Raw genomic sequence first — 70,302 nt, 5'->3', positions numbered from 1 at the left:
CAAGAAGCAGGAAATCACATTCAAAGCACCCCTGACAGATGGCCATCCAGCCTCTGCTTCAAAGCCTCCAAAGAAGGAGCCTCCACCACAGTCTGGGGAAGAGAGTTCAACTGCTGAACAGCTCTCACAATGAGGAAGTTCTTCCTAATGTTCAAGTGAAATCTCCTTTCTGTAGTTTAAAGCCATTGTTCCACGTCCTAGTCTCCTAGTCTCTTCTGGAGTATTAGCTTTCCCTACCAATTTGATGTCATCTGCAAACTTGATAAGCATGCCCTCTAAACCTTCATCCAAACCACTAATAAAGATGTTGAATAGAACTGGACCTAGGACTAAAGGAAGAGGTTGCCTTGAATCCAGCAAAGCAGACTGTCTTACAGGAGAAACACACATAGGATCTCTCTGAGGAGGAGGTCACACCCCAAACACAGGAGTAGACCCTTGGAGGAATGTTACCCACAGAAGGAGAAAGACCAGGACTAATTCTGTAAGTTTGAAGCTACAGAATAAACTTGAAGGTCTCTCCAGCATCGGAACAAGGAGAAGCGCAACAAAGGTTGTCATCAGGGAATGTGCAGGTCTCCGTGGAAGAGTCAGCACATGGAATGGCTTCTACCAAATCTCCAAGAAGGTATGAGTAAGATTTCTCTTTTGCATGACTCTCCTGGTATTTATAGGGCTTCTCTCCTCTGTGGTTCATTTCATGCCCTATGAGACTTCTCTTTTGACTAAAGCCTTTCCCACACTCCAGGCATTTATATGGTTTCTCTCCAGTGTGGGTTTTTTGGTGTCTGCTAAGGTCTCCGTTACGATGAAAGCTTTTCCCACATTGAAGACATGTGTATGGTTTCTCTTCTGTGTGTCTGTCCCGGTGATTTTTAAGGACCGATTTGAAGCTAAAACTCTTCCCGCACTCCAGGCATTGATAGGGCTTCTCTCCTCTGTGATTCATTTCGTGACCTATGAAACTGGTCTTGTCAATAAAACTTTTCCCACACTCCAGGCATTTATATGGTTTCTCTCCTGTGTGAGTTTTTTGGTGCCTAATGAGGGTTCCATTATGATTGAAGCTTTTCCCACAATACAGACACGTGTACGGTCTCCCTTCTGTATGACTATTCTGATGACGCTTGAGGTGTGATTCGCAGTTGAAACCCTTCCCACACTCCAGGCATTGATATGACTTCTCTCCTCCATGAGTCATTCCATGTTGTAGGAGACTTCTCTTCTTAGTAAAGCCTTTCCCACATTCCAGGCATTTATATGGTTTCTCTCCCATGTGAGTTTTTTTGTGTCTACTAAGGTCTCCATTATGATGGAAGCTCTTCCCACAATCCAGGCATTTGTATGGTTTCCCTTCTGTATGCCTATCCAGATGGTTTTTCAGGACTGATTTGAAGCTATAACTCTTCCCACACTCCAGGCACTGATAGGGCTTCTCTCCTCTGTGGTTCATTTCATGACCTACGAGACTCGTCTTGTCAATAAAAGCTTTTCCGCACACCTGGCATTTATGTGGTTTCTCTCCAGTGTGGGTTTTCTGGTGTCTACTGAGGGTTCCATTATGATGGAAGCTTTTCCCACAGTCCAAACATTTGAAAGGTTTCTCTTCTGTCTGCCTATCCTGGCGATTTTTCAGGACTGATTTGCAACTGACACTCTCCCCACACTGAGGATATGTGTAGGATTTCTCTTGTATATGACTATTCAGGTGACTCTTGAGGCGTGATTTGTAATTGAAAACCTTCCCACACTCCTGGCACTGAAAGGGCTTCTCTCCTCTGTGCATCACTCCATGCCGTATGAGGCTTCTCTTTTCGGTAAAGCATTTCCCACACTCCAGGCATTTATATGGCTTCTGTCCCGTGTGGGTTTTCTGGTGTCTGCTCAGGTCTCCGTTACGATGAAAGCTTTTCCCACACTGAAGACATGTGTATGGTTTCTCTTCTTTATGCCTATCCTGGTGATTTTTAAGGACTGATTTGAAGCTAAAACTCTTCCCACACTCCAGGCATTTATAGGGTTTCTCTCCTCTGTGATTCATTTCATGCCCTACAAGACTTGTCTTATAAATAAAGGCTTTTCCACACTCCAGGCATTTATATGGTTTCACTCCCGTGTGTCTACTAAGGACTTTGTTATGATGGAAGCTTTTCCCACAATCCAGGCGTTTATATGGATAATGATGATTATATTTTTCATGGTTAGGAAAGTGTTTGCTAAATTCAAATATTTCTTCCGATTGATGGGATTTCAGTTGTGCTTGCTCTATATGTTCTCTGATATCATCACTGGTGGCAAGGTACTGGCTCCTTCTACTTTCCTCTGCTTCCGTTGTTATGTTCTCCTCTACACATCTGTCTGTTTGCAACCATCCTTCGCATGGCACTTGCCCATTTTTACTCCCCTGCCCATCTCCACCTTGAAAGGAAAACACAAAGAATAAAAAGGAGTGAGAAAAGGAAGCATGAATTCAATCAACTAGCAGAAATTTTACGAGACAGAATTTTTTTTCCGTGTCAGGAGCAACTTGAGTTGCTTCTAGAGTGAGAGAATTGGCCGTCTGCAAGGACGTTACCCAGGGGACGCCCGGATGTTTTGATGTTTTTACCATCCTTGTGGGAGGCTTCTCTCATGTCCCCGCATGGAGCTGGAGCTGATAGAGGGAGCTTATCCGCACTCTCTCCGGGTGGGATTCGAACCTGGCAGCTTTCAGGTCAGCAATACAACCTTCAAGTCACAAGGCTTTAGTCCACTACGTCATCAGGGGCTCTGATGGCATAGTGGACTAAAATGATTTGAATTGTGTTGTCAAAGGCTTTCATGGCCAGAATCACCGAGTTGATTCTCAGGCAGACAAGACTTCTTTCTCCCACCCTGGACATTATTCCATAGATGTATAACCCCACTCGCCTAGTTTCCAACAGACCTCACAACCTCTTAGGATGCCTACCACAGATGTGGGCAAAACGTCGGGAGATAATGCTTCTGGAACATGGTCATGCAGCCCGGAAAACTCACAGAAACCCAAAGATGTGAATTCTTGCTATGGAGGAGGGAACCTTGCCTCATCCAAGGGGTGGGGAACATGTCATTGGGTGACAGCTACAACCATAGCATAATCTACAGTGGGGAATGATGAGACTTTCAATCCAAAAATATTTGAGAGCAACACCCATTAGTAAATTCAACTTTTGTTTATGTTATTGAGATGTACACTGTGCTGAATAAGTTCTCTTTTTTAAAAATTGCATTGTGCCTTCTAAATTACTTTTTCAGATGGTCCTTAGAAGAATAAATTCCAAACTGAAGTTGATAATTCTAGCCCTCATGTTAGTTCACAGCTCTTTGTCCTTTTTGGTTTTGTAGGTCTTTATTCATATGGACCTCCAGTATTTCTACAACTGTTGGAAGTCAGAGGTTATAAATATATGGTTTCCATAATACAGATGATTTATTGTTTAGAAACAGCTGCCCCCCAAAGCTCTTACCATCAGCCACTCTACTAGCACCATATCAAGTAAGCATTAAGTGTCCCTTTGGAGCCCAGAGTGGAATTGTATCTTACCCCTCTGGTCACAAACCAAAAGTGTTGGACACAGATTAGTGATGACCATGAACTTATACAGGAACACTGTAGAAACGAGTGGAAATTCCTAAACTGATTTTTAGTTTATCAGAAGGATCCTTACCAAAAGAAACCACCATCTTAACATTCTGATCCATAACTTCCTTGTACAAGACCTGCTGATCTGGATCCAGCAGAGCCCACTCAGCATCACTGAAAGTCACAGCCACATCTTCAAAAGTCACCTGAAAGAAGAGAGTTTGGACACAGAGATCGATAACACTTCTTCTGATCCAATGTAATACAAGCCAGCTCATGGGAAAGTTTGGACACAGGGTTAAAAGCAGTGACTCCCAGCCTTTGGGCCTCCAGGTGTTTTAGACTTAGGCCCCCACAGTTCCTAACAGCTGGTAAGCTGGCTGGGGTTTCTGGGAGTTGAAGTCCAAAACACCTGGAGGCCCAAAGATTGGGAACGACTGGTTTAAAGAGAGAAGATGGGCCTTCTGGAGGTGCATTCCCAGCCTTCTGAAGTACAATTGTAAATATGCTTAAAGTGGAGATAACTGTATAGGTCTTTCTGGATACATATTATTAATGTAATTGTTATATATATCCAACCTTTCCCCAGTTTCAGATAGGTCACAACAGATTAAAAAACACCATATTCGCAAAGTACAGAAATTAAACAAATTAATGAAGCTATCAATAAAATAAAACCAAAGTCATTCCATGCCAAGTGGTCTAAAATTTTAAAAGTTCTCGCCATCATGTTCTCCAATTTTGTTCAAATTCTAGCTGTAGTGCCAGTCAGGTGCTAAACTAAGTTTCCCAAAATTTGAGGTCTCGAACTGCAATAGTTGCTGATCTAGACCTCCTTATCTGAAGGGTAGTTGGTCAGTGTGCGCACAACATTTAACAAAATGCCATTTTTGGGGTCTAACAAAATTGAAACTGAATGTATAAGAATGGCTAGTAAGTTGAAATCCTCTACAGATTTTTCTGCCGATTCAGATGAAATTAATTTTAACATTATGGATGCAAAATCCAGTCAAACAAGTTGACTTGAAAGTGTGCCTCAAAATGTCATGTGACAAATTGTGACCAATACTCAGACTTCAACAATTTCCATGCAAACGAAGATACAGACTTGAAATTTTGACCAAGCATTCTGCTTGTGCTGGACATAATACTACTAAGTAAGATCCCAATGTAGAATTAAATTTACCCAATGAAAGTTTGAACACAGGATTTAACGTGGAAAGCATCACGTGAGTCCTAGGTGGTATCTAAACTGTAGAACAGTGGTTCTCAACCTGTGGATCCCTAAGTGTCTTGGCCTACAACTCCCAGAAATCCCAGCCAGTTTACCAGCTGTTACGATTTCTGGGATTTGTAGGCCAAAACATCTGGGGACCCACCGGTTGAAAACCACTGCTATAGAATTAATGCAGTTTCATACTGCTTAAACTGCCATGGCTCAAAACTATGAAATCCTTAATGACCAGCATTTTGAGACTTCTTACTAAGCATAAAACAACAAACAACAAAAAACTTCCAAGCCACTGACAATTTTACGATTATGTCCCATTCATTTCCACTTCCATCATTTACCTGATTTTGTTCCACAGAAGCCATGTCTCCCTCACCACAAAGAGATGAACTATTCCTTCTTCCCACCATCCTTGGCTCATCCCCTGTGAAAAGTCAAATCAAGTTTTTTTATAATCAAATCTGCAAAAGTGAAACTTGAAAATGTGGAAGGCTGACTTGACTATATAATGCACGAGGTTTTCGGACGAATGGATCTGAGCATACGTATTTTTAAATTTTATATACTATAATTTTATATTGTATTTAATAGTTTTAAACTGATTTTATGTATTGTTGATTGATTTTGTATAGGCACCTAATTGTGCCAGTGTTGTAAACCGCCCTGAGTCCCCTTGGGTGAGAAGGGTGGGATATAAATATTGGAAATAAATAAATTAAGATGTATAAGGTAAAGGTAAAGGTTTCCCCTGACGTTAAGTCCAGTCGAGTCTGACTCTGGGGGTTGGTGCTCATCTCCATTTCTAAACCAAAGAGCAGGCATTGTTTGTAAACACCTCCAAGGTCATGTGGCTACAGGCATGACTCCATGGAAAGCCGTTACCTTCCTGCAAGAACGGTACCAATTGATCTACTCACATTTGCATGTTTTCAAACTGCTAGGTTGGCAGAAGCTGGACCTAACAGTGGGCGCTCACTCCGCTCCCCACATTCAAACCTGCAACCTTTTGGTCTACAAGTTCAGCAGCTCAGCGCTTTAACACATGGCACCATCAGGGGCTCCCATTTAATTTTAATTTTAACTAAACAGCAATGGAAATAAGTATTTGTGGAGACACAACAGCAGACCCAGCATTTGGGGGCTTCTTGAGAACGGGGGATCAAGAAAATGAACACATCTTACCTAGCAGAGACTCTCCTGTGTTGTCCTCTAGTTCAATCCACCCAGAAGAGAACTTCTTGCTGGTCTCCAGTGGGGCCTCCTGGGCCTGAAGGACCTCTCTCTCCTGCCGCTCTTCTTCTTCCCGACTCAGGAGGAATCCTTCAGCCAAAGCCACGGCCTGGGAACTGGTCTCTGCCCCACATTCCCTCACCCAGCGCTCCATCTCCGCAGGAAGGACGGCCAGGAACTGCTCCAGGAGCACCAGGTCCACCATCTCCGCCTTGGTATGTTCCTCAGGCTTCAGCCACAGGCGGCAGAGAGAGTGGAGGCGGCTGCACACCTCTCGGGGCCCCAAGGCCTCCTGGAAATGGACATGCCGGAAGAGCTGCCATAGAACATCTGAACTGAATGTCTTCTCATCTAGAGCATCCTTCCCCATTCTCTGCCACAATTCAGCACTTCTCCTGCCCCACAATTTATTTGGCTCGCTTCCTCCTTCAGGGCTGTAAGAGTTTGGCTCCTCCATCTTCACTCTGGGCTCCATCAGGACTGAAGAACCTCTTCCCTTCTCCATCCGGTTATGTCATGAAGCAAAGGCTACAGAATAAAAATGGGGAGATCAAGTTCACCTTAATAGATTACCACCACCCTCAAGAGAAAATGGGAGCTTGCAATCTATTTTTACATGTGTTCTGCATGTGTTTCCTATAGGAAAAGCAAAGCCCTGGCTACTTTAATGTAGAATTGTTTCATGTTACATTTGTACAACTCACTGATACACTGTATCGACACACCTTTGGGAAAGCTCTGCTGTTCTGAGTCTGGGAGTTGTGTGCCTTGGTCAAGGTGGGCTTCCAGGGCAGGGGGACTCAGGTGGTTCTGCACATTGGGTGGGTTTGGTTTTGGAGGACTGGAATATAATGGCCTTTTTAGGAATCATAGGCCTCCCAGTGAGACAGTATAGTAACCATTGAGTCACACTAAAGGACCTAGGGTTGGTGAAGTGCGTTAAAGCACTGAGCTGCTGAACTTGCAGACCGAAAGGTCCCAGGTTTAAATCCCGGGAGCGGCTTGAGCGCCCGCTGTTAGCTCCAGCTCCTGCCAACCTGGCAGTTTGTAAACATGCAAATGTGAGTAGATCAATAAGTACCGCTCCGGCGGGAAGGTAACGGCGATCCATACAGTCATGCCGGCCACATGACCTTGGAGGTGTCTACAGACAATGCCGGCTCTTCGGCTTAGAAATGGAAAGGAGCACCAACCCCCAGAGTCAGACATGACTGGACTTAATGTCAGGGGAAATCTTTACCTTATTTATGTTCTTACTTCTGTGAACTATGTTGACTTCTGTGAACTATGTTGACCCCATGTGAGCCTCCCCGAGTCCCCGCGGGGAGATGGTGGCAGGGTATAAATAAAGTATTATTATTATTATTATTATTATTATTATTATTATTATTATTATTATTATCTTCCACCTGGAAACCGATGTCCTCACTGCGGAAGAACATACCGATCAAGAATAGGTCTCTATAGTCACCTACGGACACACCTCCAAGACACCAGAATGGGAGGACCATCATCCTTAGCCTTAAAAAATGAAGGCTGAAGTATGAGGTTTTTAGACAAATGGATCTCATTTATGTATGTGTTAATTGTTATAATGTATTTTAATGATGTATTTTTATAGTTTTAATTGATTATATGTACTGTTTTTGTTTGATTATTATGTTCTTGGCATTAAATGTTGCCAACTGTTGTAAGCTGCCCTGAATCCCCCCCGGGTGAGAAGGGTGGGGTATAAATGCTGGAAATAAATAAATAATAAATAAATAATGGGCATTATTCCACAGATATATAAACCCCACTTGCCTAGTTTCCCATATACACAACCTCTGAGGATGCCTGCCATAGATGTGGGCGAAATGTCAGAAGAGAATGCTTCTGGAACATGGCCATACAGCTTGGAAGACTCACAGCAGCCCAGTGATTCCAGCCTTTTGAGGAACCATAAGCCTCCCAGTGAGACAGTATGGTAACCATTGAGTCATACTAGGGGATCTAGACATTCACACTGGTTCAAAATCCAGTAACATTTGGGGGGAAAGGAGGGGAGGTCCCATTAAGGCCCTCCTTGTGTCCTGAGGCTGCACCTCCTCCTGGCCAGGGATAATGGGAGGTGTAGTTCAAAGCCCAATGGGTGGGCCTTTGTCTCCTCTCCCTTTTTCCTTGCCTTTCCTTCTATTCCCTGCCCTCCCCCTTTTGATATGCTTCACCTCCCCCTCCCCCAAGGCTCCACCAAACCCCAAAGACAGGGAAAGAGGACTCACCCATTGCCCAAGGAGGGGGGATCAGAGCCAGCCTCCCCTCTTTCTAGGCCTGGCGCCCCTTTCCTGGGTCTGACGGAGGTGGGCGGGGCCTCGTTCCAACAAGACACGCCCCTTTCCCCGCCCCTCCTCTCCTTCCATTGGTTCATAGGCTCATAGCCTTGCAAGGGACCACAAGGGTCATCCAGCCCAACCCCTTGCTCTTCTGGGGAAACTAGACTTTGATACAGGCATGGGCAAACTTGGGCCCTCCAGGTGTTTTGGACTTCAACTCCCACAATTCCTAACAGCCGGTAGGCTGTTAGGAATTGTGGGAGTTGAAGTCCAAAACACCTGGAGGGCCCAAGTTTGCCCATGCCTGCTTTCATACCTATGTCCATGTCTCCAAACCCATCTTCTTCTGTCCTGAACCAAACTTGGCACACAGAACTCCCATGAGCAACAAAAAAAAAAAATACTAGGTTTGGTAGGCACTGACCTTGAGTTTTGGGAGTTGTATTTGGACGCAAACAATGATGGATCTGGACCAAACTTGGCACAAATACTCAATATGCCCAAATGTGAACACTGGTGGAATTTGGGGAAAATAGACCTTGACATTTCAGAGTTGTAGTTGGGATTTATAGTTCACCTACAATCAAAGAACCAGTTGAACCCCACTGATAGAATTGGGCCAAACTTCCCACACAGAACTCCCATGACCAACAGAAAATACTGGAGGGATTTGGGAGGAACTGACAGTGATTTAGGAGAGATGTAGTGAAGGGACCATAAGCCAGAAAATAGTCAACTTGCATATATAGCTTTGCCTCTGCATATATCATATTAGCCTTTTTATATAGACAATGTAAACATTTTGCAAAGTAGTACAGTAGAGTCTCACTTATCTAAGACGGTGAAAAAGATGGGGAAGATATATGAGGAAAAGCATGGGAGCTTTTGGCAGTTATACAGAGTCAACCTTGGTTAGTATCTGGATGGGAGACCATGAACCAATATCAGAGGAAGAGACCGGCCAAACCACCTCTTGCCCAAGAAAGCCCTGTGAAATTCATGGGGTGAATTTTGCTCTGAGACAGTCCAATTATTACGCATTGTATAAAGTGCCCTAGAGAAAATCTCCACAAATTGCCATGGAGACTCAAAACTTCTTAAGAATCTAAGTAAGGGGACTCATAACTGAACTAGCACAGGGCCTCATTTGTCCTAAATCCAGCTCTGCCTGTCATACCTTTTTGTTATTAAATATCAATGACTGCTTTTAATTAAAGTATACTTTTATGTTTGGAATTCATTGCACTCAGTAGGAGTGTATCTGGTATTTGTGCCAAATTTGGTCAAATAAACAAAAATACATCCTGCATATCAGTTACATTATGATTCATAACAGTAGCAAAATTACAGTTATGATGTAGCAATGAAAATAATGTTATGGTTGGGGGTCACCACAACACGAGGAACTATATTAAAGGAGGTTGAGAACCATGCTCTAGGGCAGGGGTCCCCAAACTAAGGCCCGGGGGCCGGATGCGGCCCTCCAAGGTCATTTACCTGGCCCCCACCCTCAATTTTATAATATAATAATTTATATCATTTTAATAATATAGTGTATTTACATATAATATTGATAATACAGTAATATTATAATGTTATACAATATAATACTAATACTATATAATAATATTAATTATATGTTATATATTACATATAATATTACAGTATAGTGCAGGGGTCTCCAAACTATGGCCTGGGGGCCGGATGCAGCCCTCCAAGGTCATTTACCTGGCCCCCACCCTCAGTTTTATAATATATTTTTATATCATTTTTAATAATATAATATATTGTATATACATATAATATTGAGAATAATATTATAATGTTATACAATATAACATTAATAATAATACCATATAATAATATTAATTATATGTTATATATTACATATAATATTACAGTATAGTGGTATCGTTCTTTATAGTAATATATAATGCTAATATTGTGCTATGCTAATAATATAATATATTGTATGTACATACAGCTGCTCTGAGTCCCCTTCAGGGTGAGAAGGGCGGGATATAAATGTAATAAATAAATGTAGTAAATGAATAAATAATTTTAGACTTAGGCTTGCCCAAAGTCTGAAATGACTTGAAGGCACACAGCAACAACAATCCTAATTCACTTGACTATCTCATTGGCCAGAAGTAGGCCCACACTTCCCAATGAAATCCTGATAGGTTTATGCTGGTTACAATTGTTTTCATTTTTAAATATTGTATTGTTCTTTCATTGTTGTTGTTTTGCACTACAAATAAGACATGTGCATAGGAATTTGTCCGGTTTTTTTCCAAATTATAATTCGACCCCTCCAGTCTGAAGGATTATGGACCGGCCCTCTGCTTTAAAAGTTTGAGGACCCCTGCTCTAGGGTGTCCAGGGCCTTTAGCTCTATGCACAATGGAAATCCAGTACTCAGCCCATTGCACCACATGGCCACATGTAAGCTTTATTTGTGTCAAATTCTAAAAACTGTAGAAGAAATTGCAAAAAAATCAGTGAACTTTCTAAAAAAAGCACAAAAGACCCAAGATGTCTTGAATCAACTGTAAGACCAGGCAGGAGGAAATTTATACAAAAGATACAAGCCTAATATCCACATAACAAATAGAATGATAGAATAATAGAGTTGGAAGAGACCTCATGGGCCCTCCAGTCCAACCCTGCCAAGAAGCAGGAAATCGTATTCAAAGCACCCCCGACAGATGGCCATCCATCCTCTGCTTCAAAGCCTCCAAAGAAGGAGCCTCCACCACAGTCCAGGGCAGAGAGTTCCACTGCTGAACAGCCCTCACAGTGAGGAAGTTCTTCCTGATGTTCAGGTGGAATCTCCTTCCTTTCCTGTAGTTTGAAGCCATTGTTCTGCGTCCTAGTCTCCAGGGCTGCAGAAAACAAGCTTGCTCCCTCTTCCCTATGACTTCCCCTCACATATTTGTACATGGCTATCATGTCTCCTCTCCGCCTTCTCTTCTGCAGGCTAAACATGCCCAGCTCTTTAAGCTGCTCCTCATACACTACTTTATTCTCCTTTGTAATTAGTTTCATGTCCAGTGGGACTTCTCTAGTCCACAAGTCCTTTACAAAACTCCATGTATGTATTTATATGGCTTTTCTCCTGTACTGTTTTTTTTGTGTGCCATGCAAGGCTTGATTTCCAATTGAAATCCCTTCTATCTACATCATTGGTTCCTGGAGCTTGGCATCCAGGATGAGATGAGTAGGCGAAACAAAACAGGATGCTTTTGTGGGTATTTGGTGGAGACGTGTTAGAATGAGGCCCAGATTTTATTTATTATTTACAGTATTTATATTCCGCCCTTCTCACCCCGAAGGGGACTCAGGGCGGATCACATTACACATATAGGCAAACATTCAATGCCTTTTAACATAGAACAAAGACAAGACAAACATAGGCTCCGAGCGGGCCTCGAACTCATGACCTCCTGGTCAGAGTGATTCATTGCAGTTAATTGCAGCTGGCTTGCTCTCCCGCCTGCACCACAGCCCAGGCCTTGATTGCAAGGCTTGATTTCCAATTGAAATCCCTTCTATCTACATCATTGGTTCCTGGAGCTTGGCATCCAGGATGAGATGAGTAGGCGAAACAAAACAGGATGCTTTTGTGGGCATTTGGTGGGGAAGTGTTAGAACGAGGCCTGATTTCTTAATTCTCCTAAAACGGAAGGTGAGGGAACTCATGCGGTCACCTGCAACAGCTGTAGTTGCAGGTGACTAACTGAGTGTGGATAACGATATTTGCAGAAAGTTACATAGTTGCCCTCCTAGAAGAGAAGGTCCAGCTCCTCGAGGCCCAGGTAGTAGCCACACTCCAACATATTAGGGAGGAAGAGGTTGCCTTGGATTCAGCAAAGCAGACTGTCTTGAAGGAGTTCTCTATGAGGAAGAGGACTCTGCAAACACAGAATAAGACCCCTGGAGAAATGCAATACATAGAAGGAACAGGAATAATTCTGTAGGTATGGAGCTATAGAATAAACGTGATGATCTCTCCAGTATCAGAACAAGGAGAAGTACAATAGAGGTTATCATCAGGGAATGTGCAGTTGCCATTGGAAGAGTCACCATCTCCAAGATGATATGTGTAAGATTTTTCTTCTGCATTAACTCTCCTGCTATTTATGGGGCTTCTCTCTTCTGTGATTCATCCCATGCTTTATGAGACTTCTCTTTTTAGTAAAGCCCTTTCCACACTCCAAGCATTTGTATGGCTTCCCCCTCGTGTGGGTTTTTTTGTGTTTACTGAGGGATGTGTTATATTGAAAGCTTTTCCCACAATCCAGACATTTATAGGATTTCTCTGCTGTATGGCTATCCTGGTGATTTTTAAGAACCGATTTGTGCCTGAAACTCTTCCCACATTTTTGGCACTGATAGGGCTTCTCTCCTTTGTGAATCATCCCATGCCCTATGAGACTTCCCTTCCCAGTAAAGCATTTTCCACATTCCAGGCATTGATATGGTTTCTCTCCAGTGTGGGTTTTCTGGTGTCTACTAAGAGCTCCGTTATTATGAAAGCGTTTCCCACAATCAAGACATTTGTACGATTTCTGTGCTGTATGCCTAGCCTGGTAAGTTTTAAGCACCGATTTCCAGCTGAAACCTTTCCCACACTCCAGGCATTGATAGGGTTTATCTCCTCTGTGAATCATCCCATGCCCTATGAGACTTTTTTTTTGAGTAAAGCACTTTCCACACTCCAGGCATTTATATGGTTTCTCTCCCGTGTGGGTTTTCTGGTGTGTACTGAGAGCGCCATTAAGATAAAAGCTTTTCCCACACTCCAGACATTTATATGGTTTCTCTTCTTTATACCTAACCTGGTGGATTTTAAGTGCTGATTTCGAGCTAAAACCCTTCCCACATTCCGGGCAATCATAGGGCTTCTCTCCCGTATGGATTTTCTGGTGTGTCATGAGGGATTCATTGTGATGAAAGCTTTTCCCACAATCCAGACATCTGTATTGTTTATGTCTATCCTGGTGTTTTTTAAGGACTGATTTGTAGCTGAAACCCTTCCCACACTGCTGGCATTTATATGGTTTCTCTCTCATGTGAGTTTTCTGGTGTGTACTGAGGGATCCACTAAAATAAAAGCTTTTCCCGCAATCCAGACATTTGTATTGTTTCCCTTTTGTATGTCTATCCTGGTGATTTTTAAGGGCTGATTTGTAGCCGAAACTCTTTCCACACTGTAGGCATTTATATGGTTTCTCTCCAATGTGGGTTTTTTGGTGTTTACTGAGGGATCCATTACAATGAAAGCTCTTTCCACAATCCAAACATTTGTATGGTTTCTCTTCTCTATGTCTATCGTGGTGACTTTTAAGGACTGATTTGTAGCTGAAACTCTTCCCACATTGCAGGCATTTATATGGTTTCTCTCCAGTGTGAGTTCTCTGGTGTGTAGTGAAGTATCCATTATACTGAAAGTTTTTCCCACAATCCAGACATTTGTATGGTTTCTCTACTGTGTGTCTATCCTGGTGATTTTTAAGGGCTGATTTGTAACTATAACTCTTTCCACACTCCAGACATTGATAGGGCTTCTCTCCTCTCTGATTCATTTCATGACTTACAAGACTTGTCTCGTCAATAGAGCATTTTCCAGACTCCAGGCATTTATATGGTTTCTCTACTGTGTGGGTTTCCTGGTGTCTTGTGAGGTCTTGGATTGGCAATTCAGAGTTGTCAGCAGGGCACGGGGTCCTTCTATCGTCCTCTGCTTCTATTCTCATGCTTTTATCATCCTCCTCTTCGCATATGTTGGTTTGCAGCAACGCAACATATGGCACGTGTCCATTTTCACTCCCCTGCCCATCACCACCTTGAAAGAAGAGACACAAACAGTAAGAAGTAGTAAAAAAAGGGAGCATGAAATCAGTCAACTAGCACAAATGCTGTGAGACAGACTGAGAAAGAAGATATGACTTCTTGCTATGGAGAATCATCCAAACCATGGGGAACACACAGTCTTTTGGAAGTTGTTGCATAATCTGCACCATAGCATAATCTGCACTGGAGAACGATATGACTAGAGTAAAAGATATGTGAGAGGAAAACATTCATTGGCATGTTCAACTTTAGTTAATGTTACTGAGATGTACAATGTGTTGAATCTGTTTTATTCATTTATTTATTTGCTATGCCTTCTGAATCACTCTTTTGGTGGTCGGTCCTTAAGAAAAAAGTCCAAACTGAAACTGAAAATTCTAGCCACCATTTTATTCCACAGCTCTTGGTCCCTTTAGCTTTTGCAGGTCTTTATTCACATGTACCTCAAGTGTTTGTACAACTGTTGGCAGTTTTCCAGGTATGATAAATATATGGTTTAAAGTATAGAAATTATGTATTGTTTAGAAATTGTATGAAGATCAGGGAGATTTAATTATGAGATCTCAAAAGTCCTTACCATCGACCACTCTACTAGAGCCATGTTCAAGTAAACATTAAGTGTCCCTTTCAAGAAACGATTCAGAGGGGAATAGTTTCTTACCACTCTGATCAGAAACCAGAGGTACTGGACACAGGTGAATCATGATTATGAATTTATGCAACATACTGGTTTTTTTATTGTGTCAGAAGCAAATTGAGACAATTACGAAACCAATTACGAAATGACATAACCCAGGAACAATTGTATTATGTAGTGTAAATCTTCTCATGTTATGTTGTGTAATCTTTTTAATTGTGTCAGAAGTGACTTGAGAACATACTGCAAGTTGCTTCTAGTGTGAGAAAATTGGCCATCTACAAAGGCGTTGCCCTGGGGACGCCCGGATGTGTTACCATCCTGCTGGGAGGCTTCTCTCATGTCCCCAACAACACTGTAGAAACAGCTGACAATTTCTAAATGATTAAGGGGCAGAGGGATCCTTACTGAAAGAAACCACCATCTGATAATTCTCCTTTATGACCTCCTTGTACAGGACCTGTTGATCTGGGTCCAGCAGAGTCCATTCAGTATCATTGAAAGTTACAGCTACATCTTCAAAAGTCACCTGAAAGAAGAGATTTTGGCAACCGATATTGATAATGCTTCTTCTTCTGCTAAATAGAATCTAAGGTTTAGAGGGCACGATCATCAAGTTTGCAGATGACACCAAATTAGGAAGAATAGGTAATTCTCCAGAGGACAGAATCAGAACTCAAAATGACCTTCACAGATTAGAGAGCTGGGCCAAAACTAACACAATGAATTTCTGCAAGGACAAATGTAAGATACTACACTTGGCAGAAAAAATGAAATGCAAAGATACAGGAGGGGTGATGCCTGGCTTCGTGGACAACAAGGGGAACATGGGTCAACAGTGTGATGCAGCAGCTAAAAAAGCCTATGGGATCTTGGGCTGCATCAGGAGGAGTGCAGTGTCTAGATCGAGGGAAGTTGTGGTGCCTCTCTATTCTGCCTTGATTAGACCTCACCTGGAATAATGCTGTCTCCAATTCTGGGCACCACAATTTAAAAGAGATATTGACTCTAAGCTGGAAGGTGCCCAGAGGGCAACTAAAGGCTTGGAAACAGGCTTTTTTCTACTGCTCTGGAGACTAGGACTCAATAGAGCCATGGGTTCAAATGACAGGAGAGGAGATTCCACTTGACCATTAGGAAGAACTTGCTGACTGTAAGAAGAGCTGGTCAGCAGTGGCACTCTCTGCCTCAGAGTCTGGTGGAGGCTCCATCTTTGGAGGCTTTTAAACAGAGGCTGGATGCCCATATGTCAGGGGTGCTGCCGGGGGGTTGGACTAGATGGCCCATGTGGTCTCATCCAACTCTTATGATTCTATGATTCTTTTACCTGATCTTGTTCCACAGAAGCCATTTTTCCTGCACCACAAAGAGATGAACTATTACTTCTCCCCAGCATCCTTGGCTCATTTCCTGTAAAACACCAAACAAGGGCGAGGAGACTTAATTTCTTTGTTTTTCAGAGTTTGTTTTTAAGTTCCCAAGAGGTTGACAATTAAAACAACGCAAAAAGATAATTGAAGTCAGCCCTCTATATTATCCTGGGTTTGAGGCGCACAACCCTTGAAAAAGTAGAAGCAGCCCAATTTTTTAAACCTGGAAGAACATTTATCTAGATATCTCTAAACCTCTAGGTCCTCCATTATGACAGTATCATGCTGGAGGACTTGAAGACTCCTAAAGATAACATAGTAATCAAGTCTGTTTATAATCAAACCTGCAAAAGTGAAACTTGAAAATGTGGAAGGCCAACTATATAACAGATTAAGATGTCAGACAGTCCCTGAGTTACAAACATCCAATTTACAGCTGATTCACAGTTAAGAATGGGGCTGAAACTGCAGGAGGTGAGACAAATCTACCCCTTGAAAGGGAAATTCACTCCATTTTAGCAATGGCGAAAGACCTATCAACATTAGTTTGGCAAGGAAAAAAAAACGAAGATCAGATTCAAAGTACTACAAAATGATAAGGAAAGAGGACTAGGTCTTCCTAGTCTCAAAACCTCCGATCTTGCATGCTGTTTGACTTGGTTGAAGAACTAGTTGTTCTTGAGAAATGAATGTTTATTACAACTAGAAGCAGAAGGTCCAAAATTTGGGATTCGTATCTATCTGTAATATGATAAAATAATGGCGGACTCTAATTTTAATAACTACTATATAACCACCCCTTTAGATTAGATAACATAGATTGTTTGTTGTATGTAGTTATTTTTTACATTTAGGATGTAGTAACATTATTCTAGAAGTATTTTTAATATTGTGTTGTTGTTTTGTTATTTGTATATTTGTATGCAGGTTTTCTTTTAATCTGTCTTAATAAAAATTTAATCATAAAAAGGGAAAGGAAATCAACTTTTGAAAGAGTTACCATGGGAAAAAGGTGTCTCCACTGAAGCTTTCGCACCAAACCTTGTTTTCACAACAAGCCAATTTTTTCAAAATCCAGTTATCACAGGGATAGGGATATATACATTGGCTGCAGTTACACTTAAAATTGCAGTTGTTATGACTTACATACCAATTCAAGTTAAGAAAAAACCTATACAATCTATCTTCTGCATAACTTGGAGACCGCCTGTACATTCTTAAAACTGTTCTTAAAATATTCTAATAAAACAGCAAGGGATTTAGGGACATAACAGTGGACTGAAAATTTGGGGGATCCCAGAGAGCAAGGGAATGAAGACATCTTACCCAGTGGAGATTCTCCTGTGTTGTCCTCTAGTCCAATCCACTCAGAAGGGAACTTCTTGCTGGTCTCCACTGGGACCTCCTGGGCCTGAAGGACCTCTCTCTCCAGCCGCTCTTCTTCCGCCCGACTCAGGAGGAATCCTTCAGCCAAAGCCACGGCCTGGGAACTGGTCTCTGCCCCACATTCCCTCACCCAGCGCTCCATCTCCACAGGAAGGACGGCCAGGAACTGCTCCAGGAGCACCAGGTCCAGCATCTCCACCTTTGTATGTTCCTCAGGTTTCAGCCACAGACGGCAGAGGGAGTGGAGGCGGCTGCACACCTCTCGGGGCTCCAAGGCCTCCTGGAAGGAAAAGCGCCTAAAGCATTGGCATGGAAGGTCTGCGCTGAAGGCTTTCTCATCCAGGGCATCCTGACCCATTCCGCCTGGGAACCCAACCCTTCTCCTGCCCCACATTGTGCAGGGCTCTCTTCCCCCTTCAGGGCTGGTCTGGTTTGGCTCCTCCATCTTCACTCTGGGCTCCATCAGGGCTGAAGAACCTCTTCCCTTCTCCATCTGAAGATGTCAAGCAAGCAACGGCTACAGAATAAAAATGGGAAGATAAAGACCAGGTTAATTTATTACCATGCTCTGCATGTCTTTCTTTTAGGAAAAGCAATGCCCTGGCTGTTTTAGTGTATTTCCGAGTTGAGAGATAGGTAAAACTCCTGTCTTTAATCTCTCCTCTGCTCCAGGAAGCAATAAATTACACAGTCATTCCTGCGAAAGGGGGAAGCAAGAAAGTCTCAAGTGTACAATTCTATTTTAGAATCATGGAATCCTAGAGTTGGAAGAGATCCCATAGACCATCTAGTCCAACCCCATTCTGCCAAGAAACAGGAAAATCACATTCAAACCACCCCCGACAGATGGCCATCCAGCCTCTGCTTAAAAGCCTCCAAAAAGGAGCCTCCACCACACGTCGGGGCAGAGAGTTCCACTGTTGAACAGCTCTGTTAGGAAATTAGGAAGTTTTTCCTAATGTTCAGATGGAATCTGAAGCCATTGTTCTGCATCCTAGTCTCCAGGGTAGCAGAAAACAAGCTTGCTCCCTCATCCCTATGACTGCCCATCACATATTTGTCAGAGTATTTGCAGCGCAGCAGTAGTTGGGTAGAATCAGTGGAACACAGAATGAAGTGACATCCAGAGACTTTGGTAAAACTATATACAAGTTTTACTGTAAGCAGTAATAATCAAGACAAACAGACTTGCAGACGAACACAGGACTTGACTCTCACTCTAGGCAGACAGAACTCAACTCAGAACAGAACTGAAGCAATCAGCAATGCACACACTTGTGTCTGAACTCTCCCCAGTTCCAGCCACATCAAGGTCATCACAGCTTCTTAGTAATTAACTCTTTCCAGACTATAGTACACTCTGGATGATGCAATCAGCATGCAATACAATCAAGACACAAATTTCATTTAAACACTATCAATACACAAATCCCACATTAACAATATTTATACATGGCTATCATGTACCATGTATAGGGTGGCGCCCCTGTGGCGAAGTGTGTTAAAGCACTGAGCTGCTGAACTTGCAGACCGAAATGTCCCAGGTTCAAATCCCGGGAATGGAGTGAGCGCCCGCTGTTAGCTCCAGCTTCTGCCATCCTAGCAGTTTGAAAACATGCAAATGTCAGTAGATCAATAGGTACCGCTCCGACGGGAAGGTAACGGCGCTCCATGCAGTCATGCCGGTCATATGACCTTGGAGGTGTCTATGGACAATGCTGGATATTCGGCTTAGCAACGGAGATGAGCACCAACCCCCAGAGTCAGACATGACTGGACTTAACGTCAGGGGAAACCTTTACCTTATCATGTATAAATTAAATTCCATCTTAGTATTTATATGGTTTAGATTTTAAATTGCATTTTTTAAATGTTGCGACCCACTTCGCATCTCAATCAAGAGAAATGTCAGGTATCAGTAACAAGAACAACCATGACAGCATAATGTTTGGATGCATTTGGAGGCTCAATCTCTTTTACTTCCTAAAAGTGCTAGGCTGAAATTTGGAAAAATTCAGAACCCAATTTGGAAGCCTCATTCCCATCCAGTCACCTCCACCTGCTTCATTTCTCCCATCTTCACCTACATGGGAGATTACTGAGCCACACTCTCTTAGCAACAGAGGAATGCAATGAAAGACCTTCTTTGAAACATTTGGACTGGAAAGACCCATGACTGGGTTGCCTTTCGGTCACTAGAAGTGAGCAAGGTTTTAAAGCAGGCATGGGCCAACTTCGGCCTTCCCTCCAGGTGTTTTGGACTTCAACTCTCACAATTCCTAACAGCCTACCGGCTGTTAGGAATTGTGAGAGATGAAGTCCAAAACACCTGGAGGGAAGGCCGAAGTTGGCCCATGCTTGGTTTAGAAGCTCAAGGCCCACCAGAATGGGGTGGGGTGGTAAACTGCAGAGCCCCCTCCCTCCTGGCCAGATATGGGGGAAGAGGGGGAAAGTGACCCCTTAGTCTTTCATATGTCCTCAGGCTCTACCTCCTCCTGGCCAGGGATACTGGGAGGTGTAGTCCAAAGCCCAGTGGGTGGGCCTTTGTTTCTCTCCCTCCTCTCTTCTTTCCTTCTTGCCCCCTAGATGTGGAATCAATGGGAGGGGGGTCTCCCCATCTTCCCTCCGTTTTGCTATGATTCACTCCCTTTTCCTTGCAGATCCAGAACCTCCCCAAACCCTAAAGACAGGGAAAGAGGGCTCACCCATAGCCCAAGGAGGGGGGAAGAGGGGCAGCCTCCCCTCTTTCCAAGGCTGGCGCCCCTTTCCTGGGTCCAGTCTGTTTTCTCGAGGAAGTGGGAGGGGGCTCGCCCTCATAAGACACGCCCCTTTCCTCCCGCTTTCCTGTCATTGGTGCACAGGCTCATAGCCTTGCAAGGGACCCCAGGGGTCATCCAGTCCACCCCCACTTTTAGGGAACTTCTACTCTGTGCCCCCAGTGGGCGTTTCTTTGTATGCCAAAGATCCCTGCTTGAGCCGTCCAGACAGACTGCAGGAGGATTGAAAAGCCTTAATAATAATAATAACAACAACAACAACAAACCAGAAACTCCTCAACAACAACAACAACAATAAACCAGAAACTCCTCAAAGCACAGCAGGCAAAAAACCAGTACAAGAAAACCGCACTACAAACTAGAGCTGACAGCTGGCACAACAAAACATTGCATGGAAAGTTCCTTGGCCTAGACTCTTAGAACTAAGCCAGGCGTCAAGAGTACATTGACGTAGGTGGGATTCACAGGGAAATATGGAGGACTGCAGGTTGTTTTTGCCTGGTCCACACTATTCCTAAAACCAAAATGAACCAGAAGTCTCTCCTGGAAATCCATACAACATCCAGGAATTTCTGGTATTTCACACAGAGGGTGTACCACTTTAACTGCACATTAAGGGAATGCTCTAGAGCAGGGGTCCCCAAACTAAGGCCCGGGGGCCGGATGCGGCCCTCCGAGGTCATTTACCTGGCCCCCGCCCTCAGTTTTATAATATAATATATTGTATATACATATAATATTGATAATAATATTATAATGTAATACAATATAACACTAATAATAATACCATATAATAATATTAATTATATATTCTATATTACATATAATATTACTAATAATATTACAGTATAGTGGTATAGTTCAATATAGTAATATATAATGCTAATATTGTGCTATGCTAACAATATAATATATTGTATGTACATATAATCTGTAAGCCACCCTTTGGGGTGAGAAAGGTGTGATACAAATATAGTAAATAAATGCAGTAAATAAATAAATAATAAATAAATACATTTTAGACTTAGGGTCACCCAGAGCCGGCCCTAGGTATTTTTCAAGTGTAGGCGAACAGAATTTTGGCGCCCCCCCCCCAAACCAATCACTGAAAAATAAAAGCATTGGATAAGTGAAAATGTTGGATAATAAGGAAGGATTAAGGAAAAGCCTATTAAACATCAAATTACATTATGATTTTACAAATTAAGCACCAAAACATCATGTTTTACAACAAATCAATAGAAAAAGCAGTTCAATACATGGTAATGTTATGTAGGAATGACTATATTTGCGAATTTAGCACTAAACATTGAACACGGGATATAGAGCAGTGTGGACTTAGATAACCCAGATAGCCCTCAGTATTTAAAAAAATCTCTAAAATCAGGACAATAAATAAACAACAACACTCTGAAAACAGAAGAAATCCAGACAGTAAACAATCAGGGACAGCTAACACCTCCCAAAAAAAGATTCTTCCAGGCAAGAAGAAGCCAGGCCTTGAAGCCACAGGGCCATTAAATGCTAATCAAGGTGATTAATTACAACATTCACACCTGCTTCAAAGAAGACTTCTTTCTCCCACCCTGGACTTTCTACAGATATATAAACCCCACATACCTAGCTTCCAAGTTCCCACAGACCTCACAATCTCTGAAGGTCCCAAAGGTGGGCTCACGTGGTGTGAAGGCGGGCCCGCGCTAGCCGGAAGGCCCAGCATGGGCAGTGGGAGGCCCAGCGCGGCCGCCAGGAGACCTGAAGGAGAAGGAGGCGGAGAGTGGCGCCCTCCTCCCAGGACGATGGTGCCCCCGGGTCGATGGCGCCACAGGCAAATGCCTAGTTCGCCTTATGGTTGGACCGCCTCACCCAAAGTCTGAAATGACTTGAAGGCACACAACAACAACAACAACAACAACAACAACAACAACAACCCTAATTAACTTGACTATCTCATTGGCCAGAAGCAGGAGCACACTTCCCATTGAAATCCTGATAAATGTATGTTGGGTTAAAATTGTTTTTATTTTTAAATATTGTATTGTTCTTTCATTGTTGTTGTTGTTGTTTTTGCACTACAAATAAGACATGTGCAGTGTGCATCGGAATTTGTTTGTATTTTTTTTCAAATGATAATCCGGCCCCTCAACAGTCTGAAGGATTGTGGACCGGCCCTCGGCTTAAAAAGTTTGAGGACCCCTGCTCTAGAGTACCCTGCATTTTGGAGACCAGCAAACTGGTTTCAACATGAAGGATGGATTATCTGAATGCTTCTATGGCCAGCCAGAAATATTTCTACTCCACACTGGAACCGGTACATTTAGCAGCTATGTATCTGAGCCATAAGTCAGTTTCTGTCTACTGAACAACAGAAGATGCATATTTATCTGACTGCATCTATAGTATAATCTCTTCCAACAAGTTGTTCTATGCCTTCATTTTGGATTTATGGTGACTTGAAGGCAACCCAACCCTACTGAAGCTGAGAGATTGTGATTTTTCTCAAGATCATTCACTGGGTTTCCAGGGCCAAGTAGGGCTTTGAGCTCTGTTCTCCAGAATGGTAGTCCAATGCTCAAACCGTTACATGTGTCAATGTGAATATTTTATTTGACTGTTAAAATCTACAAAACCATAGAAGAACTTGCAAAAACATCAGTCAACTTTCTGAAACAAACACAAGAATTTGCAGTTGAAAAAAAGGGGAAAAAACAGTGTGGACACCACATCATCAGCTGTTGAAGCATCTAGTCAGCAAGGCCTGTATTAAACTGAACCTGCCAGCATCTTCCTTAAAAGTGTGTGAAAAGAAAACCCAAGGTATCTTGAATCAACTGTAAGACTAAGCAGGAGGAAATTCATACAAAAGATACAAATTTCTGTCCATGTTTTCTCCACTGTGTGAATACTTTGGTGACTATAGGAAGCTAATCAGTTACTGAAACTCTTCCCATAGACTTGGCATTGCTAGGAGTTGTAACCTTTTTTTCATTTTAAAAATATTTTTATTGGATTTTATATTCATAATCATAACAGTCCTTTTCTTTAACATTTGCCTTCCAAATCATCCCATATTTTCCCCTCCCTCCTCAACCACAGTATATTTCTACTAATCTTGCAAGTCCTAGGAGTTTTAACCTAGATAATTTTGACACCTGATATCAATATAATTCTTATCTTCTTCTTTATTAGTTCAGTTGTTTCCGCCTCTTCGTGACCTCACGGACCAGTCCACACCAGAACTCCCTGTCGGCCATCGCTACCCCCAGTTCCTTCAAGGTCAACCCAGTCACTTCAAGGATACCGTCCATCCATCTCGCCCTTGGTCGGCCTCTCTTCCCTTTTCCTTCCATTTTCCCCAGCATCATGATCTTCTTCAAACTTTCTTGTTTTTTCATTATGTGGCCAAAATACTTCATCTTTGCCTCTCATCTCCTTCCTTTCAGTGAGCAGCTAGGCATTATTTCCTGGAAGATGGACTGGTTGCATCTTCTTGCAGTCCAAGGCACTCTCAGAATTCTTCTTATACTCGATGCATTTTAGATTTCTCTAATTCTCCACTTAATTCTCCTAGAATGGATGGTGAAGGAGCTCATGCAGTTACTTGCAACAGCTGTGGAATGTTTATGTTTTTGCTAGAAGATGTGGATATTTATACTTACAGCAAGTGCAAGTTAGTGGTCCTCTTAAGAAGAGAAGGCCCAGTGCCTTGGAGCCCAGTATCCACACTACATTAGGAAGAATGAGATTGACTTGAATCCAGCAGAACAAACTGTCTTGCAGAAGAAACACACATGGGATCTCTCTGAAGAGGTTATTTTGCAAAACACGGGAGCTAGACTCTTGGAGGAATGTTACACACAGAAGTAGAAGGACCAGTGTAAAGAAGTGTGTCTTTGTTTTGATTTATGGATGACATGTTTGTTTGATTTTGTTTTAGAAGTCATGTTTGGCTAAGTTTAAAATGGGTAAGTATTGGAGTTGACAATACATGGGGGAAGGTAACCAGCTCAGCATTCTGAGGCAGGTTACCATAGCAACGGGGACGGAGCCAACCGGCGTTTGAAGGAAAAAGGAGGGAATGTTTTAAAAACAGGTCAGTCTGTAATGGTGGAATTACAGTGAAGACTGATCCTCCGTTGGAGGATCAGGGTGGCTCAAATGAGGGAATATGAGTCAATTCTAAAATAAGGTGACTTATTTTAGGCAGTCTGTGATTTCTAGTCACAGGAGACAGACTGGTTCCATGTTTAAGGAAACCAGGGAAGTTTAAATCTTAGTCTGTGATTGTTAGTCACAGGAGAAAGACTGGTTCCAGGATTAAGGAAACCAGGGAGGCAGACCTCTAGTAGAGCCAGACTAAGCAAGTTGGGTGACTTGTTTAGGGTTATTTGTAGAGGCTGTGAAATAGGGGAAGTAATCCCAGTAGATCCAAGTGATCAGTTTATAGTTTGGTTCTGAGAGAAGAAAGTATTTTGGAAGTTGGACCACCTCAACATCTAATTGTAACAGTTATTTAAGTGCCTTAAAGAAATTATTGCAACCACAAGCTTTGGTACATGAAATAAACTTGTTTTGTTCTTTAAACCATCTAAGTCTCTGTCACACTCATATTCTAAAATAAGCAACGATACCATCTAAAGTAAATAAGAAGAATAAATTATCCTCTGCCTGACATCTCCATCACTGGTGGCAGCAGTTATAAAATCATCATCCAGACATCTTTACATTTTGGTGACAACTGTATGGTGGGATAGTTAAATATATAATAATTAAAAAGATTCCTCCCTGCCTCACATCTGTACAACCAGGAACAAGTCTGTAAGTTTGGAGTTATAGATCAACTTGAGGGTTTCTCAAGCATCAGAACAAAAAGAAGTGCAACTGAAGTTGTTCTCAGGGAATGTGCAGGTGCCCCTGGAAGTCAGCACACAGACTGATTTGCTGTCAAAAATCTTTTTACGCTCAAGATATGTGTATGTTTTCTTTTCTGGTGACTCTTGAGCTGTGATTTGTAGCTGAAACTCTTCCCACACTCCGGACACTGATAGGGCATCTCTCCTCGATGAATCCTTCCATGCCCTATGAAACTTTCTTCATCAATAAAACATTTTCCACACTCCACGCATTTATATGGTTTCTCCACTGTGTGGGTTTTGTTGTGTCTACTAAGCTCTGCATTACGATAAAAGCTTTTCCCACAATCCATACATTTGTATAGTTTCTCTCCTTTATGTATATTCTGATGATTTTTAAGGACTGATTTGTAGCAGAAACTCTTCCCACACTCCAGGCACTGATAGGGCTTCTCCCCTCTGTGATTCATTTCATGCCCTATGAGACCTGACTTGCAAATAAAACCTTTTCCACACTCCAGACATTTATATAATTTCTCTCCTGTGTGAGTTTTCTGGTGTCTACTGAGGGTTCTCTTATGACGGAAGCTTTTCCCACAATCAAGACATTTGTATGGTTTCTCTTCTGTATTCCTTTCCTGGTGATTTTTAAGGACTGATTTGCTGCTGAAACTCTTTTTACGCTTGCGATATGTGCATAATTTCTTTTCTGTATGACTATTCTGGTGACTCTTGAGGCGTGATTTGTAGTTGAAAGTCTTCCCACATTCCAGGCACTGATAGGGCATCTCTCCTCGATGAATCCTTCCATGCCCTATGAGACTTTCTTCATCAATAAAACATTTTCCACACTCCAAGCATTTATATGGTTTATCCACTGTGTGGGTTTTGTTGTGTCTACTAAGCTCTGCATTACGATAAAAGCTTTTCCCACAATCCATACATTTGTATAGTTTCTCTCCTTTATGTATATTCTGATGATTTTTAAGGACTGATTTGTAGCAGAAACTCTTCCCACATTCCAGGCACTGATAGGGCTTCTCCCCTCTGTGATTCATTTCATGCCCTATGAGACTTGACTTGCAAATAAAACCTTTTCCACACTCCAGACATTTATATGATTTCTCTCCCATGTGAGTTTTCTGGTGGCTAGTGAGGGTTCTCTTATGACGGAAGCTTTTCCCACAATCGAGACATTTGAATGGTTTCTCTTCTATACTCATATCCTGGTGATTTATAAGAACTGATTTGCTTCTAGGACTCTTGTGGGGTTTTTTATGCCTACTGAGAAAGCTGTTATGATGGAAGCTTTTCCCACAATTCAGATGATTTTGTGAATGATTATGATTATTTTTTTCAGGGTTAATAAAGTGCATACTAAATCCAAGTTTTTTTTCCAATTGATGGGATTTACGTTGGCAGTTCCTAAACTCCATGTTTTTTCCTTGTATTTCCTTGATTGGCAATTCTGAGGTGTCAGCAGAGCACGGGGTACTTCTATCTTCTTCTGCTTCCATTCTCATGCTCTCTTTTTCCTCCTCTTCACATCTCTCGGTTTGTAGACATGCTTTACATGACACTTGCCCATTTTCACTCTCCTGCCCATCACCACCTCAAAAGAAAAACACAAAGAATAAGGCGTGAGGAAAGGCAGCATGAAATGAGTGAAATGGCATAAATATTATGAGACAGAATGAGAAAGAAGATGTGACTTCTTGCTATGGAAGGAAACTTGCCTCATCCAAGTGGTGGGGAACATGTGGTCTTTTGAAAGTTGTTGACTGTTCGGCGCATATATATTACAAAATAATATGACTTGGTTATTTTGCTTTATAGTGATCCCAATCATTCGCCCCTCTTGGTCTTTAAATGCTAAATTGGTTTCTAATCCTGGATTAGCATAAATTGCTGTGCACAGTTATCATTGATCGGAAATGGCATTGCACCCTGGCTCTGTTGGCTGCTTACATTTTTTAATAATTTTAATAGTTTAAATGCATTTTAAATCTGGATAGAGCTGTGTTTTGTTTTAATGTCAGCTATATAATGGTAGATTGGTTATATTATATTTTGTTAATACAGTACTTTGTTATAGATGTGGACTTATTCCTGGGTTTCAGTAGGGTTGTCTATTTGTTTGTGTCTAGTTAATTACAGCTTTGAATGCTTGCCATTTTTTTTTGGTTGGAAACCGCCCTGAGTAACCTCAGGGAGATAGGGTGGGATATAAACAAAATGTTGTTGTTGTTGTTGTTATATTCAACTTTAGTTGCTGTTCCTCAGATGTAAATTATGTTGAATTAGTTCCATTCTTTTTTATTTCATTATACCCTCTAAATCACACTTTCAATGGTTGGTCCTTAAGAATAAAATTCAAACTGAAGCTGAAAATTCTAGCCTCCATTTTATACCACAGCTCTTTGTCCTTCTTAGTTTTGTAGGTCTTTATTGAAATGGACTTCAAGGGTTTCTACAACTTTTGGAAGTCTTACAGATGTTAAAAATATACAGCTTCAATAACAGAGATCATTTATTGTTTGTAAACAGTGTGAAGATCAGGGAGATTCAGTTATGAGACAACTGATCTCCAAAGCCCTTACCATCAGCCATCCTACTTGAACCACGCTCAAGTAAGCATGGTGTCCTTTAATGCCCAGCTCCTCAGAGCAGCACCCAGAAGGGAATCTGAAACCAGAGGTGCTGGGCACAGGTTAATTATGACCATGAACTTATAAAGCAACACTGTAGAAACAAGTGCCAATTCCTAAACTGATATTTATGACCAAGGGGCAGAGGGATCCTCACCAAATGAAACTACCATCTTATAATTCTCCTCCATGACCTCTTTGTACAGGATCTGTTGATCCGGATCCAGCAGAGCCCACTCAGCATCACTGAAAGTCACAGCCATATCTTCAAAAGTCACCTGAAAGAAGAGATTTTGGACAGAGAGAGATGAGGTAGAATATAGTGCTGCCAGAACAGGTCTCAAGAAAGGCATTCGGCAGGCAAAGATGAAGTACAAGAGGAAGGCTGAAGATCATTTCCACAGTAACAATGCAAGGCAGGTGTGGCAGGGGATTCAACAAATTACTAACTGTATATCAAACAATGACATTCTTGCTGAGGGGGACGCCTCACTGGCAGAGGAGTTGAATCTTTGCCCGCTTTGAAGTAGAGGTAGCTGGAATTCAGCTATTAGGCAGTTGCAGCTTCCACCTCATCATGGAGGAACATGAGGTAAGGCATGTTTTGAGGGCTGCAAATCCTAGGAAGGCTGCTGAACCAGATGGCATTCCTGGCCGGCTGCTTAAAGACTTAATTTCATTTACTTTCATTGTACAATGTACAATGACAATAAAGTTATTCTATTCCAATGCTTTTTCCACTGCTAAGCAGAATCCAGTGTATAAGCAGGCCAACTCAATGAAAGTTTGAACACGGAGTTTAAGGAGACAATATGGAATTGCATTCCTCAGCATAATTTTTAAAATGCTTAAAGTGGAGAGCACTGTATGGGTCTTGGTGGATACGTATAGTTGATATTCTTGTTATCTATATCCAGCCTTTTCCCAGTTTGTGATTCAATTAGGTCACACCAAATTAAAAACTACTGTATTCAAAAAATACAGAAGTTAAAGTAATGAAGCTATCAATAAGTTGAAACTAGCTAAAACCATCAACATGCGACAGTGCAGCAAAAAAGAAGATCCAACACATTGTATAAGGTACATTTCAACTAAACCATTACTCCTCCAATGCCTGTTGGAACAGAAAATCCTTCCCTCTTTGCACAAAGAGAGCAGGGTGGGTAACAGTCTCCCCTCTTTGGAAAGGGAGACCCAGAGCCTCGGCGTGACCACTGAGAAATCCCCTACCGTGTGGATCCTTCCACTGCTAAGCAGGATCCCAATGTACACTCGAGTTGATCCAATGAAAGTCTGAACACAGGATTTAAAATGGAAAGCATGTCATGTGCCCTAGGCTGACTTTACACTGTAGAATTAATGCAGTTTCAGTATTTTTACTGCCATGGCTCAAAATTATGGAAGCCTTCAAGAATAGCATTTTAAACTTCTTATTATGCATCAAGCAACAATAAAAACAATAAAAAGTTTTCAGGCCATGGACAATTCCACTATTACGTCCAGTTCCTTTCCACTTCCATCCTTTTACCTGATCTTGTTCCACAGAAGCCGTGTCTCCCTCAGCACAAAGATGTGAAGTATTACTTCTTCCTAGCATCCTTGGCTCATCTCCTGTGAAATGCCAAAGAAGGGAGGGAGAACTTAATTTCTTTATTTTTAATTCCCTAAGAGGTGTCCAGAGGAGGGCAACTAAAATGATCAAAGGTCTGGAGAACAAGCCCTATGAGGAGAGGCTTAAAGAACTTGGCATGTTAGGCCTGCAGAAGAGAAGGCTAAGAGGAGACATGATAGCCATGTACAAATATGTGAAGGGAAATCATAGGGAGGAGGGAGCAAGCTTGTTTTCTGCTGCCCTGCGGACTAGGACGCGGAACAATGGCTTCAAACTACAGGAAAGGAGATTCCACCTGAACATCAGAAAGAACTTCCTCACTGTGAGAGCTGTTTGGCAGTGGAACTCTCTGTCTCGGACTGAGGTGGAGGCTCCTTCTTTGGAGGCTTTTAAACAGAGGCTGGATGGCCATCTGTCGGGGGTGCTTTGAATGCGATTTCCTGCTTCTTGGCAGGGGGTTGGACTGGATGGCCCATGAGGTCTCTTCCAACTCTACTATTCTATGATTCTAAAAGACACAAAAGGATCATTACATTCAGGCCTCCGTATTATCTAGGATTAGGGACACAGAATCCCTGTAAAAGAAAAAAAAATACCCCAAATATCTATTTTTTTTTTAAATCTGGGAGAACATTTCTCTAGATTTGCCTGGATCCCACTGCATGGTGGGGCTGACCATAAAATCACACTGGAGGACCTACAGAGAATCTTTCTAAATAGGAACCTCCAGGTCTTTTGTTATGACAGAATGGTCAATCATGCAGGACGATCTAAAGACTCCTTGGAATAAGATAATAATAAGTCCGTTTATAATAAAATCTGTAAAAGTGAAACTTGAAAATGTGGAAGGCTGATTATATAAGGGATTCTCAAGGGAAAACACATAAGGAACTGTGTGGAATGCAACCTGTTTCATACAATACCATCTTAGACCCATACATTCCTAAGAGTGTTCTTAAAATATTATAACAAAACAGGATTCCTCAGAGTGAGGGAGCAAGCAAATGAAGACATCTTACCTGGTAGAGCAGCTCTTGAGTCCTTCTCTAGCTTGATCCACACAGAAGACAACGTCTTACTGGTATCCAATAAAGGCTCCTGGGCCTGAAGGATCTCTCTCTCCTGCCGCTCTTCCTGCAGCACCTTCTCCTCTTCTGCCCGACTCAGGAGGAATCCTTCAGCCAAAGCCACAGCCTGGGAACTGGTCTCTGCCCCACATTCCCTCACCCAGCACTCCATCTCCGCAGGAAGGATGGCCAGGAACTGCTCCAAGAGCACCAGGTCCAGCATCTCCGCCTTGGAGTGTCGCTCGGGCTTCAGCCACAGGCAGCAGAGAGAGTGGAGGTGGCTGCAAACTTCCCGGGGCTTCAAGGCCTTCTGGTAGCGTAAATGCCGGAAGCGTTGGCACTGAAGGTCTGCGCTGAAGGTCTTCTCCTCCAGAGCATCCTGACCCATTCTGCCTGGGAATCTAACACTTCTCCTGCCCCACATTTTACAGGGCTTTCTTCTCCCTTCAGGGCCGTTCTGGTTTGGCTCTTCCATCTTCATTCTGGTTTCCATCAGCAAACCTCTCGGGGCCCCAAGGCCTCCTGGAAGCGGAAACGCCGGAAGCATTGGCACTGACTGTCTGCGTTGAATACCTTCTCATTCAGAACATCCTACCTTGTTCTCTGCCACAGAACAAGACTTCTCCTGCCCCGCATTTTATTGGGCCCTCTTCTTCCTTCAGGACAGGCTTGGTTTAGCTCCTCCATCTTCATTCTGGGCCCCATCTGGGCTGAAAAACCTCTTCCCTTCTCCATCTGGGTATGTCATCAAGCAAAGGCTACGGAATAAAAATGGGGAGATCTAGTCCAGGTTAATTAATTACCAATCTAAAGAGAAAAGGGCACCTTGCAATTCATTTTTGCATGGGTTCTGCATGTTTTTCCTTTAGGAAAAGCAAAACCCTGGATGTTTATGGGAGTTCAGAAGTAGGTAAACATCCTGTCTAAAATCTCTTCCCTGCTCCAGTAAGTAATAAATTACATAGGGTTGCTGTGAGTGTTCCGGGCTGGATGGCCATGTTCCAGTAGCATTCTTTCCTAATTTTTCACCTGCATCTGTGGGTGGCATCTTCAGAGGTTCTGTTGGCAGTGAGGCAAGTGGAGTGTATATATACCAGGGCATGTTAGGAGAGAATGATGCTGGAACATGGCCATACAGCCCGGAAAACTCACAGCAAACCAGTGATTCCAGCCATGAAAGTCTTCTACAATGCAATAAATTACATAGTCATTACTGAGAGTAGATATGAGATCTCCCTGAAACTGTATTAATCTAAGATTAGATTCTTTTGAAAGGGGGAACAGGAAAGTCTAATTTGTATAATTATATTTAATTTAATTCCATCTTATTATTTATATGTTGTAGATTTAATAAAGAGTGAAATGTCAGATATAAATAACAAGAAGAAGAACACCATAATAAACAGATGCACTTGGAGACTCAAATGTGTTTTACTCCTTAAGAGTACTTGGACAAGTTATACACTCTCAGCCTCAGTTTGTTTTTTTGTTTTTTTCGTGTCAGGAGCAACTTGAGAAACTGCAAGTCGCTTCTGGTGTGAGAGAATTGGCCGTCTGCAAGGACGTTGCCCAGGGGACGCCCGGATATTTTTGATGTTTTATCATCCTTGTGGGAGGCTTCTCTCATGTCCCCGTATGGAGCTGGAGCTGATAGAGGGAGCTCATCCGCGCTCTCCCCGAGTAGGATTTGAACCTGGCAGCTTTCAGGTCAGCAACCCAACCGTCAAGTCACAAGGCTTTAATCCACTACGCCACCGGGGGCTGCCTCAGCCTCAGTGGGAGGCAGTAAGTGGCAGAGCCTCCTGGAACCAACATACTGGTAGAGGCTTGCTTTGTCTTTGGGTCAGCATGAATGGGAAAAGGACTGAGAAATCTGGCTACCAATATTAAAAAACTCAAAAATCAGAACAGTAGATGGGAAGCAACACTTTGAGAGCGTTGAGGAGCCCCAAGGAGGGCTAATGACTCTGAACAAAGGATGCCCCCCAGGCAAGAGACAAACCTTTCCAATGCTAATTAGGGTGATTAATTGCAACATTAACACTGGCTTCCAACTGACAAAGGACTTTTGTCACACCCGGGACTCTCCACAGATATATATTTACTTTCCTTGCCTAGTTTATCCATGCCTCACAACCTCTGAAGATGCCTGCCATTGATGTGGGCGAAACGTCAGGAGAGAATACTTCTGGAACATGGCCATACAGCCCGAAAGACATACAACAACCCTAGGACTGAGAAGCGCTGTCAAAGGCTTTCATGGCTGGAATCACAGAGTTGTTGTGTGTTTTCCGGGCTGTATAGCCATGTCCCAGAAGTATTCTCTCCTGACGATTCACCCACATCTATGGCAGGCATCCTCAGAGGTTATGAGGTATATGGGAAAACTAAGAAGGAAGGCTTATATGTCTGTGGAAGGTCCTGGGTGGGAAAAAGAACTCTTTGTCAATTGGAGGCCAATGTGACAACTGACAAGAGTTCTTTCTCCCACCCTGCACCTTCCACAGATATATTAACCTTCCTGCTTAGTTTTCCCATATACAGTACTTCACAACCTCTGAGGATGCCTGCCATAAACGTGGGCGAAACGTCAGGAGAGAATGCTTCCGGAACATGGCCATGCAGTCTGGAAACACACACAAGAACCCAGGACTGAGAAGCTCCAGAGGCACAGCAACTGCAGAGCTCCCCCCCTCCCTCCTGGCCATATTTGGGGGAAGAGGGGGAGACCCTTATTAGGCCTTCCATATGTCCTTAAGCTCCACCTCCCTCCTGCATAGGAATACTGGGAAGTGTAGTCCAAAGCCTTTCTTTCCTCTCCATCCTCCCTTCTTCCCTGAGTGATGGCTCCCCAAACCCCAAAGACGTGGAAGGAGGACTCACCCATCGCCCAAGGAGGGGGAACAAGGCACGCGCCCCTCTTTCCAGGCCTGGCGCCCCTTTCCTGGGTCCAGGCTGCAATCTGGCGGAGGTGGGCGGGGCCAACCCCGCGCAAGACACGCCCCCTTCGCAGCCCCTTGCTGTTCTTTGTGCACAGACTCATAGCCCTGGGAGGGTTCCCGAGGGCCATCCAGTCCAGCCCCTTCCCTTTTAGGGAAACCACTGTAATGCCCCTCCTATTTCCCCGGCAATTAAACCTTTGTCTCCCAGTGGGGATTTTTTTTTTTGTGGGTTGGGCCATCCAGACAGACTGGAGCAGGATTGAAAAGCCTAGTACCAAAAGGGTTACGAATCAGTCTTTGGTCAACTTTAGATTCGGTTTGGTTATTTGGATGTGCTGGTTCATTGCAAGTGTTTCATTCTGTAAAGCCCAGTACATAGTATTGTGATCATTGTGGACCCTTATTTCATTACAACTGGTTCATTCTGTAAAGCCAAGTACATAGTATTGTGATCATTGTGGACCCTGATTTCATTGCAACTGGTTCATTCTGTAAAGCCAAGTACATAGTATTGTGATCATTGTGGACCCTTATTTCATTGCAACTGGTTCATTCTGTAAAGCCAAGTACATAGCATTGTGATCATTGTGGACCCTTATTTCATTGCAACTGGTTCATTCTGTAAAGCCCAGTACATAGCATTGTGTTCATTGTGGACCCTTATTTCATTGCAACTGGTTCATTCTGTAAAGCCAAGTACATAGCATTGTGATCATTGTGGACCCTTATTTCATTGCAACTGGTTCATTCTGTAAAGCCAAGTACATAGTATTGTGATCATTGTGGACCCTGATTTCATTGCAACTGGTTCATTCTGTAAAGCCAAGTACATAGCATTGTGATCATTGTGGACCCTTATTTCATTGCAACTGGTTCATTCTGTAAAGCCAAGTACATAGCATTGTGATCATTGTGGACCCTTATTTCATTGCAACTGGTTCATTCTGCAAAGCCAAGTACATAGCATTGTGTTCACTGTGGACCCTGATTTCATTGCAAATGGTTCATTCTGTAAAGCCAAGTACATAGCATTGTGTTCATTGTGGACCCTTATTTCATTGCAGCAGGTTCATTCTGTAAAGCCCAGTACATAGCATTATGTTCATTGTGGACCCATACTGGGCTTTGCAGAATGAACCAGTTGCAATGAAATAAGGGTCCATAATGAACATAATGCTATGAACTGGGCTTTCCAGTATGAAGCAGTTGCAATGAAATGCTATGTACTGGGTTTTACAGAATGAACCACTTGCAGTGAAAGAAGGGCCCACAATAAACATAATGCTTTGTACTGGACTTTGCCCTGGCACGTGTATTTGAAAAATACATTTAAAAATTCGCAATAAATCAGCGGGTGTGTGAATCTCTCCTAAACTTGGGGGGAGTAGTGCCCTGGAACGTGGGGTGATTGTGCCAAAAGTTCAAGGAGATGGGCTTTGTAGTTTTCTTATAAAAAGAAAACTGCATTGGATAGACCATATCAACTCTAGTTTCTGATACAGAACATATGCCATCCAGTAGTCGTCATCTGGCCACCCACAAAAAACCATATTTAATAATCTAGAGCTGATGTGGTCTATCCACTGCAATGGATAGAGCCACAGGTTGAGAATCACTGGTCTAATAGTACCTCCAAATACTTACAAAGTCTAAATATCCCTGAACAATTTGAAGGTATTTCGCAGCTGATTGGACAGGTCCTTTGCTCTAGGCCTTCATCTCAGTCTGGAATGAGAATATGGATTGACTAACATGATTCAGGATATTTTGGGTCAAACCTCATGGGTTGTATCTATATTCTACACTGTAAAATCAATGTAGTTTGACACCACTTTCACTGCTATAGCTCAATGCTATAGATTCCTGGCTACCTTAGCTTTACAACGCCTTGAATCATCCATGCCATTGTGTTGGGACCTTGCCAAACTACAGCTTCCACTGTTCCATAGCAGTGAACCACTGCAGTTAAAGTGGTATTAGATTGCATTGATCTACAGTATAGATGCTTCCCAATAACAACAACAACAACTTTATTTTTATATCCCACTCCCATCTCCCCAAGGGGACTCGGAGCGGCTCACATGGGCACAAGCCTAGCATCAACATACATTAAAACACCATTCATAACATAAAACAATATAAAATAAAACAGTATAATACAATATAAAACAGCATAAAACATTTCAAACCCTAAAACCCGAACATAGTACTGAATGTAGAGGGTGGGCTTATACATATACAGTAGAATCTCACTTATCCAGGCTTCACTTATCCAATGTTCTGTATTATCCAATGCAGTCTGACTTTTAGTAGTCAATGTTTTTGTAGTAAATGTTGCAATGTTTTGGTGCTAAATTTGTAAATACAGTAATTACTACATAACATTACTGTGTATTGAACTGCTTTTTCTGTCAATTTGTTGTAAAACATGATGTTTTGGTGCTTAATTTGTAAAATCATAATGTAATTTTATGTTTAATAGGCTTTTTTCTTAATCCCTCCTTATCATCCAAGATTTTTGCTTATCCAAGTTTCTGCCGGCCCGTTTAGCTTGGATAAGTGAGACACTACTGTACATTTATCTATATATATAAAAGAGTGATGGCATCACGGCGACCCACAAAACAACAAAACTACAGGCCCCCCAACCTCGAAATTTGACAACACAACCCATCATCCACGGCTCTAGGTTGATACAACAAAAAGAAAAGAAAAATAAAGTCCTAATTAGAGAGAGAGGAATAATTGCTTTTATCCAATTGCTGCCAGTTAGAAGGCTAAGCTCCTCCAACTTGGTCTCCTAGTAACCCAATAAAAATAATAAAAAACACTAAAAAATAATTAAAAACACTAAAAAATTAATACAATAAAATACTATAATAACAGAAAATAACTAAAAATAATACAAGAAAATAATAAAATATAATAAATAAAACGATAACTTACAATAAAATTAATAAAAAAATACAAATGTCAAATAAAAATTACACAATTTTTAACCAATACCACCACCACTTTGCCACAGCAACGCATGGCCGGGCACAGCTAGTACCTAATAATATTATTATTTTGTATTCTTTTGTAAATATTATTTATTTATAACCCACCTTTTCCCACTAAGGGACCCAAGCGATGCCTTATTTATTTTATTATTATTTATTTTATTTACGGCACTTCTATCCCGCCTTTCTCAACCCCAGGGGAGACTCAAGGTGACTTTACAACATAGGTAACAATTCAAGGCCTTTAAAAACTTTGTACAATAAAACGCCATTTAAAATAAAATAATAAGATACAATAAAAACAATTAAAAGCATTTGACACAACACAGCAGACTAACTCACGTGATCCATAAGTGTAGTCCTTTAAGCACAATGATTCAATTGAGCCATTAAGGCCCCGTCCCATTTTCCAACAGTTTTTATTTTCTCTCCTTCCTGATCAACCGGTCATGTTTGCCCTTCACTGACAACTTATAAGGCAAGGATACTAATAAGGATAGAGAAAAAGGAGCAAATAGGAACAGATAAGCCATGATATCTCTCCCATTAAGCTGCCCCTGGCATTTTGAAAATGGCAGCCATTTTGAAAACAGCAGCTTGAAGGCAATGGCGATGATATCTCTCCAGCAGCCATTTTGAAACAGTAGTTCTGAGGCAATGGCTCCAGTGTGGAGAAGAACATTGCAGTAACGAGGATATCTCTCCCATTAAGCTGCAACTGTCCTTTTGAAAATGGCAGCCATTTTGAAACAGCCGCTCTGAGGCAATGGGTCCAATGGGGAGAAAAATATTGCAGTAGCGGTTATATCTCTCCTACTAAACACCAACGGTCATTTTGAAAACGACAGCCATTTTGAAACAGCAGCTCTGAGGCAATGGCTCCAATGTGGAGAAGAACATTGCAGTTGCGATTATATCTTTCCCAGTATGGACCAACTGTCATTTTGAAAACGACATCCATTTTGAAACAGCCGCTCGGAGGCAATGGCTCCAATGTGGAGAAGAACATTTCAGTAGCGATGATATTTTTCCCAGTAAGGACCAACTGTCATTTTGAAAACAGCAGCCATTTTGAAACAGCAGCTCTGAGGCAATGGTTCCAATATGGAGAAGAATGCTGCAGTAGCGATTATATCTTTCTGAGTACAGAGACCAACTGTACTTTTGAAAATATCAGCCATTTTGAAACTGCCACTCTGAGGCAATGGTTCCAATGTGGAGAAGAACATTTCAGTACCAATGATATTTCTCCCAATAACGACCGTCATTTTGAAAACAGCAGTCATTTTGAAACAGCAGCTCTGAGGCAATGGCTCCAATGTGGAGAAGAACACTTCAGTAGCGATGATATTTCTCCCAGTAAGGACCAACTGTAATTTTGAAAACAGCAGCCATTTTGAAACAGCAGCTCTGAGGCAATGGCTCCAATGTGGAGAAGAACATTTCAGTAGCGATGATATTTCTCCCAGTAAGGACCAACTGTCATTTTGAAAATATCAGCCATTTTGAAACAGCAGCTCTGAGGCAATGGTTCCAATATGGAGAAGAATGCTGCAGTAGCGATTATATCTTTCTGAGTACAGAGACCAACTGTACTTTTGAAAATATCAGCCATTTTGAAACAGCCACTCTGAGGCAATGGTTCCAATGTGGAGAAGAACATTTCAGTACCAATGATATTTCTCCCAATAACGACCAACTGTCATTTTGAAAACAGCAGTCATTTTGAAACAGCAGCTCTGAGGCAATGGCTCCAATGTGGAGAAGAACACTTCAGTAGCGATGATATTTCTCCCAGTAAGGACCAACTGTAATTTTGAAAACAGCAGCCATTTTGAAACAGCAGCTCTGAGGCAATGGCTCCAATGTGGAGAAGAACATTTCAGTAGCGATGATATTTCTCCCAATAACGACCAACTGTCATTTTGAAAACAGCAGCCATTTTGAAACAGCAGCTCTGAGGCAATGGCTCCAATGTGGAGAAGAACATTTCAGTAGCAATGATATTTCTCCCAGTAAGGACCAACTGTCATTTTGAAAACAGCAGCCATTTTGAAACAGCAGCTCTGAGGCAATGGTTCCAATATGGAGAAGAATGCTGCAGTAGCGATTATATCTTTCTGAGTACAGAGACCAACTGTACTTTTGAAAATATCAGCCATTTTGAAACAGCCACTCTGAGGCAATGGTTCCAATGTGGAGAAGAACATTTCAGTACCAATGATATTTCTCCCAATAACGACCAACTGTCATTTTGAAAACAGCAGTCATTTTGAAACAGCAGCTCTGAGGCAATGGCTCCAATGTGGAGAAGAACACTTCAGTAGCGATGATATTTCTCCCAGTAAGGACCAACTGTAATTTTGAAAACAGCAGCCATTTTGAAACAGCAGCTCTGAGGCAATGGCTCCAATGTGGAGAAGAACATTTCAGTAGCGATGATATTTCTCCCAGTAAGGACCAACTGTCATTTTGAAAACAGCAGTCATTTTGAAACAGCCACTCTGAGGCAATGGCTCCAATGTGGAGAAGAACATTTCAGTACCAATGATATTTCTCCCAATAACGACCAACTGTCATTTTGAAAACAGCAGTCATTTTGAAACAGCAGCTCTGAGGCAATGGCTCCAATGTGGAGAAGAACACTTCAGTAGCGATGATATTTCTCCCAGTAAGGACCAACTGTAATTTTGAAAACAGCAGCCATTTTGAAACAGCAGCTCTGAGGCAATGGCTCCAATGTGGAGAAGAACATTTCAGTACCGATGATATTTCTCCCAATAACGACCAACTGTCATTTTGAAAACAGCAGCCATTTTGAAACAGCAGCTCTGAGGCAATGGCTCCAATGTGGAGAAGAACATTTCAGTAGCAATGATATTTCTCCCAGTAAGGACCAACTGTCATTTTGAAAACAGCAGCCATTTTGAAACAGCAGCTCTGAGGCAATGGTTCCAATATGGAGAAGAATGCTGCAGTAGCGATTATATCTTTCTGAGTACAGAGACCAACTGTACTTTTGAAAATATCAGCCATTTTGAAACAGCCACTCTGAGGCAATGGCTCCAATGTGGAGAAGAACATTTCAGTACCAATGATATTTCTCCCAATAACGACCAACTGTCATTTTGAAAACAGCAGTCATTTTGAAACAGCAGCTCTGAGGCAATGGCTCCAATGTGGAGAAGAACACTTCAGTAGCGATGATATTTCTCCCAGTAAGGACCAACTGTAATTTTGAAAACTGCAGCCATTTTGAAACAGCAGCTCTGAGGCAATGGCTCCAATGTGGAGAAGAACGCTGCAGTGGCGATTATATCTTTCCCAGTACGGACCAACTGTCATTTTGAAAACAATAGCCATTTTGAAACAGTACTTCTGAGGCAATGGGTCCAATGTGGAGAAGAACATTGCAGTAGCGATGATATGTTTCCCATTAAGCTGCAACTGTCATTTGGAAAATGGCAACCATTTTGAAACAGCCGCTCTGAGGCAATGGCTCCAATGTAGAGAAGAACATTGCAGTAGCAACGATATCTCTTCTGGTAAGCACAGACTGTCATTTTGAAGACAGCAGCTATTTTGAATCAGGAGCTTTGATCTCCATTAGTGTATAATTTTATATTTGGAATTTATTGCACTTAGTAGAAATGTTAATGTAAGATAAACCTGCATCCCAAGTGTGATTGAAGTGCAGATAATAAAATCATGTTTTTGTCTTCACAGGGTTTTGTAGGTGGTCAGAAAACAGCAAGCAAATGGACTACAGGTAAAGAAAAGGAAGACTACAGTAAGGTAAGAATAATAAGCAAAAAAAAAAAAAGAAAGAAAACATGAAGGATCAAGAAGGAAGCTGGGTAGTAAGGAAGAAATCAGGGTCACTATGGCCCCCACAGATATTGTACACTCACCAAACGATGTATTTTCTAGAATTTAAAGGGTTTCTGGTATCTAACGCAAATATTGGTACATGTGCAATAACTTTTTTATTATCTTTTTAAAAATCTTTTGAAATACAGTAGAGTCTCACTTATCCAACATAAATGGGCCAGCAGAACGTTGGATAAGTGGAAATGTTGGATAATAAGGAGGGATGAAGGAAAAGCCTATTAAATGTCAAATTACGTTATGATTTTACAAATTAAGCACCAAAACATCAAGTTTTACAACAAATGGACAGAAAAAGCAGTTCAATACACGATAACATTATGTAGTAATTACTGTATTTACGATTTTAACACCAAAACTTCACAATGTATTGAAAAATTGACTACAAAAACATTGACTACTAAAAGGCAAACTGCGTTGGAATACAGAACGTTGGAGAAGCGAAGGTTGGATAAGTGAGACTCTACTGTAGTAGTTAGAAAGCAGAGCCAGAAAATGACAGAGAGAGAACAACAATGCAGCAAGGATTATTTTGAAGTCACTGACATTTAAAACTGGAATTTGGAAGCTAAATGGCCCCTTGATGTTCAGAACTAGCCAGGAAATCCACTATGCAAACCCTGCTAGTATTTCCTTATATGATTAGATTGCTGGAAAATGGTGTTAGCTGGAACTAGAACATTTTCCATGCTGCTGAAAAGAGAATGTTTTTTCCACTTTTGTGAATTCTTTGCTATTAAAATCAGAGCCCCCTTGGTGGGTCCTTCCATACCGACATCATTGGCACAGCTTCACATCACTCTGGAGGCAAATGTAAGCGAAACTCTGTGGATGAAGACCTCCTTCTGTCCTCCAAGCATTTCTACAAGGGGGAGAACATAGGCACTCTCCAAATGAAGCCCAAACAGCTGGATGTATATATGTGGAGTAGAATGAATGCAGTTCGACTGTGATGGCTCAACGCCATGGATTCATGGTAGTTGTAGTTTCACAAGGTCTTTAGCCTTCTTTGCCGAATAGTGTTGGTGCCTCAGCAAACTACAACACCCAGGATTCCATAGCATTGAGCCAAGGCAGTTAAAGTGATTTCCAACTGCATTCATTCTTCATAGTCGATGCACCCCTAATTTCTACAGATCTCCCATTCTGTAACCCTACCAATGATTTGCTCCCTTCTCCGCAAATTTTAATGTCATTTAGCCAAATTCAAAGTGAAGAAATTGTGACCAATAGGCTGCATGTGGCCCCCTAAGTGAAGTCTCAGAATGGCCTTCCTATTTTTAAATGTTGCCCTTTCAAGCGGATTTGAGGCTGTCCCCGCCTCCCCCAAACCATCCAAAATCACCCTAAATCATCTAAGCTGCAGCAGTTTCATTCTCCTACCTCCTTAAGATCCTAGCCCCTCTACAAAAATTTTCAAAATATCCTCAACCCAAATATAAAGGACAAAAAGTATGCTAGGTCATTTCTGGTGTCAAAATCTACTGGTCCCAGTCAGATCCAAGGCAATAATAAAATGTTCCTCATCCTTTTCATATTTGTCTGATATAGCTTTTTATCCAACCTCTGCTGTATGTATGACTGCCTCAGTAGCCCAAATACCCAAAGACCTGTCTCATCTTGGAAGCAAAGTCTGCCTGTAAAAAACCTATCAAATTCATTGAGTTGCTATAAGTCAGGAAGTGAGTGCAAGGAATGCGCTGAAACAATGTTTTGTTGTCTGGATACTCTGGTGTGGATGAGATTTATTCTCGCATCAAAGCACTTCCCATTCTACTAAGATGGCGCCTATCTTGGGTACGTTCTTTAGTGTATTCTTTGACTTGCCCATTTCTCACTCTCCTTGCATGCTTTTCATCTTTATTATTTTCAGTTTTAAATGGCAACAATAACCCAGCATATGAGAGAAGAACTACTCCAGAAATCAAAAATGAAAAATAAGGTGACATTTCCCAACAAGAAATGGTTAGGCTTATAGACTCTTAGAACTAGGCCAAGTAGAATACAACGACATGGGCGGGATGCAAAGGAACATGTAGGGCTACAGGTTGTATGGGCCTTGTCTACACTAGCCCCAAAACCAAAGTGAACCAGAAATCGCTCCTGGAAATCCACACAATATTCAAAGATTTTTGGTCTTTCACACAGACAGCCAGGGTGAAGCAGTTTAAGGCACATTAAGGAAAGTCGAGGAATGCTCTGGAGTTTCATCAAAACACTATTGAGTACCCTGCATTTTGGGAAGAGTGTGAACCAGCAAACCGGCTCTAATGTAAACCAGCCTCCTGTCCCTATGGATCAATGCTACCCCCCTCCCCCCCGCCTCCCCTTCACTGCACTTGTCAGCACCAAGAAAAATGGACTGATCGGGCCTGCGTTATCCCTGTTGGCATAGCAAATGACCACAGAACTCTAAGGAAAATTTGGCAGAAAGAGAAAACATCAGTAAAGGCCCTCATATGACCGGGGAGGGACAGAAATTGCCCATAGAATTGGAAGAGACCACATGGGCCATCTAGTCCAAAGTACCCCTGACAAATGGCCATCCAGCCTCTGCTTAAAAGCCTCAACAATGATTAGCTCTCCTGGAGTTCTGTGGCTGTGTGGCATCAGTGGCAATGACAGGAAAGCTCAGATTGGATCAAATCCAATATTCAAACCCTTGCACCATGTGGCCACATGAAAACTTTATTTGTCTGTCAAAATCTACAAAACTGTAAAAGAAACTGCAAAAAATTCAGTCACCTTTCAAAAACAAGCACAAAACATAAGAACATGCAGTTGAAAGGGGGGGGAGGTGTGGATACCACATCATATCAGTCGGTGAAGCATCAAGAGTATCACAAGGCCTGTATTAAGCTGAACCTGCTAGGTTTTTCTCTAAAGTGTGTAAAAAAAAAATACCCAAGATACCTTGGATCAACAGTAAATAGGGGGAAATTTATACAAAGAATACAGGGGTTTTTTTGTCCATGTGTTTTCTTCATTTTGTGAATACAGGTGTCCATTGGAAGCTATTCAAAAACCATAATCTTGGCACTAGTGTGAGAATTTTGATATCAATATTATTCTTACTACACTCCAGGCATATATGGTTTAATTCCTCTGATTCTTCATGCCCAATGAGACTTCTCCTGTCAGCAAAGACTTTACTACACACTCCATGCATTTATATGGCTTCTCTCCTGTGATGGTTTTTTTTTTTTTTTGGCGCCATGTGAGGTTGATCTCTTATTGGAATTCCTGCTACACTTCCTGCTACAAGTTCCTGAAGCTCGGCATTCAGGATGAGATAAACAGGCGAGACAAACTATGATATTTGTGGAGATATTTGGCAGGGAAACGTGCGGAAGAGGCCCAGATTTCTGTTCCTTTCTCTACCTAATTCTCATCAATTCTCTTAGAATTGGAATGTGATGGAACTCATGCAGGTGATTCCATGAGAATACAGATATCTATACTTGCAGCAAGTGCAAGTTAGATAGTAGCTCTCTTGGAAGAGAAGGTTCAGTGTGTTGAGATCCAGGTACCCAACATATTAGGGAGGATTGCCTTGGATTCAGCAAAACACACTGCCTTGCAGGTGAAACACACATGGGATCTCTCTGAAGAGGAGGCTACTCCGCAAACACAGAAGGTAGACCAGGAATATTTCTGTAAGTTTGGAGCTACAGAATCAACTTGAGGGTCTCTCCAGTATCAGAACAAGGAGAGGTGCCACTGAGGTTGTCATCAGGGAATGTGCAGGTCTCTATGGAAGAATCAGCACATGGAATGGCCTCTGTCAAATCTCCAAAAAGATATGTGTAAGATTTCTCTTCTATATGATTCTCCTGGAATTTATAGGGCTTCTCTCCTCTGTGATTCATTTCATGCCCTATGAGACTTCTCTTCTGACTAAAACCTTTACCACACTCCAGGCATTTATATGGCTTCTCCCCCGTGTGGGTTTTTTGGTGCCTCTTGAGGAGTATTCCTTGACTGAAACTCTTTCCACACTCAAGACATGTGTATGATTTCTCTTCTGTATGACTACTCTGGTGACTCTTGAGGCCTGATTTGTAGCTGAAACTCTTCCCACACTCCAGGCACTGATAGGGCTTCTCTCCTCTGTGAATCATTCCATGCCCTATGAGACTTCTCTTTTCAGTAAAACATTTTCCACACTCCAGGCATTTATATGGTTTTTCTCCTATGTGGGTTTTTTTGTGTCTACTAAGGTCTCCGTTATGATGAAAGCTTTTCCCACAGTCCAGACATTTGTATGGTTTCTCTTCTGTATGCCTATCCTGATGATTTTTAAGGACCGATTTGAAGCTAAAACTCTTCCCACACTGCAGGCATTTATAGGGTTTCTCTCCTCTGTGATTCATTTCATGCCCCACGAGGCTTGTCTTGTCAATAAAGCCTTTTCCACACTCCAGACATTTATATGGTTTTTCTCCTGTGTGGGTTTTCTGGTGTCTAGTGAGGGCTCCGTTATGATGGAAGCTTTTCCCACAATCCATACATTTGAATGGTTTATCTTCTGTATGCCTATCCTGGTGATTTTTAAGGACTGATTTGTAGCTGAAACTCTTCCCACATTGCAGGCATTTATAGGGCTTCTCTCCTCTGTGATTCATTTCATGACCTACGAGACTCGTCTTATCAATAAAGCCTTTTCCACACTCCAGGCATTTATATGGTTTGTCTGCCATGTGGGTTTTTTGGTGTCTAGTGAGGGCTCCATTATGATTGAAGCTTTTTCCACATTCCAGGCATTTATATGGATTATTATTCTTAATAGTCTTAGTATTATCATATTCTTCATTGCTAGTAAGGTGTATCCTAAATCCAAAATTTTCTTCCGATTTATGGAATTTAGGTTGTGCTTGTTCTATATGGTCTGTGATATGATCAATCAGGTATGTTGCCTGATTGAAGCAGTCATTTTCATTGACAAGGCAGTTCCCAAACTCCCTGCTTTTGTCTGTTAACTCTTGGATTGGCAATTCCGAAGTATCAGCAGGGCAGTGGTCCCCTCTAACTTCTTCTGCTTCCTTTCTCATGCTCTCTTCTTCCTGCTCTTCACATTTCTCTGTTTGCAGCAACGCGTCACATGGCACTTGTCCATTTTCACTTTCCTGCCCATCACCACCTTGAAAGAAGAGACACAAACAGTAAAAAGGAGTGAAAAAAGAGCATGACATCAGTCAACTAGCACAAATGCAATGAGAGACAATGAGAAAGAAAATGTGAATTCTTGTTCTGGACAAGAGAACCATCTAAGCCTTAGAGAGCAAATGGTATTTTGGAAGTTGTTGAGTGGGCTACCATACATAGTCTGCACTGGGAGATGATATGACGAGTCAAAGATATCTGAGAGCAAAACATTTGTCAGCATGTTCAGCTTTAGTTAATGTTATCGAGAGGTAACCATTAGATGCCAGACACAACAAATTATAAAACAATTACAGTTAAAACAGATAGTTAAAAACATCAGTTATAAAAGCATCCATTTAAAAACTACAAACATTCAAGTCATAATTGAAGGGCTGTCCGTTGTCAGTCATATAAATCATTCTCATTATTATCACTGCGTCTACGGCTCGAATGCTTGGTCCCACAACAATGTTTTAAGTCTTCTCCTAAAGGACAGGAGGGAGGGGGCTGCCCTGATTTTATTAGGGAGATCCACAGATGGGGAGCCACCACTGAGAAGGCCCTGTCTTTCGTCCCCACGAATCACGTTTGTGAAGGTGGTGGGATTAAGAGCAGGGCCTCCCCTGACAATCTTAACCTCAGAGGTGGGTCATAGAGGGAGATACGTTCCGACAAGTAAGCTGAGCCGGAACAGTTTAGGGCTTTATAGGATGAAGCCAGCACTTTGAATTGTGCTCGATAGCAGACTGGCAGCCAGTGGAGCTGACGTAACGGGGTGGTATGCTCCCTGTACACTAATTGAAGCTTCTGAATAGCCTTCAAAGGTAACCCCACATAGAGTTCGTTACAGTAATCTATTTGGGATGTAACAAAACTGTGGACTGTGACAGAGTTGGACATCATCTGTGTACAGGTGACATCACACTCCGAAACTCCGGATGATATCTTCCAATGGCTGTATAGCTCAGGATCATGGGTCTCCCTGTAGAAACAAGTGGCAATCCTAAACAGATTTTTATGACATAATGGCATAGGGATTCTTACCAAAAGAAACAATCATCTTATAATTCTCCTCCATGACCTCCCAGTGCAGGGCCCGTTGACCCGGATCCAGCAGAGCCCATTCAGCATCATGGAAATTTACACCCACATCTTCAAAAGTCACCTGAAAGAAGAGAGTTTGGACACAGGGATTGATACCGCTTTTTCCACTGCTAAGCAAAATCCAACATACACAAGCCAACTCAAAGAAAGCTTTTACACAGGATTCAAAGAGAGAAGATGGGCCTTCTGGAGTAAGATTCCTGACTGTTCTATCTATAATCTTAAAAAAATGCTAAAAATGGGGAGCATTATGTAGGCTTTAGTGGATACGTACTGTTGATGTTATTGGACAGGGAGGTTCTCTTCTTAGCAAATCATTTCAACCCATTATCTCCCCATATCTATCAGTTCTTTAGAATTAACACAGCTTGACACTACTTTAACTGCTATGGCTCAAGGCTATATGGCTCAAGACAATGGTATTCTGGGAGTTGTAATTTTACAAGTAGTGTCAAATTGCAATAATGTGTACATTGACCCCAAGTTGAGCCAATAAATTACTGAATACAGGATTTGGTCTGAATTAGAATACACCATTTGGATCCTAGTGGAAGATGAAGGCCATCAAGAACATCAACCTGAGACTTCTTATTAAGTAAAAACTAGCAACAAAAAATTGAAGCTTTCCGACCATGGACACTTTCACTATTATGTCCAGTTCATTTCCACTTCCATTCTTTTACCTGATTTTGTTCCACAGAAGCCATTTCTCCTGCACCACAAAGAGATGAACATCTTCCCAGCATCCTTGGCTCATTTCCTGTGAAACACAAAGAAGGGGGGGGAAGCTTAATTTCGTCGGTTTTTTGAAGTTTGTTTTTAGGTCCTGAAGAAGTTTACAATTCAAACAACAAAAAAGAGCATATGATCCAGCCCTCCACATATTCTAGGGTTAAGAGTGCAGAACCCCTGCAAAAGTGGAAACATCACACATTAAAAAGCATTTGTTTTAATGCCAGAGAACATTTCTCTAGGAATGTCTAGGTTTCTCTAAGGTGAACTTCCATCGAAAGCTGAGCATAAGATCGCACCGGATAGCCTATAAATGGCCAGGCAATTGTTCTCAATAGGAACTTCTAAGTCAGGCCTGCAGCCCTCCAGGAGTTTGGCCCTCCAACTCCCAGAAGATCTAGCCAACTGTTTCAATACTCAGGAATTCTGGGAGCTGAAGTCCAAAAACATCTGAAGAACCACAAGTTGTACAGACCTGCTCTACTTCTTTTGCTATGACTGGTTAATCAAGCTGGAGGACCTAACGACTCCTAAAGATGATATAGTAACAAAGTCCATTTATAATCAAATCTGCAAAAACCAAACTTGAAAATAGGAAAACTGGCTATATAAGGGATTCTCAAGGGAAAGGAAATAAGGAATTGGAAGAAAGCTTTATCTGGTATCAGTTTTCTTGGAATAAAGCCTGATTCATATAATGCCATCTTAGATGTATACATTCTTAAAACTGTTCTTTAAATATACTAACAAGACAGCAATGGAAACAAATATTTGGGGAGACATGACAGAAGACTCTACATCTGGGAGATCTTTGAGTGTGAACGAAGACATCTTACCTAGTGGAGCAGCTCCCATGTCCTTCTCCAGTTTGATCCATCTGGAAGGGAAGCTTCTGATGGTATATGGAGGAACCTCCTGGGCCTGAAGAACATCACTCTCCTGCTGCTCTTCCTGAAGCGTCTTCTCCTCTTCTGCCTGACTCAGGAGGAAGCCTTCAGCCAAAGCCACCGCCTGGGAACTGGTCTCTGCCCCACATTCCCTCACCCAGCGCTCCATCTCCGTAGGAAGGACAGCCAGAAACTGCTCCAGGATCACCAAGTCCAGCATCTCCGCCTTGGAGTGTTGCTCTGGTTTCAGCCACTGACAGCAGAGTTTATGGAGTTGGCTGCAAAGTGCTCGTGGCCCCTTGTTCTTCTGGAAACGGACACGCCGGAAGAGTTGGCACAGAACATCTGAACTGAATGCCTTCTCATCTAGAGCATCCTGCCCCGTTCTCCCCCAGAATCCAACACTTCTCCTGCCCCACACTTCAATGGGCTCTCTTCTTCCTTCAGGACTGATCTGGTTTGCTTCTTCCATCTTCACTCTGGGCTCTTTTTGGCCTGAAGAACCTCTTTCCTTCTTCATCCAATTATGTCACGAAGCAAAGGCTACACAATGCAATGGATAGATCAAATCCAGGTCAATAAACAACCAGTCTCAAGAGAAAAAGGTTCTTCACAATCCTTTTTTTTTTTGGGGTGGGGGGTGGGGGGTGGGGGGGTCTGCAAGATTTTTTCTCTCATAGGGAAAGCAAGGACCTTTCAAAAGCAGATATTGAAGGCAAATAAAAGCCCATTCACATGGCCATTGCAAGGAAGCCAGTCACTCAGTGAGACACAGCACCATCGTGCCTCTGCAGTGGCTGTTGAGAAAATCCCTCTCTCATCATCAACTGCAAGAGAGAGAGTCATCAAACCAGATATGCTACCAACAACTTCTTGCCAACAAATTCGCCTCAGTATTGTACTTGTTACATGCTTTTTTCCTATCCTTTTCTTCTTTGTCTTTGTCTAAAAAATGCAAATGGAAGCCAGGGCAGCAATAAATGTCATATAGGACAGAAGGAGATATGGTGATGGCAGGATCATGTCCTTATAGAGGAAGGAAAGATGCTTAATACCTATTTCACCTTCCTGTCACCCTGCATTCTAGGGAACTTGGGAGAGTGAGCCAAGCCATGTACCAAACCTCACCTTGCTCTTAAATAATGCTAGGTCAGTTAAGAACAAGGCTCATGTCATCTATGATCTCCTCAAAGATTAAGGGCTGACATGGCATACATCACTGAAACTTGGCAGGGGGATGATAGTGAGCCAACCTGGGCTAAGACCTTCCCAGCCAGGTAATGCATAAGTAAGCAGGTGAAGGAAAGCTGAGGTGGGGGGGAGGGGGGAGCTGTGGTCTAGAAAGACCATATTTACCTGGCCATATTACTTACTAGGGAGTGTGTGTACCTGAGTCTGATAACCGGGGATAGATTAGGAATTCTGTTAGTGTAATGTCAACTCTGCTGCCTAACATATTCCCTGGCTGAACTCTTGGAACTGGCATCCGGGATGTTGTTGGAGTTGCCCAGAGTTTTGCATCTTGCTGACTTCAACATACTACTGGAGGCCAGTTTGTCAGGTGCAGCTCGGAAGTTCATGGAATCGATGGCAAATATGGGCCCATCTCAATTGCTTTCTGGCCTGACGCATTTGGCAAGTCATGCCCTTGATGCGATTTTCAGCTTAGAACATACGAATCTGTGGTCGGAGGTAACCAAAACCTCCAAGTTGCCATGGATAGATCACTTTCTGGTCAGAGCTAGTATCACAGCTACAACCTACACCTGATCAAATTATCAATACATCTCAGAGAAGGGAATTTTGCATCCTGTTGCTGTAGACCACTGCTGGGGGAAAAAACGCTTTTCCTCGATCCCTTACTAACTATAGACAAGTCTTATCTTCTTTTTTTGGGCAAAGTAATTGAGAAGGCAGTTGCACTCCAACTCCAAACATTTTTGGATGACATACACTTCTTTGACCCATTTCAAACCACCTTCAGAGCAAGATACAGAGTTGAGACTGCAATGGTTGCCTTAGCGGATTTTAAAATTGCATTTTTAACTTTATGAGCCACTTTGGGTCTTGATCAAGAGAGAAAAGCAAGATATAAATAACAAAAACAACAACATAATGTTTGGATGCATTTTGAGACTCAATCTGTTTTAGTCCTTAGAGTGCTAGGCTGAGATTTGGAGGTTCCAGAATCCCATTTGGAGCCCTCGTTCTCACCCAGTTACTTTAGCTAGTTTATTTCTCCCATTCTTGCATACAAGGGAATTGATATAAAGCAGAGACCAGAAGACCCACAGCAGCAATACAAATACAACTTATGCATTTACATACATACAGTATATCTCACAGAGATATTATATTTGTAGATTGGGAGTCATGTTGAGCATATGCAGTGGCTATCAACATAGCGTTTTTCTATGGAGCATATAATAGCATGAATTTTTATTCTGAAGCCATAGTGGGTACATTTCTGCCTACTGCAGCTCCACCTAAATCTGCAACTCCCCAAATCCAACTCTGATGCTACAGCCTTGCCATCTCTCTAGGCCAGAGCTTTCCAGACATTTCCTGCTGTTGACACATGTTTTAGACTTGCATCATTTTGCAATGCAGAATTCTGTTTTACTAGTAAACCAACCTTTTTATAAGAGCTACAGACGCAAACATAAACCGTAATAATGAAATATATGGGGACACAACATACCTCATGAAAACCTTTTATTTTTTAAGAGAATATATGATTTATTGCTTATTTTACATAGACTCAGCGGTTTCTCGTTACCGCACCACACCTACACATTGCAAGTGACACACTAACATGTTGCAACATGCAGTTTGGAAAGCTCTGTTGTAGGCCATGGCCAGACTCCAATTCTAGCTTTTGTTCCATCTCGGAGATTTATTTATGTATTTATGAGCTCAATCTATATCCCATCCTGCCTCCAATTTATTCAAATAGCATACGATTCTTGTCTCCTTCCAACTTGAGCTTTACAATCTCCCTGTGAGGCAAGTTAGTTAGGCTGAAAGAGAAGAGAGGTGATCCTATGATGACCCAAAGAGATTCCTAGCACATTGGGGTGGGTTACAACTTGACTCCCCCCAATCCCTCTCCCAGCTCCCAAACCAGTATCTCTTCCAACTTTGCAGGTTCCTTCCAAGCAAAGCCACAGAGGTGCCCATTGGGGAGACTGCACTCTTCTCCAAACATACACAGCCAGAGAAAAGGTCATTCCCACAATACATCTGCATCTGAACAATAGGGAAGAAGGAATCAGAATCACAGAGTTGGAAGAGACCCCAAGGGCCATCCAGTCCAACACCCTTCTGTGGCAGAAACACATAATCCAGACACTCCCAACAGATGGCCATCCTGCCTCTGGTTAAAGCCCTTCAGAGAAGGACACTCCACCACAGTCCCAGGCAGCAGCAAATCCCACTGTGGAAAAGTTCCAACTTCCAGGAAGATCTTCCTAATGTTTTGGTAGAGTTTAAACCCATTGCTCAATGTCCTAGTCTCCAGAGCAGCAGAAAACACTCCCCCCCATGTGACATGACATCCTTTCAAATATTTAAGCATGGCTTTTATGTTAGTAAATAAGTAAGTAAAACTTTATTTATATGCCGCTCTATCTCGCCGAAGGGACTCAGGGTGGTTTCCAACAATGAATACACCACATACAATACATCTACAGCACAAAAACACATTATAAACAGAAATAGAACAATTACAGCTAAAATAACAATAAATAATAGTCACAACAATCTCCGACTGGGGGGCAGGAAACATAGATCAATAAATTAACATTACCCGTATTCAGGGGTGGATGAATCTTATATAGTATGAAACTTGCACAGCATATTTCCTTTTTCGAAGCTAAACATACCTAGCTCCCTCAGACTTGATTTTCAAACTTTTGATCACTTTGGTTGTCCTTCTATGGACACTTTACTGCTTGTCCATATCTGGGCGTTCAAACTAATAAGCCACATTAGTTTGTATGATCACCCTGTAGTCATGCAGGGGGACTCAGAGTTTCATTGGGAGATTTCCTGCGGGGCAGGGGGTTGGACTAGATGGCCCATGAGGTCTCTTCCAACTCTTATTCTATCAGTTTACATTCTCCCAGGTTGAAAAACAAATACAGTAGAGTCTTACTTATCCAACACTCGCTTATCCAACATTCTGGATTATCCAACGCATTTTTGTAGTCAATGTTTTCAATATATCATGATATTTTGGTGCTAAATTCGTAAATACAGTAATTACTACATAGCATTACTGCGTATTGAACTACTTTTTCTGTCAAATTTGTTGTATAACATGATGTTTTGGTGTTTAATTTGTAAAATCATAACTTAATTTGATGTTTAATAGGCTTTTCCTTAATCTCTCCTTATTATCCAACATATTCGCTTATCCAACGTTCTGCTGGCCCGTTTACGTTGGATAAGTGAGACTCTACTGTAAGACTTTGGGTTGTTGTATGTTTTCCAGGCTGCATGGCCATGTTCCAGAAGTATTCTCTCCTGACATTTTGCCAACCTCTATGGCAGGCATAGAGGAGCCCCGGTGGCGCAGTGTGTTAAAGCGCTGAGCTGCTGAACTTGCAGACCGAAAGGTTGCAGGTTCGAATCCGGAGAGCGGAGTGAGCGCCCGCTGTTAGCTACAGCTTCTGTCAACCTAGCAGTTCAAAAACATGCAAATGTGAGTAGATCAATAGGTACCGCTCCGGTGGGAAGGTAATGGCGCTCCATGCAATCATGCCAGCCACATGACCTTTGAGGTGTCTATGGACAACGCCGGCTCTTCGGCTTAGAAATGGAGATGAGTACCAACCCCCAGAGTCGGACACGACTGGACTTAACGTCAGGGGAAACCTTTACCTTTATGGCAGGCGTTCTCAGAGGTTGTAAGGTCTGTTCGAAGCTAGGCAAGTGGGGTTTATATTATATTATATTGTATTATTTATTGCATTTTTATAATTATTAAAAATAATTAATATTATATTATTATTAGTATAGTATTGTATTACATTATAATATTATTATCAATATTATAAGTATATACAATATATTATATATTTATAAATTATTGTGTGTTATATATATATATATACACACAGTAGAGTCTCACTTATTCAAGCCTCGCTTATCCAAGCCTCTGGATAATCCAAGCCATTTTTCAAGCCATTTTTGTAGTCAATGTTTTCAATATATCATGATATTTTGGTGCTAAATTCATAAATACAGTAATTACAACATAACATTACTGCGTATTGAACTACTTTTTCTGTCAAATTTGTTGTCTAACATGATGTTTTGGCGCTTAATTTGTAAAATCATAACCTAATTTGATGTTTAATAGGCTTCTCCTTAATCCCTCCTTATTATCCAAGATATTTGCTTATCCAAGCTTCTGCCGGCCCGTTTAGCTTGGATAAGTGAGACTCTACTGTATGTAAAATTATATTATTAATAATAATAAAACTTCATTTATACCCTGCCACCATCTCCCCGTGGGGACTCGGGGCAGCTCACAACGTTACAAAACTAACAGCGCAAATACATTAAACAATATACAAGTTTAAAACACAAGAAGATGATAAAAACAGAAGTTAAAACAAAGGTTTATACAACAGTAATAATATCAAACAACCACCAATGCAAATCCATCAACTTCAAAGGTGGGGGGGGGGGGACTATAGCAGCAATCTATATATATAAAAGAGTGATGGCATCACGGCAATTCACAAAACAACAAAAGTACAGGCCCCCCAACCTCAAAATTTGACAACACAACCCATCATCCACGCCTCAAGGTTGATACAACAAAAAGAAAAGAAAAATAAAGTCCTAATTAGAGGGAGAGCAATAATTTTTTTATCCAATTGCTGCCAGTTTAGAGGGCTAATCTCTGCCCACTTGGTTGCCTAGCAACCAGCCAAGGGACAGCCAGGTTTCAGTTAGGGGACAGGCAGATTTAGGCCTCACTTAGACTTCTTCCACAGATTATCTAATTTGCACTGGATTATATGGCAGTGTAGACTCAAGGCCCTTCCACACAGCTATATAACCCATTTATAATGTTATATTATCTGCTTTGCACTGGATTATCTTGACTCCACACTACCATATAATCCACTTCAGTGGGCATTTTATACAGCTGTAAAGAAGGGGCCTCATATAATCCAGTTCTGAGCAGATAATATAAGATTAGAAATATACAGTAGAGTCTCACTTGTCCAACGTAAACAGGCCGGCAGGATAAGTGAATATGTTGGATAATAAGAAGGGATTCAGGAAAAGCCAATTAAACATCAAATTAGGTAATCGTTATACAAATTAAGCACCAAAACATCATATTATACAACAAATTTGACAGAAAAAGTAGTTCCAACTTAATTTGATGTTTAATAGGGTTATCCTTAATTCCTCATTATCCAACATATTCGCTTATCCAACGTTCTGCCGGCCCGTTTATGTTGGATAAGTGAGACTCTACTGTACTGTATTTACAAATTTACCACTAAAATATCACAATGAATTTAAAACACTGACTACAAAAACATTGATTATGAAAAGGCAGACTGCGTTGGATAATCCAGAACATTGTATAAGCGAATGTTGGATAAGTGAGATTCTTCTTTAATATGAAATAATTACTGGGATAGAATAATGCAGAACAATATAATCTCTAAAACCAGGACAGTAAATAAACAGGGGAATTCCACACAGGAAACAATCAGGGCCAGCTAACACCTCCCAACAAAGTATTCCCATCATCAAAGTCTGGCAAATCCTGTTTTCTCAGGGCCACAGACAGTAGAAGCACATAAAATATCGCAAACAACATCACTCTGAAAACAAGGGTATTCCAGACAGGAAACAATCAGGGCCAGCTAACACCTCCCAACAAAGTATTCCCATCATCAAAGTCTGGAAAATCCTCTGTTTTCTCAGGGCCACAGACAGTAGAAGCACATAAAATATCACAAACAACACCACTCTGAAAACAAGGGAATTCCAGACAGGAAACAATCAGGGCCAGCTAACACCTCCCAACAAAAAATTCACTCAGGTAGGAAACAGCCAGGCTTTAAAGCTGCAAGGCCATTACATCCTAATCATTTTTCCTAATTGCAGCATTCATACTTGCCTCCAACAAACAAAAAAAAACAATCAGAAATATTGTATATTCACAACCTTTAGGAAATAATATCCCCTGATGGCGCAGCGTGTTAAAGCACTGAGCTGCTGAACTTCTGGACTGAAAGGCTGCAGGTTTGAATTGGGGGAGCGGAGAGAGCCCCCACTGTTAGCCCCAGCTTTTGCCAACCCAGAAGTTCGAAAACATGCAAATGTGAGTGCATCAATAGGTACTGCTCCGGCGGGAAGGTAACGCTGCTCCATGTAGTCATCCCACATGACCTTGGAGGAGTCTATGGACAACGCCGGCTCTTCGGCTTAGAAATGGAGATGAGCACCAACCTCCAGAGTAAGACATGACTGGACTTAATGTCAGGGGAAAACCTTGACCCTTGACCTTAACTACCACCAATTCCTCAATACTTTATTTCCCATACCACCAGACTTCGCCACAGCAACGCGTGGTGGGGTACAGCTAGTATAAGATAAATTCATTAGATTAAAATACCCCGATGAAAGGAACCTAATAACATTCAGAATAGAATTATAAAGAGGCTATTATCTGTGGAAGGCCCAGGGTGGGAGAAAGATCTCTTGTCTGTTTGAGGAAAGTGTTAATGTTGCAATTGACCACTTTGAACAATTTTATTTGTGTTGTTTCACAGGGAGAGCTGTGTCCCGAAACCCCAGCATATCCCAATAAGCCCCATTGGTTCCAATTTGGAGTACTGGTTAAAAGTGCTGGAAGGGAAGACCTGACTTGATTCACAGCTATAACCCTGTTGTGCGAATTGGAAGCCTGGATTGCAAAACCCTGCTCATTCATGGCATAACACTGGACAAGTCACACACTCTCAGCCGCAGAAGAAGGCAAGGGCAGACCTCCTTTGAAGCAATCTGTCCCTGGAAGCCCAAGATCAGACTGGTATATGTCATTAAAGGACTTGGAAGTCCAAGGCAAAGCAAGGCAAGGTAGGAAAGAAGGAAGATAGGATGGAAGGAGGAACTGCAGAGCCCCCTCCCTCCTGGCCAGATTTGGGGGAAGGGAGGGGGAGACCCTTTAGGCCCTCCAAGGCCAGGGACACTGGGAGCTGCAGTCCAAATCCCAGTCGGTGGGCCTTCGTTTCCCTCCCTCCTCTCCAGAAGCAGCCTTGCCTTTCCTTCTTGCCTTCTAGATGAATAATCAAAAAAAGGGGGGAGATGTTCTCCCATCTTCCCTCTCCACCCTTTTGCTATGCTTCCCCTCCCCCTTTTTCTTCCAGATCCGGGAGTCCCCAAAACCCCAAATACGTGGAAAGAGGACTCACCCATTGTTCAAGGAGGGGGGAACAGGGCCAGCTCCCCCACTGTCCAGGCCTGACGCCCCTTTCCTGGGTCCAGGCTGCTTTTTCGCGGAGGTGGGAGGGGCCTCGCCCTCGCAAGACACGCCCCTTCCTGTTATTGGTCCATAGACTTGGAAAGGGACCACAAGGGTCATCCAGTCCAGCCCTCTGCGCTTTTAGGGAAATTACACTTGAATGCTGCTCCCATTTCCCAGCAATGAAGCCTTTGTGTCTCTTCGAGATTTCTTTGCAGGCAAAAGAGAGTGAGTTGGGTTGGGCAACAGTAGATCCTTCTGAAAAGAGGTGCATTATAAAAGTCTGCGCCTCTAAACCAGGTATGGGCAAACGTCAGCCCTCCAGGTGTTTTGGACTTCAACTCCCACGATTCCTAACAGCTGGAATCCTGGGAGCTGTAGTTTTACAAGGCTCCACAAAGTACAAATCCCAGCAACAAACCATAGCAGTGAAGGTAAAGGTAAAGGTTTCCCCTGACGTTAAGTCCAGTCATGTCTGACTCTGGGGGTTGGTGCTCATCTCCATTTCTAAGCCAAAGAGCCGGCGTTGTCCGTAGACACCTCCAAGGTCATGTGGCCAGGACTGCAGTGAAAGAGGTTACAAATTTCACAGCATCGATGCCCCACCTAGCGGTGCCTCTAAGCATATTCAGAACCAACAACAGTAGATCATTATAATTATAACATACTAGATGTGCCCGGCCACGCGTTGCTGTGGCAAAGTGGTGGTGGTATTGGTTAAAAATTGTTGTGTAATTTTTATTTGACTTTATTTGCATTTTTTATTAATTTTATTGTAAGTTATATTTTTATTTATTATATTTTATTATTTTCTTGTATTATTTTTAGTTATTTTCTGTTATTGTAGTATTTTATTATATTAATTTTTAGTGTTTTTTATTATTTTTTATTGGGTTGCTAGGCAACCAAGTTGGAGGAGCTTAGCCTTCTAACTGGCAGCAATTGGATAAAAGCAATTATTCCTCTCTCTCTAATTAGGACTTTATTTTTCTTTTCTTTTTGTTGTATCAACCTAGAGGCGTGGATGATGGGTTGTGTTGTCAAATTTCGAGGTTGGGGGGCCTGTAGTTTTGTTGTTTTGTGGGTCGCCATGATGCCATCACTCTTTTATATATATAGATTGTATATACATATAATATTCATAATATTATATTGTAATACAATATAATACTAATAATACAATATAATAATATTAATTATATATTATATTTTACATGTAATATTACTAATAATATTACAATATATTGATACAGTACAATATAGTAATTTATTACCAGTATTGTACTATGCTAATCATATAATATTGTATGTAAATTTAATTTGTAAGCCGCTCTGAGTCCCCTTCAGGGTGAGAAGGGCGGCATATAAATGTAGCAAATAAATAAATAAATAAATAAAATCATGATTTCACACACACACAAGAGAATCCATGTTCCCATTGGGAAATCAAGAGAGGCCTCTTTATCTTAAGGGCCGCTCCAAGATCAAGGTGACAGGAGGAAACTGTTCCTTCCCATCTTCCCAGGGAAAGGAGATGGGGACCATTTAACCCCTTTTAGCTGACTTGTTTCAAGCTAGAAGTTCAGATGCAGAGCAGAGGGTGAGCCCTGGCTCCACAGGAGTCAAGAGGGAAGGAGGACATTAAGAAAGTAAATCCATACCCAAGAGTGTTTGCAAGAACAAATCAATAAAGCCATATAACTCAAACCAAATAACTCAAAAAATATTAAAAATTAAATTCCCTTTGATACCGGAAATGTACTTATTAGGTATAACAAATGAAAAATTAAGTGAAAACCAAGATAAATTTTTTTTTTCTTATGTGCAGTGCGGCAAGACTAATTTTTGCCAAAGTTTGGAAACAAAAGACAATACCAACCACTGATGAATGGATTCTGAAACTGCTAGACTTAATACAAATGGATTGATTGACACAACAACTAAGAGACGGAAAAAAGAAAATAGACTGGTCAGGCTTTAAAGACTTTATTCAGAACAGAGGAACAATATTCACAATAGATCTATCCGACGTATGAAAGTAAAAATGATGAAGGCAAACTAGAAAACATAACAGAAGACAAATTTTATTTGAATATTATTATCCTTAGGAGGACAATGGGAAGTCACTCAACAACTTGTGTTTTTTCTTCTCCCCCCCCCCTCTCTCTCTTGGCTTTCTCTCTCATTTTTCACCCCCCTCTCTCTCACTACCTTTAAGATGTCTTCTTCACTTTCGCTGTAAATATCACTTACAACACAATAAAAACTATTATAAAAAAAATTAAGCCAGGGGCGGGGCCAAGCCGATGGCTACGTAACATTTAAAGACAGATTAAAGAAATCGAAAGCATTCAGAAGGGAAAGATAAAGAAACAGCTGATCTAATGAGTCAAAAAAACCTGTGAATGACGTAAGCTGGGAAGATTTATGGAAAAAAGGAGAAAAGGAGGATTGGTCGGAGGGAATGAGACAAGATAACAGCCGCCATTAATTAACTACGCAGTCAAATGTACCAACTTTAAAAGTGGAGAAAGAAAGGAGGAGAGAGAGGAGGTTGCAAGATTGAGTATTAAAACAATTGTAAACCAATTATAAGTAATTGGAGAAGGTACATTTAAAGTAGGAGTTGGCGGCGAAAGTTTTCTGGAAGAGAGAAGGTAAGCTGTCTGCAGTTTGTATATATGTATGAATAAGAAACAGAAAGCGCAGCAGCAAGAGTTTTTCTTGAAATCGGATAATAATAATAATAATAATAATAATAATAATAATAATAATAATAATACTTTATTTTTCTATCCTGCCACCATCTCCCTGAAGGGACTCGGGGCAGCTAACATGGGGCAATGCCCAAAACAAAACAGAGTAGAACAATAAAACGAATATCAAAATAAAAACAATAATAACTTCAATAAAATTAATAAACAATTTAAACATTTTTTAAAATACATTAAAACACATAAAATCAGAACAAACAAATAATAATAATAGAATATCAATCACTAGAGATGAAAGGAGTCAGGCATATAAAACACAATATCGCAAGGCTTTTAATAAAGCACATAAACAAGTATCAGAGAGTCAACTGGGATAATATGGGATAAGGTAGGGTAGGAAGGAATAAAGTGCTAAGAAGTAATGTCTCAGTAAAAGGGTCTATCATGTGGGTGAATTATTCAAACGCACACTGAAATAGCCTTGCAGCTTCAAAACCTGGCTGCTTCTTGCCTGGGGGAATTCTTTGTTGGGAGGTGTTAGTTGGCCAACATGTCAGACTACACAGAGAAGCCATTGAAATCAAGCATGTGGATAATTTCAACAGAAAAGAGGAAACCATGAAAATAAACAAAATCTGCATCTGTCGAGTAGGAAAATTAGGTACCGCTTTATGCGGGGAGGCTAATTTAACTAATCTACGATTGCATTCAAAGCACCCCGACAGATGGCCATCAACCCTTATAGGGGTCTACAACATGAATGGACCAACTTTGGCCCTCCAGGTGTTTTGGACTTCAACTCCCAAAAGGGCTGTTAGGAATTGTGGAAGTTGGAGTCCAAAACTCCTGGAGGACTGAAGTTTGCCCATACCTGGTGGATGGTGCTCCTAGAAAGAAGCGAGGGCCCAGTTTTCTCCATCTTCCTCCATCAACCCCATCCCTCTGACCCCAGAGCTCAGCCATTATCTTGTGCTGGATCCCAAGAGGATGCTGGGCAGAGACAAGGAAGAGGGTGGCCCTGGTTCCGCTACAGAACTTGCCTCGCTCCAGTTCCCGGCTTCCCAGCTGGCGTTGAAGGCACCTGCCATGGCAGAAGGCGGTTCCACTGAAGATGCCACTGGCTTTGCCGGCGTGAGGTTGGGTGCTCTTTCGTTCCTGCCCCCGAGGGATTCTTTCCCACCAGGGAAAGAGAGGCTCTTGTTTTCCAAGCCCATCTGCATCTCACTGGGTTCCTTCTGTCTCGGTGCAGCTGACCTGGAAAGCAGAGGGCCGGGCGAAGGTCATGTGGTCGGCATGACTGCATGGAGCGCTGTTACCTTCCTGCCGGAGTGGTACCTATTGACTGCAGTTGGCGTGGCGGCCAAAGGGTGAGGTAATCCGGCAGTAGGCTACCACAGGTGGCATGACGAAGCGCAGGTGGAGTTGCGAGGTCAGCCGGCAGTGGGCGACTGCAGATGGCATGGCAGCCAAAGGGTGAGGTAGGCTGGCAGTAGGCTACCACAGCTGGCATGACGAGGCACAGGTGGAGTGGCGAGGTCAGCCAGCAGTGGGCCACTGCAGATGGCATGGCAGCCAAAGGGTGAGGTAGGCTGGCAGTAGGCTACCACAGCTGGCATGACGAGGCACAGGTGGAGTGGTGAGGTCAGCCAGCAGTGGGCCACTGCAGATGGCATGGCAGCCAAAGGGTGAGGTAGGCTGGCAGTAGGCTACCACAGCTGGCATGACGAGGCACAGGTGGAGTGGCGAGGTCAGCCAGCAGTGGGCCACTGCAGATGGCGTGGCAGTCAAAGGGTGAGCTAGGCTGGCATTAGGCTACCACAGCTGGCATGATGAGGCGCAGGTGGAGTTGCGAGGTCAGCCAGCAGTGGGCCACTGCAGATGGCGTGGCAGCCAAAGGGTGATGTAGGCTGGCAGTAGGCTACCACAGCTGGCATGATGAGGCGCAGGTGGAGTTGCGAGGTCAGCCAGCAGTGGGCCACTGCAGATGGCGTGGCAGCCAAAGGGTGAGCTAGGCTGGCATTAGGCTACCACAGCTGGCATGACGAGGTGCAGGTGGAGTTGCGAGGTCAGCCAGCAGTGGGCGATTGCAGATGGCGTGGCAGCCAAAGGGTGAGCTAGGCTGGCAGTAGGCTACCACAGGTGGCATGACGAGGCGCAGGTGGAGTGGCGAGGTAACCCAGCAGTGGGCCACTGCAGATGGCGTGGCAGCCAAAGTGTGAGATAGGCTGGCAGTAGGCTACCACAGGTGGCATGACGAGGCGCAGGTGGAGTGGCGAGGTCACCCAGCAGTGGGCCACTGCAGATGGCGTGGCAGCCAAAGTGTGAGATAGGCTGGCAGTAGGCTACCACAGCTGGCATGACGAGGCACAGGTGGAGTTGTGAGGTCAGCCAGCAGTGGACCACTGCAGATGGCGTGGCAGCCAAAGGGTGATGTAGGCTGGCAGTAGGCTACCACAGCTGGCATGACGAGGCACAGGTGGAGTTGCGAGGTCAGCCAGCAGTGGGCCACTGCAGATGGCGTGGCAGCCAAAGGGTGATGTAGGCCGGCAGTAGGCTACCAAGGCTGGCATGATGAGGCGCAGGTGGAGTTGCGAGGTCAGCCAGCAGTGGGCCACTGCAGATGGCGTGGCAGCCAAAGGGTGATGTAGGCTGGCAGTAGGCTACCACAGCTGGCATGATGAGGCGCAGGTGGAGTTGCGAGGTCAGCCAGCAGTGGGCCACTGCAGATGGCGTGGCAGCCAAAGGGTGAGCTAGGCTGGCAGTAGGCTACCACAGCTGGCATGACGAGGCACAGGTGGAGTTGCGAGGTCAGCCGGCAGTGGGCCACTGCAGATGGCGTGGCAGCCAAAGGGTGAGGTAGGCTGGCAGTAGGCTACCACAGCTGGCATGATGAGGCGCAGGTGGAGTTGCGAGGTCAGCCAGCAGTGGGTCACTGCAGATGGCGTGGCAGCCAAAGGGTGATGTAGGCTGGCAGTAGGCTACCACAGCTGGCATGATGAGGCGCAGGTGGAGTTGCGAGGTCAGCCAGCAGTGGGCCACTGCAGATGGCGTGGCAGCCAAAGGGTGATGTAGGCCGGCAGTAGGCTACCAAGGCTGGCATGATGAGGCGCAGGTGGAGTTGCGAGGTCAGCCAGCAGTGGGCCACTGCAGATGGCGTGGCAGCCAAAGGGTGATGTAGGCTGGCAGTAGGCTACCACAGCTGGCATGATGAGGCGCAGGTGGAGTTGCGAGGTCAGCCAGCAGTGGGCCACTGCAGATGGCGTGGCAGCCAAAGGGTGAGCTAGGCTGGCAGTAGGCTACCACAGCTGGCATGACAAGGCGCAAGTGGAGTTGCGAGGTCAGCCGGCAGTGGGCGACTGCAGATGGCGTGGCAGCCAAAGGGTGAGGTAGGCTGGCAGTAGGCTACCACAGGTGGCATGACGAGGCGCAGGTGGAGTGGCGAGGTCAGCCAGCAGTGGGCCACTGCAGATGGCATGGCAGCCAAAGTGTGAGATAGGCTGGCAGTAGGCTACCACAGCTGGCATGACGAGGCGCAGGTGGAGTTGAGAGGTCAGCCAGCAGTGGGCCACTGCAGATGGCGTGGCAGCCAAAGGGTGAGCTAGGCTGGCAGTAGGCTACCACAGCTGGCATGACGAGGTGCAGGTGGAGTTGCGAGGTCAGCCAGCAGTGGGCGACTGCAGATGGCGTGGCAGCCAAAGGGTGAGGTAGGCTGGCAGTAGGCTACCACAGGTGGCATGACGAGGCGCAGGTGGAGTGGCGAGGTCAGCCAGCAGTGGGCCACTGCAGATGGCGTGGCAGCCAAAGTGTGAGATAGGCTGGCAGTAGGCTACCACAGCTGGCATGACGAGGCACAGGTGGAGTTGCGAGGTCAGCCAGCAGTGGGCCACTGCAGATGGTGTGGCAGCCAAAGGGTTAGGTAGGCTGGCAGTAGGCTACCACAGCTGGCATGACGAGGCACAGGTGGAGTTGCGAGGTCAGCCAGCAGTGGGCCACTGCAGATGGCATGGCAGCCAAAGGGTGATGTAGGCTGGCAGTAGGCTACCAAGGCTGGCATGACGAGGCGCAGGTGGAGTTGCGAGGTCAGCCAGCAGTGGGCCACTGCAGATGGCGTAGCAGCCAAAGGGTGATGTAGGCTGGCAGTAGGCTACCACAGCTGGCATGACGAGGTGCAGGTGGAGTTGCGAGGTCAGCCGGCAGTGGGCGACTGCAGATGGCGTGGCAGCCAAAGGGTGAGGTAGGCTGGCAGTAGGCTACCACAGGTGGCATGACGAGGCGCAGGTGGAGTGGCGAGGTCAGCCAGCAGTGGGCCACTGCAGATGGCGTGGCAGCCAAAGTGTGAGATAGGCTGGCAGTAGGCTACCACAGCTGGCATGACGAGGCACAGGTGGAGTTGCGAGGTCAGCCAGCAGTGGGCCACTGCAGATGGTGTGGCAGCCAAAGGGTTAGGTAGGCTGGCAGTAGGCTACCACAGCTGGCATGACAAGGCACAGGTGAAGTTGCGAGGTCAGCCAGCAGTGGGCCACTGCAGATGGCGTGGCAGCCAAAGGGTGATGTAGGCTGGCAGTACGCTACCACAGCTGGCATGATGAGGCACAGGTGAAGTTGCGAGGTCAGCCAGCAGCGGGCCACTGCAGATGGCGTGGCAGCCAAAGGGTGATGTAGGCTGGCAGTAGGCTACCACAGCTGGCATGACGAGGCGAAGGTGGAGTTGCGTGGTCAGCCAGCAGTGGGCCACTGCAGATGGCGTGGCAGCCAAAGGGTGATGTAGGCTGGCAGTAGGCTACCACAGCTGGCATGACGAGGCACAGGTGAAGTTGCGAGGTCAGCCAGCAGTGGGCCACTGCAGGTGGCGTGGCAGCCAAAGGGTGATGTAGGCTGGCAGTAGGCTACCACAGCTGGCATGACGAGGCACAGGTGAAGTTGCGAGGTCAGCCAGCAGTGGGCCACTGCAGATGGCGTGGCAGCCAAAGGGTGATGTAGGCTGGCAGTAGGCTACCACAGCTGGCATGACGAGGCACAGGTGAAGTTGCGAGGTCAGCCAGCAGTGGGCCACTGCAGATGGCGTGGCAGCCAAAGGGTGATGTAGGCTGGCAGTACGCTACCACAGCTGGCATGACGAGGCACAGGTGAAGTTGCGAGGTCAGCCAGCAGTGGGCCACTGCAGATGGCGTGGCAGCCAAAGGGTGAGGTAGGCTGGCAGTAGGCTACCACAGCTGGCATGACGAGGTGCAGGTGGAGTTGCGAGGTCAGCCAGCAGTGGGCCACTGCAGATGGCGTGGCAGCCAAAGGGTGATGTAGGCTGGCAGTAGGCTACCACAGCTGGCATGACGAGGCACAGGTGAAGTTGCGAGGTCAGCCAGCAGTGGGCCACTGCAGATGGCGTGGCAGCCAAAGGGTGATGTAGGCTGGCAGTAGGCTACCCCAGCTGGCGTGACTGAGGTGCAGGTGCAGTGTCGGGTTAAGCCGCGATTGTTAGCCACCTTGATTCCCTACAGGGAGAGAGGCATGATAAAAATATCATCATCATCATCATCATCATCATCATCAGATATGTAAAGCTTTCCCCCTGAAATTCAGTCCAGACGTATTTGACTCTGGGGGTTGGTGCTCATCTCCATTTCTAAGCCGAAGAGCCGGCTTTGTCTTTAGACACCTCCAAGGTCATGTGGCCGGCATGACTGCATGGAGCGCTGTTACCTTCCCGCCAGAGTGGTACCTATTGATCTACTCACATTGGCATGTTTTTGAACTGCTAGGTTGACAGAAGCTAGGGCTAACAACAGGCAATCACTCCAGCAGCTCAGCACTTTAACACGCTGCACCACTGGGGCCTCCGTAAGGGAGACTCTGGCAGAAACCAGTGCAGGTGGGTCCCGGTGGTGGTGGGCACATTGGGTGCCATGCCAAAAGAGCTCAGCCGGCATTTGGAAACAATAGGCATTGACAAAATTACCATCTGCCAACTGCAAAAGGCCACCTGAAAATCATCTGAAAATACATCACACAGTCCTAGACACTTGGGAAGAGTTCAACTTATGATTTTGTTATATGAAATCCAGCATATCTATCTTGTTTGCTGTGTCATACAATAATAATAATAATAATAATAATAATTATTATTATTATTATTATTATTATTATTATTATTATTATTCCTTGTCAGTTTTTCTGGATTTGGGGAAGATTCCTCTACTTCAGTAGTTCCCAACCTTTTTTTGACCAGGGACCACTTGACCAAGGACCATTCTCTCTTTTTTTTAAATATGTTTTTATTATAAACACCAGTGGAATAATAACAAAATCCATCACCATTTCAATATACACATCCAATGATATATTCTCAGTAACATTACACTTGCTAATATCACCTTTATCTCCCACTTCTATCTATTGGTTTTTCACCCCTCTTCCACCCCCTGGGAACAGGACTTTCTTTCATTCAGATATTATTTTAATTGATCAATCGTAAATAGAGAATGATTCAATTCTTTATATTTTCTCTGTCCTTTGACTTTATCTATCAATCTTCCCCATTTCAGATTCTAGTTCTTTTTGATTCGGCCTGATATATATTTAGTTCTCCTTTCAAGGATGTAATCCTGAAGCATCAAATCAGCCAGGTGTTCATACCATTTTTTAACTTCCCACTTTGTTTGCTTTTTCTAACCCAAGGCAACTGTTGCTTGAGCGGCAGCTATCATGTATTTTATAATTTCCCCCCAGTCCTTAGTGTTTTTTGTTCTTATCTAATTTCTGGATAAAAAATTCTTTAATTTTCAAAATGAATTTATGTCCTGTTAAATCTTCAGTTTCCTTCTTTACCTTGTTATAAAATTTTGTACTTTATCACATTCTCACCACATAAGAATATATGAGCCAGTTTTTCTGCATCTGTGCCAACACAATTTTGTGGTTGTTTTAGTTATATAAGCTAATTGGATTGGGGTTCTGTACCATTTAGTCAGTATTTTCCTTTGGGTTTCTCTAATCCTGCTTGATTTTTTAAATTGAATTGATCCAGTGGTCAATGTCAGAGTCATTAATATTCAAGTCCTCTTTCCATATCTCGGCCAATATTTGTTTCAATTTATATTGTTTTTCAATTACTAAATTTCTTATATATAAAACCACTCTCCAACATTAGTACCAAAGAGTTACGAATTCGTTTTTGATCAACTTTAGATTCGGTTTGGTTATTTGGGGTGCTGATTCAGAAAACTGCATTGGACACACCACATCAGCTCTAGTTTCTGATACAGAACATATGCCATTCAGTAGTTGCCATCCACTTGCCCACAGAAAAACATATTTAATAATCTAAAGCTGATGTGGTTTATCCAGTGCAATTTTCTGAATCAGCACCCAGGAACAGGCCCAAAAACAAAGACACTAAGAAATTTTTTTTTTGGTTGGGCTGTGTTATTACAGGTCACAGGGGCTTACATGTCTTTACACTAATGCACAGAGCATGGGAAATAAGCAAGATGAACTCCAACTCTTAGCACAGCACCACACATACGATGTCATAGGCATCACTGAAACCTGGTGGGATGACTCCCATCACTGGAATTTAGCCATTGAGGGCTATAACCTCTTTCACAGAAATAGAACAAAGGGGAGAGGAGGGGGAGTAGCTTTATATGTGAAAAACAGTTACATTGCAGAAGAAATGCAAGACTGTAATCCGGGAAACCAGCTTGAAAGCATCTGGATAAGAATCAAGGGAACCGGGACTCAAAATGATCTTGTTGTGGGTGTCTACTACAGACCTCCGAGTCAGCATGAAGAACATGTTGAAGCCTTCTGTCAACAGCTGACCAAACAGGCACAAAGAAGAGATATAGTAGTCATGGGCGATTTCAACTATCCCGATATCTGCTGGAAAACAAACTCGGCCACGAGTACAAAGTCCAACAAATTCCTCACTTGCCTTGCAGACAATTTTATGGTCCAGAAGGTAGAAGAGGCAACAAGGGGATTGGCTACTCTTGATCTAATCTTAACAAATGTGGAAGACCTGATCAATACAGTTAAAGTGGTTGGATCCTTAGGGGCAAGTGACCATGTGCTCCTGCAGTTTGCAATACAAAGGAATGCTGAAACTAAGACAAGTCAAACATGCATTCTGGACTTTAAAAGAGCTGACTTCCAAAAAATGAAGGAATTACTGAGCGGCATTCCATGGACGCCAATATTAAAAGACAAGGGAGTAAAGGATGGATGAGAGTTAAGACCGTCAGATAAATTGTTTGCAAGATTGCAACGGGTAAGCCCAACGAGCTCTGAAAATATAATGGGAAGGAGTCCACCCTTGCCCAAAATGGGATCCCCCCTCTACAACTACTGCAGGAATAAGTGAAGTTAGGAGGGGTGAGCAGCAACATGGGTTGGACAACGAACAGCTATTACATTAGATAACAACAACCATGATGCAACTGAATGAAAAGGAAAGAGAAGAAAGAAAGAGAGAATTTCAAACATTGAGATCAGAAATCCAAACCAGCTTCAGAGAGTTAAAGGAACAATTGGAAATAGAGAGAAAAAGAGCAGATGAGAAGTTCCAGATCTTGCAAAGAAAGTTACAAACCCTACAAGAGAATATTCAAACTATTTGTGATGTCTCATGGGCCATGTAGTCCCGTCCCTAACACTGTTGTGACAGATGGGGAGGAAAACGTAGGTTTTCCTCCGTTTCAGTCAGAATTGGAACTTTCTCAGCCAGAACTGGAACCCTTGCACCTGCAGGAGATTTGCCTTCCAGAAGTTTGCCAAACAAGCCCTGAGCCAAAATCTCCCCCTTTTTCTCGCCGTGATTATTGTCAACAACAGAGAGGAGCTCAACAAGCTAATCGCAGAAGCCTGAGAATCGCGGCCAAACAAATGGTTGATTAGCCTGCTTCCCATGAGAAACTTTAGGGAGTCATGCATCTGGACCCAGAGAATGGCTTTCGCTTCTGGTTCCCCAGAGAATCTGCTCTTGGCGGGAAACCGAGACCCTACTTAGGTGTTTTGCCCACGAAGGAGTCTTGCGGAGTCAATTCGTCAGCTACGGGAGTAGGTTGTGTGTGGACTACGCTACTCCCGCGGTCGAGTTCTTGTTCCTGTTTCCAGCCCTGCCTTGTTTCCCAGGACCTTGCCTTGCTCCACGGACCTTGCCTTGTTTTTGGACCTCGCCACGAATTTACCACGGATCCTGTCCTTGCTCCACGTTCCTTGTTGCCTTGAATCAAGCTTTGTGTACCAAGAATCAAGTTATTTCCTTGCCTTGCCTAAGTTTCATGGACTAAAGGACCTTGTCATCTCCCCTCACTTTGCTTGGCAAAGTGAGTGTTTCGGTTACTGGATTACAACTTTGGACCTTACTATTTCATATTGGACATTGTTTTCCTGGACTATATTTGACCTTTCCTGAAAGGTCTTCTTCTGAACTATATTCTACATTTACTTTTATTGACTTTACATATTTCCTTAATAAAGATATTAGATAGATTCTGGCCTCTGTGTATGGTTATTGGTGCTCTGCAGCCTGGGTCGTGACACTATTGAATCAGATGTTGGAAAGAACAAATCTGAACAAGAACTGCTTAAAAGAAATTTTCAGAAAGAGAGATCAAACTTTTAGACTTGGACAGGAAGTTTGTATATATGGAGGACAACTTGAGAAGAAACAATATAATAATTAGAAATTTTCCAGAAAGAAATGCGAAAATAGATCTGAAACCTGAAATTTTGAAATGGTTGCAAAAAGTCACACCAATGTTAAACTGGCAAGAAGTAGATCTGGAACGTGTACATTATCTCCCAGCAGGAAGAAATAGAATGGCTCCTAGGAATATAATAGTCCGAATATTGCAATTTGCTAAAAAGGAGGCTTTAATGAACATTTTGAGGAAGAACCCTGGAAATTTGGAAATGGAAACAACAAAACTGGAAGTGTATAATGATTACTGCACTGAAATAAAGAATTGGAGACTCTCGATGAAACCAATAACAATTCAATTGATGAAGGCTGGAGTTTCATACTCATGGGGATATCCACCTTTTCTTAAATTCCAGTGGAGAGGGAAGAAATATAGAATTGATGATCTGGACAAAGGAGTAAGACTATTGAAGGAGCTTGGCATTATAAAAGGGCAAGACAAAGATGGATTTGGTAACGAGAAGAAAGGAGCTGGAGAAGGAAGAAAACCTGACGGAGAAGGAGCAGGAGAAATGGAAGTCTTATTGGGTGCTGTGGGTGGAATCGAGCTGAGAGAGGAAAACTAGAAGTTCTTCAATCAAAATTGTTGTTTTTGTTCTTTTCTTTCTGTCTTTTTTTTTAAATGAGCACTTGGGGGGAGGGAGTTTCTGGGCCACAGGAAGACCTCCCACCCACCTCACCACTTGGGAAGGCCGGGGGCCATGGTTGGGGCTGAAAACCCTGAAGAAGTGAAGTGGAGAGGGAAGGGTAAGAGGGGAAGGGGGAGGGGGAGGAAGTTGGTGAACAAAGTGTTTGTAAGGGTCAAGGGAACACAGGGGTCCAAGCCACAAAAAAAAAAATGTTGTCTAGTAAATTGAAAATATTAACACTGAATACAAGAAGACTTGAGACGGTGGTTAAAAGAAGGAGAATAGAAGCGTTACTGAGGAAAGAAGCAGCAGATGTGATCTTTCTGCAGGAGACCCACCAGGACAAACCAGGAACAAATTAGCTGAAATCAAAATGGATTAGAAACTATGAAAAATCATATGGAACATCAAAATCCAGAGGGGTGGCGACAATAATTGCAAAAAATGTAATTTGGTAATAAATAAAGTAGTGA

General features: G+C 43.0%; 4 protein-coding genes and 1 long non-coding RNA gene across 11 annotated transcripts in view; 1 reads left to right on the top strand and 4 right to left on the bottom strand.

The window, feature by feature from the left end:
- The window catches only part of LOC107983291 (zinc finger protein 93), an 11,765-nt gene extending 3,317 nt beyond the window's left edge, over window positions 1-8,448 (bottom strand). Inside the window, exons 1-5 of the mRNA XM_016996358.2 lie at window positions 8,327-8,448; window positions 6,018-6,593; window positions 5,177-5,259; window positions 3,690-3,810; window positions 1-2,418 (exon numbers count right to left, since the gene is read on the bottom strand). The exon at window positions 1-2,418 is cut by the window's left edge and continues 3,317 nt beyond it. Of these exons, the coding sequence (XP_016851847.1) occupies window positions 497-2,418; window positions 3,690-3,810; window positions 5,177-5,259; window positions 6,018-6,570 (2,679 nt within the window). The 5' untranslated portion in view covers window positions 6,571-6,593; window positions 8,327-8,448 and the 3' untranslated portion in view covers window positions 1-496. The remainder of the gene's footprint in view (window positions 2,419-3,689; window positions 3,811-5,176; window positions 5,260-6,017; window positions 6,594-8,326) is intronic.
- Window positions 8,449-11,646: 3,198 nt separating this feature from the next.
- LOC134296896 (zinc finger protein 658B-like) lies at window positions 11,647-21,028 on the bottom strand. Of its 4 annotated transcripts, XM_062972975.1 has the most exons (6): window positions 20,332-21,028; window positions 17,567-18,143; window positions 16,198-16,280; window positions 15,279-15,399; window positions 13,978-14,225; window positions 11,647-12,291 (listed from the first exon to the last, which is right to left on the bottom strand). In XM_062972975.1, exons 2-6 carry the CDS (start codon window positions 18,117-18,119, stop codon window positions 12,244-12,246), a joined length of 1,053 nt encoding a protein of 350 aa, XP_062829045.1. In that variant the 5' UTR covers window positions 18,120-18,143; window positions 20,332-21,028; the 3' UTR covers window positions 11,647-12,243. The 4 variants fall into 4 exon arrangements, with proteins under 4 accessions (XP_062829045.1, XP_062829042.1, XP_062829043.1 ...); XM_062972972.1 differs by having other exon boundaries at window positions 11,647-14,225; XM_062972973.1 differs by lacking the exon at window positions 20,332-21,028 and having other exon boundaries at window positions 11,647-14,225; window positions 17,567-19,086.
- Window positions 21,029-22,983: 1,955 nt separating this feature from the next.
- Window positions 22,984-37,441, bottom strand: LOC107983293 (zinc finger protein 436). 2 transcript variants are annotated; one of them, XM_062972982.1, is made up of 6 exons: window positions 36,870-37,441; window positions 35,170-35,250; window positions 30,536-31,341; window positions 29,433-29,515; window positions 28,062-28,182; window positions 22,984-26,868 (listed from the first exon to the last, which is right to left on the bottom strand). In XM_062972982.1, exons 3-6 carry the CDS (start codon window positions 31,128-31,130, stop codon window positions 25,325-25,327), a joined length of 2,343 nt encoding a protein of 780 aa, XP_062829052.1. In that variant the 5' UTR covers window positions 31,131-31,341; window positions 35,170-35,250; window positions 36,870-37,441; the 3' UTR covers window positions 22,984-25,324. The 2 variants fall into 2 exon arrangements, with proteins under 2 accessions (XP_062829052.1, XP_016851849.2); XM_016996360.2 differs by lacking the exons at window positions 35,170-35,250; window positions 36,870-37,441 and adding an exon at window positions 33,467-33,625.
- A 1,976-nt stretch (window positions 37,442-39,417) lies between these two features.
- On the top strand, window positions 39,418-65,571 carry LOC134296906 (uncharacterized). Of its 3 annotated transcripts, XR_010003722.1 has the most exons (5): window positions 39,418-40,072; window positions 40,254-40,322; window positions 56,095-56,401; window positions 58,615-61,247; window positions 61,354-65,571. It is a non-coding gene; the product is annotated as an uncharacterized LOC134296906 (long non-coding RNA). The 3 variants fall into 3 exon arrangements; XR_010003723.1 differs by lacking the exon at window positions 56,095-56,401; XR_010003724.1 differs by lacking the exons at window positions 58,615-61,247; window positions 61,354-65,571 and adding an exon at window positions 56,692-56,761 and having other exon boundaries at window positions 56,095-56,354.
- Window positions 43,088-56,871, bottom strand: LOC100562444 (zinc finger protein 383). Its single transcript, XM_008118013.3, has 5 exons — window positions 56,737-56,871; window positions 48,233-48,826; window positions 47,348-47,424; window positions 46,605-46,725; window positions 43,088-45,555 (listed from the first exon to the last, which is right to left on the bottom strand). The coding sequence occupies exons 2-5, from the start codon at window positions 48,801-48,803 to the stop codon at window positions 44,084-44,086; spliced, it is 2,241 nt and encodes a 746-aa protein (XP_008116220.1). The 5' UTR covers window positions 48,804-48,826; window positions 56,737-56,871; the 3' UTR covers window positions 43,088-44,083.
- Window positions 65,572-70,302: the final 4,731 nt, after the last annotated feature.

The sequence above is a fragment of the Anolis carolinensis genome, chromosome 2 (assembly GCF_035594765.1).
Source record: "Anolis carolinensis isolate JA03-04 chromosome 2, rAnoCar3.1.pri, whole genome shotgun sequence".
Lineage (NCBI taxonomy): Eukaryota > Metazoa > Chordata > Lepidosauria > Squamata > Dactyloidae > Anolis > Anolis carolinensis.
This window is presented reverse-complemented; position numbering and strand designations above follow the sequence as displayed.

What these genes read in the sequence shown, in the direction of transcription:
- LOC100562444 (XM_008118013.3), bottom strand. Translation starts at nt 48,803, where the DNA reads ATGAAGAAGGAAAGAGGTTCTTCAGGCCAAAAAGAGCCCAGAGTGAAG. An exon ending in CATGGGAGCTGCTCCACTAG is followed by an intron (nt 47,425 to 48,232) that starts GTAAGATGTCTT and finishes TGTGTTTCACAG; the next exon opens with GAAATGAGCCAAGGATGCTG. An exon ending in TAAGATGATTGTTTCTTTTG is followed by an intron (nt 45,556 to 46,604) that starts GTAAGAATCCCT and finishes TCTTCTTTCAAG; the next exon opens with GTGGTGATGGGCAGGAAAGT.
- LOC134296896 (XM_062972972.1), bottom strand. Translation starts at nt 18,119, where the DNA reads ATGGAGAAGGGAAGAGGTTCTTCAGCCCTGATGGAGCCCAGAGTGAAG. An exon ending in CACAGGAGAATCTCCACTGG is followed by an intron (nt 16,281 to 17,566) that starts GTAAGATGTCTT and finishes GGTGTTTTACAG; the next exon opens with GAAATGAGCCAAGGATGCTG. An exon ending in TCAGATGGTGGTTTCTTTCA is followed by an intron (nt 14,226 to 15,278) that starts GTAAGGATCCCT and finishes TCTTCTTTCAAG; the next exon opens with GTGGTGATGGGCAGGGGAGT.
- LOC107983293 (XM_062972982.1), bottom strand. Translation starts at nt 31,130, where the DNA reads ATGCTTCCGGCGTTTCCGCTTCCAGGAGGCCTTGGGGCCCCGAGAGGT. An exon ending in CTCAAGAGCTGCTCTACCAG is followed by an intron (nt 29,516 to 30,535) that starts GTAAGATGTCTT and finishes GGCATTTCACAG; the next exon opens with GAGATGAGCCAAGGATGCTA. An exon ending in TAAGATGGTAGTTTCATTTG is followed by an intron (nt 26,869 to 28,061) that starts GTGAGGATCCCT and finishes TTTTCTTTTGAG; the next exon opens with GTGGTGATGGGCAGGAGAGT.